Source organism: Rhodamnia argentea, chromosome 8 (assembly GCF_020921035.1).
Source record: "Rhodamnia argentea isolate NSW1041297 chromosome 8, ASM2092103v1, whole genome shotgun sequence".
NCBI lineage: Eukaryota > Viridiplantae > Streptophyta > Magnoliopsida > Myrtales > Myrtaceae > Rhodamnia > Rhodamnia argentea.
The window spans coordinates 14476980-14549068 of record NC_063157.1 but is presented as its reverse complement, the minus strand read 5'-3'; the positions used below and the strand labels follow the sequence as shown (position 1 = coordinate 14549068).

The 72089-nt window shown below is 40.5% G+C and overlaps 3 protein-coding genes and 1 pseudogene across 4 annotated transcripts; 3 read left to right on the top strand and 1 right to left on the bottom strand.

Moving 5' to 3' along the window:
• The first annotated feature begins 24684 nt into the window (after positions 1-24684).
• LOC125316122 lies at positions 24685-25797 on the top strand. Its single transcript, XM_048283422.1, has 2 exons — positions 24685-24909; positions 25521-25797. The coding sequence occupies exons 1-2, from the start codon at positions 24685-24687 to the stop codon at positions 25602-25604; spliced, it is 309 nt and encodes a 102-aa protein (XP_048139379.1). The 3' UTR covers positions 25605-25797.
• A 6909-nt stretch (positions 25798-32706) lies between these two features.
• On the top strand, positions 32707-33800 carry LOC125316123. Of its 2 annotated transcripts, none has more exons than XM_048283423.1 (2): positions 32707-32978; positions 33678-33800. In XM_048283423.1, exons 1-2 carry the CDS (start codon positions 32754-32756, stop codon positions 33759-33761), a joined length of 309 nt encoding a protein of 102 aa, XP_048139380.1. In that variant the 5' UTR covers positions 32707-32753; the 3' UTR covers positions 33762-33800. The 2 variants fall into 2 exon arrangements, with proteins under 2 accessions (XP_048139380.1, XP_048139381.1); XM_048283424.1 differs by lacking the exon at positions 33678-33800 and adding an exon at positions 33077-33154.
• Positions 33801-43445: 9645 nt separating this feature from the next.
• Positions 43446-71860, top strand: LOC125316124. Its single transcript, XM_048283425.1, has 2 exons — positions 43446-43724; positions 71603-71860. The coding sequence occupies exons 1-2, from the start codon at positions 43500-43502 to the stop codon at positions 71684-71686; spliced, it is 309 nt and encodes a 102-aa protein (XP_048139382.1). The 5' UTR covers positions 43446-43499; the 3' UTR covers positions 71687-71860.
• On the bottom strand, positions 44958-45727 carry LOC125316121 (annotated as a pseudogene).
• Positions 71861-72089: the final 229 nt, after the last annotated feature.

Genomic DNA, 72089 nt, shown 5'->3' with positions numbered 1-72089 from the left:
AACCGCCGAACTAAGAAAGGGGACAGCTTGCAACGGTTCCGTGGTGGACCTGTTCGTATTCGAAAGAAGGATGAGGGTGAGCCCGAGCTCGTGGCGGATCTACGACAGCATCCGAACACATGGAATTGAGGCGAGTCGTTTCTCTAACTCTTCTACTATATTGTTCTAATGGTTTAACGTGGGGGGTTCGGGAATGGCGAGCGAAAGTACGAGTTATGGGTTGGGTTCTACCGAGATGCCGGGGCGCGATTTTGGTAGTAAACCGAATGCGTGTGCGTATAGGTGAGGAAATGGGCCTTGCGGACGGGGTTTTGGCTGTGAAAATGGATTGGTACGACGAATTGGTACGGTTCGACTCACGTCCAGCATGCTCGGGTTAAATTTGTCGATCATTTGGAAGTCGAGCTGGGTTGTATGTCTCAGATGTTTGTAGATTAGGCACCTTGGAGGTTTGGGTCAGCGGGGTGTTGGCCGAATTACTCAAACGTTGATGCGATGTAATTGCGAAAGCTTGGGTCGAAGAGTGAGAGCGGGTGCGCATAGAGGTGGGTTCGTTTCAAGTCACCAATTTTCCAACCGAGTGGGACGGTGGACGTGCTGGGTTGCATTTTTGGCTAGTTGGGTAGATGTGGCGGTGAGCTTTGATAGAGGATTGTGAGGTGGCAGTTTCGGTTTCTGTTGAGGGAGGGGTGGAAGTGCAATTGTTGTCACTAGAATAGCGTGGTTGTGGTGCCAAGCCCGCCGAGCAAGCAAGTAGTACGATGTGTAGGGCAAGGAGTCGCGGGGATGGTGCGTCGGATTGGTGGTCGTTTATGGGTTATATATATCTATTGATGTCGGTAGTGCAAAAATATGGATTGCATTGTTCGAGTCTTAAAAAAATCGAGGCTCTAGGTAATAGCTTTTGTTATGCTGGGATTGTGTCGAGTTTTGACTGTAGCTTACCCTAGTCGTATGGAGTTGATGTCCCAAGGTTAAACTTGAAATGTAAATGAGTTCAATGCGAGCCCGGCCGAGTTGCGAAATATGTTTGTGTTATACTAAATCTTGCATCGCATGAGCATTCATGATATGAAATCGTTATTATGAAATGTTTACGAAGGTACTATGTGCCCGTTGATACCCCATGGAGTGTATGGGAAGACCCTGCTGTGTGATCCGGGTAGCCTTGTTGTGTGATCCGGGCGGTCCCGCTGTGTGATCCGGACCGGTCTACGTGGTGGAACGAGACATTGACATGAGTGCACGAATTATATGATATGCATTAACATCCTTCGCATGTGGGCACGTGAATAATATTTGTAACGAGTAAGACGGTGACTTGTCGAGTAATTTCTTTTTGTCTTTCATCATTGCCTGTTCACCTCGTTAGACAGTTTAGTCGGTGATTTAGAGTCTTGACTTGCTGAGTTTTCTCACTCCTTTTTGTTGACAATTTTTAGGTAAGTAACATGGCTAGTCTTCAGTCTACTTCGTACGGCATGCCGTCCCGTCCGGCATCGGTGGGTATCAGAGTCGAAGGATCGGTGGTTCGGGTCGTTACACCAATCGTCGTACAAATTGCTCTAATAGATCTTCCCGGTTGGGAACGTTGTCTAAATGAATAGATTGGAACCATAGTGACACATATCCAATCAAGCTAAACTTGAAGTTATGGATGAGGGCTTCATCATCCTCATGGTATCCAACCATTTTATGGAGATAATACGAAACGTGGGTTAGAGGATATCCAGTACCACCATACTTTGTTGATAATGTCACCCTCGAACTTTGCCCTTAGGGTGGGATATTCCTTACTAGAGTGATAGGAATCACAAACTCCCTCAATTCAGATACCTTACCGGATAGTTCATTACACTGCCCCCGTAAGTTAGCCATACGGTAATTATGTGTTTCGATCGCCCTTCGCGTCTCAAGTCTTTGCATGCTTTCCTCAACTTTTTGTTCATTAAGTCGCATTGCTAGACGATTCAATTCAGACATCGTGCTAGCGAGATGACACATGTGAGTCTCCATATTAGCCATCCGGATATAGGTCTCTTGCTCTTTTGGTTCAACTTGAGGATATTCCATGATAGGGTCTTCATCCATTGCACCAACGAATTCTTCATCTACGTTATCCATTCCTCCTTATCCATCAAGGATTATATCCTTCGAATCTACGAAGAAACTCGGAGGAGCGGAATATAGAACTTTAAAGCTGTGGCATCTGCTATCCGGGCCTAAATTATCAACCACATCGCCTCTGCATAAGGCCTCCTATAAGAATCTCATGCCTCCTTTTCAAGCATTTTTCAGGCGTTCTTCATAGTCATCTGTATCTTCATCTTTAACGTTCATTAGGTATCCATAAAGAACTCTCCATATTTCTCCTCTTGTAGCTCTCATCATGAAGTCGTCAAAGATTACGTCTACCTTCACATACGTCCTCCCCCCGAAGGCGTAGTCGTCAACATTCCAATGATGCCCAAATTAACCATCTTCTCCAAGCATGATATCTTCTGCTCTTTAGATATGCTTCCTTCCTCTAGATACTAGGTGCGATATCTAGGACTTCTTGCAGCTTCCTAATATCAATAATAAACTTCAATTGTTCCTCCTGCTCATTCTCAAATATCGCGTTGACCTCGCGATGTTCCGGTAGATGATTTTGTTTTACATTCGGTTCCAATTTGTCAAACTCTAGGATTCCATCGTCTATCAAGGCCTAAACCTTATACTTCAATGCAAGACAGTTATCCACATTGTATCCTTTTTCACCCATATGGTAGGCACGTGATTGAGTCTCATCGAACCCACGAAACTTGGGAGGATTCACCCTTGGTGGCTCTTTGGCAACTAAACATCCCTCAAGAAGCATAGATAAGAGCTTCGATAGAGGACGTGGAAGTGGTGTAAAAACTAGTGTTTTCTTCTTTGGTTCGAATGCTTTTGGCACAGTCCAGGATGTACTCCCTTGAGTTGGAGTTGAATTCAGGAATTTCCTCGGTTTAACGGAGTTGGGAACGAAGGCTACATCCTCTATTTGCTCCCTTTCTCTTCTGATTGGGTACTGATGCTTAAACGCAGTATCGGGTGTCTTCCTCTCTCTTAAAGCCCATTCGTGACGTTCCGCCACTTTTATCAAGTGCGCGAACATTTGGCACCCGGAGGTGTTCAACTTGTCAAAGAATTTGAAAGACAAAGCCTTTAGGAATAGATCCATCAATTCCTTTTCGGGGACTGGTGGCTTCACTTGAACTGCAAGGGATCTCCGCCTCCGAGCATAGTTTCGAATACCTTCATTCTTCCCCTTCGATGTCCTTAACAAATCTTCTCTAGTGAATGCAATCAACATGTTAAATTTGTACTATCCAAGGAACTCATCAACAAGTTAGAATTGGAAGAATTAATACTCATGGCGGTGAACTTTAAAGTTCTCCTCAATACCATATTTATTCGAGACTAATAACGAGAAAAGCCCATTGATGAGCTTTGACTTCACCAAAATGGTCTTTTTCGCCATTTGTCACAAATAATCATGTTATCGAGAAAAGATTAATCCGTAATAATTGATTTTTCTAAGTGATGATGAAAATGACTGAAATGCATAAATGAAGGTAGAATATATTTATTACAACTCAAATTGTTCAAAAGTATTCCAAAGATGATAAATGCAACATCAACATGCTAAGACTAATAGGGAATCAATCTATCCAAGCCGAGGACGCTTGGACTCCGCCCAATCTTCTGATCCATCCGAGTATCATAGATAAGGATCTTCACTTCCTTTAAGTGTCGGCGGTTTTGGGTCCTCGGGAATGTACGGCTCTACTCTAGGAACGTGCGATATGATGTACTCGGGAATGTAGGGTTCCACTTCTTCAATTCGGGGTGACACGTACTTAGGGACATGTGGTTTGACCAAAGATTGTCGAAACTCTTTGAACTTCTTGATATTTGCTGCAAAAGCACGATGCATGTTCATCTCACTGTCCAAATGATCCGGCCACTCTACCTCTTGTAGAGATGTATTCTCCAAGGCATGGATAATCTTCTTAATCTTCCCCTAATAAAGTGCCTTCGTCTTCTCGGTAAGCTCTCTTTGTGGTAAGTCGAACGAGAAAACTCCGGGACGAGTATCGGGTGGGATCTCCTAAAGTATGCCAAATTACCTAACTACTCGAATGAGGTAATATGCAACACCACCCGTCCAACCTATCAGAGGAATTGGGTCTGCATTTGCTCCGGTGATACGAACCTCAAGTAGTCTTAGCCAAGTCAACCGCCATTATAGGTGCTCGGGCTCTAATTTTTCAAGTATGTCCAACAATTTCATAAAAGAATGGCTTAGAACCAAGGATTGACACTTTAAGAAAGATCCAAAAGGATGGACATGTTCGTTAATCTCATAGCACCCTACTTTGAGTCTAAATATTTTAACATGAGAGATGAATCACATGTGGAGTAGTCCGTTGGAGGCTTGAAAGGTACCTTTCCCCAAGGTTTAAAAGTGATTTGGAGAAAGAAATGCCTCAGCTAGGATCATGTAAGAGTAATCCCAACGGGTACAGGCATGTTGGGCTGTGTGAACTATAGAAGGATCAAAGGTCATTCTAGAAGTGGAAAATAGAACAAACGCGAAAAATGCTAAGATGAACACCTTACCCGATCTATAACCAGAATTGATTGGAAGCAATGAATAATTATTAATGAGAATGACAAGGTAAGCTTGCCGGAATAGGACTTATAAACTTTTTCTATCTCGAAAACTTTGAGTCGAAGGAATTTTGATGAGGATTGAGTAGGATTCATGTCAAGCTGGGGTTGAACTATGTGCTTGTCAAATTGAGCTCCAATGATGGCGGTATATTCCTCCAAGGTCGGCGTCAACTTCAATCCTTGAAAGTTGAAAGTCATGGTCTTGGGATCCCAACGTCTTGCTAGTGCTTGAATGAGAGCGGGTTGGTATCTTACTTTGATCAAGTTTACCAATCTCCCCAAACGGCCTTCCACACAAGCTTGGTTGATCATATCGAGTCAATTCCACCATTCCATGAGCTCTTTATATGGGACTGGGATGATTTTGATGTCTCCATTCCCATTGTCTCTAATGAATGAAAGAATGATCCTAAAATCAATTATCACGGATTTTCATGTTTGATGCATGCAATGAGATGCCAATGTTATACAACCGCACTAATTCAATTTCATGCCATCTTTTGGTGAAATAATGGTTAAACGCTCTTATTTGACCAAAAGGACTCAAATGAAGAGCTTTAAACCATGTTTCACTCAAAGAAGTCATGTAATTGATTAGAACCATTAAAGTGCTTGGTAAGAAAGCCATCACCGTATAATATGACCAATAAACTCAAACAGTGTAAGTACATCTCAAATAACCTCTAATACATCCAAGTCTAAGGAAAATGTGTAAACATACTCAAAAATGTCAAACTCACATATGGAGTATATCTCAATGTAAAGACAAGCAAATCGGACTCTAAAAACCACCAAGATTCCCCAAGTCAGATTTGGTTGATATCGGAATACTCATCAAATGATGGCGTAATATGGAGCAATCCAGGGAAATGGAAATTATCTTTAACAACCTCATTTCTCTCATTGATGGCGTAATATGGAGCAATCCTAAACGTGCAGTTTACTTTCCTCGTCTTCATGCACCATTCATGGAACACTTCCTCCTCCTCTAACCGATCGGCTTTCTTGATCGGGGAATGCTTTGGAGTAGTCTTGACTGCACGACGGCGTTTCTTAATCTTGAGAAGGGTCTCAAAAATGCTCTTTTTGGTCGTTGCTGACTTTGGTTCGACTTGACGCTCCTCTCGAGTGATGACCTTGGAAGCTTCCATCTGACTTGGGGAAACCATCTTTGTATCCTAAAGAAAAATGTCTTTCCAACCAATCACTCAAATGATTTGCGGAATGATGATGCATGATATGCACAATTCAAGATGAAGAATTGAAATTGCAAAATTGAATTCAAGAGCCTTCCCAACCAATGATACCCTTTTTATGATTTTTGATTTTAGGTATACCAACCTTCCAATTACATGCGCATGAGACAAGTGAAGGGTTTAACTCTAGAAATCAAAATGGCTTGGGCATGGACCTAAGAAAGTTCCCGTTATACGAGTTGGTGAGCCGCCCACAAGTGCAATAAAAAAAACAAGTGGGTAAGTTCAACAACTTTGTATAATGAGCGGAATTAAGTATGGTCAACCCAAGCGTAATTAAACGCAAGAGCTTTACATACCAATCTCTATCTATGGTGGCCTAAGAGTATTTCGCGGCTTGGGTTTAGGCACTTGTGCATGTGGAGTGTCGTGATCCTCAAAATATGCAAGTCACACACAGCAATTTATAGTCAAATCAGCCCTTCAAATGTATGTAAAGTAAACAATCAACCCAAACTCCGATCCGCATAAAATATGTCAACAAAGACGCCACCCCTTATAACTTCCGATCTGCATCAACATTTAACACATTTCGTTAGGGCACTTATCTCACCTTTGAGAGCATCTGCAGAAGATAAGGTTAGAAAACACTTAGCTTTTTAATCGACCGAAATCCTTTAAATATCCCTAACGAAGTCACCAGTCTGTCGTGACCCTCTCTCCCGATATCACCCGTCCGGGGCGCGGAACGCTCTTCGAGGGTTAATGGGCCGTCCGTCGTCCAACTCGCAGTAGATGGATTTCGGACGTGGGCCCTCCTAAGGCCCATTACCCAAGTCGCAACAACGGAAGAAATTAAAATAGGGGTCGATCTTAGTGCGGTCGGGTGACATGTGCATAATATACGTGCCATCGGAGTCACCACCGATCATTTCTTAGAGGGTATGATCGGAAAATCCTATCGAATGATCGGGAGAAACCAATCGATTCTGCGAGAACCAAAGAAAAAAGTTCGAGTATCATGCAGATTGGGATTTTCTATCCTATCATTCACAATTAAGAATTAAAGTGCGTCAATCAAGGAATCAATGCATGTGTGGATAAATTGTATCCAATCAGTCAATTAGATCAACATGGCAAGCCTAACATAGCCCTATAAGCTTAGAGAAAAGTTAATTAAAACTCGGGGGTTGGTTCGGAAAATGTGATGGCCAAATGCCCAAAAGGGTAAAATGGTCATTTGGGAAGGCTCGGAAACCTAAAATTCACAAATTGGGATCAAACTAGTTGAATGTGCCTATTTCCCATCTTTTGTGATTTTTCAGAAATTTTTGGAATTTTTGATATTTTTCTAATTTTTTTTTATAATTTTTTACAATTCTTTTCTAATTGTTTATTGATTTTCTGAATTTTTATTACTATTTTATTTTTTAATCTTTTTTCGACTAGGTCAACCCGGCCCACGCTAATCAAACCACCCGGCCCAGACACAAACTCGCTCGCCAGCACAAAAATGACGTCGTACCTATTTTTCTATTTTTTTTTATCAATTCTGATTATTAACCTATTTCTTAGAATTTTTAAAATCTAATTACTAATCCAACGGTTCTTACTCATGTACATATCACCTAGTAGCCGTTCGATCATTCTAATAGACTTGTCGACGTGTGCGCCACATGTCAAGCCACATGGCGCCATGTCGGCGACACCTCGCTCACCGACTAGTCAATCGTACCACGTCACCTTCTTCTTCCTCAAGCAACCGACTACAAAACGAATGGTCGAGGCTTCTCCGCCGTTGATTGACGGCAAAACCTGGACCAATCAACCTAAAACTATCACCGTTCAATTCGTCGTGACCTCTGGTTTCACATGTACTAGAATAAAGCAATATTATCCATAGAATCATCATAAACGAAGCTCGAACCGTAGTCGCCATGGCAATTCAAATCATGCAATATAAAGCAAATCAACGCAATTCCTTCACATAATAGCACCACGTAGGGTTTAGAGAACTTACGTCGAGCTTTGATTAAGCTCGTAATGGCCAGGTTAGTCTGACCAAGTCGCGACCAGACCGCAATTGGTAGGGGACTCGACTCGTGATTTTTATGCAAAATTGAAGCGCAAACAAGGTTTGATCATGGTTAGTGATGTTCAACAAGCAAAACACTCACAATAATTGCAAAAATCATGATCGAAGCAACGAGATACCATGAACACCGAGAGTAAAGGTCAAGAACTCGACTCACCATTCTAGGGGATGTTAAGCTATGAAACCGGTGCCGATCGTCTCCTAGAGGTTCAGGCGAGCTTTTGGAAGTGATCGCTAGCCTTGATTCCTCCCGGATTGCTCTAACGAAGCCTTACAGGCAGAGCTCGAGCTTGTGTTAATGGCGGATGACAAGAGTTCTTTTCTCTCTCTAGCTCTCTCTCTCTCTCTCTCTCTCTCTCTCTCTCTCTCTCTCTCTCTCTCTCTATTATATTACTTTCCGCCAATACAAATGAGCCTCGCCCTCTCTTGAAAATGTGTGAGAGTTAATACACCCAATTTTGAATTTGTACGCGATTGGGTGAGCTCCACCGACTTGCCTTCACACGTTCCCACAAGAGCTAATTAGTTTGGATGGCGTCGGAGATGGCTGGAAATTTTGTCTAGTTCGTTAAGTCCTCCGGTGAGCACAAACAAGTGCCAGGTTTGGCTCTTTTTTTATTCTATTGACTTTTTTGGGCACTATGGCTTTGACCGGCCATTCCGTCATATTCCGGCGATCACATGCGATGCCACTGGTCCGGATCGACAAGGGACAACCTGAGAATTAAAATCCCCACCAAAGCTTCACCAATTATCGCCGAATTGGCCTTCAATTTCTTGATCAAAATTGGCCTGCAAAATTGAAATTTGAGTGGGAGAGGAGGTTGAAGAAGGCACTGTTCATTCGGGTCTCTGGGCCGGACCTGGTTCAATCCAGCAGACTCGGTTGACCTTATATTCAAAATTAATTAAAATTTATGGGGAATTTTTCAAATTAAACCTCAAAATTGGAATCGGGGACATGGATATTATCAAAAAATATGATTTTGCCCAAAAGTTCAGTGTGAATTGACCTAAGATCCGAAATTTAAAATTTAGCAATTGAAGGTTTAAACAGCCAATTCGGATCAATCAACCCCTACCAATCCATTCAAAATGTCAAAACCTATAGGGTAGAAGTCTTACCTCGGCATGGTAATCCTTGCATTTTGATTAATTTCACTTTGAATAAGATCCAGGAACTAAATTGAAAGAAAAACTTGCAATTACGCCCAACCTATGCAATCGTGCAATTTCTGCGAACAATTGGATCAAATTACAATGCAGGGCGATCAAGTTGAATGTCAAGACTCTAAAAATGCGAAAGTTGCAAATTAAAAGACTCAGATTGTAATTTTGGGACAAATTCAACTCTATGTGTAATGAAGAAACACTTAGAATTGAACTTGATTTTTGAATTTTTGTGAGGTCAAAATGAAAAGGGAACTAAAATAAAAATATAGACTATTCTTGCATATTTTTCTGACCCCAAATGCTACTTTTCTGAATTTTTCAAGTACTTTTCTAATTTTAAAAAATATTAAAAATTGCAAAAAAAAAATGGAAAATTAGGTTGCGTATGGTAACCATTCCGTTCCGAAAAACTAATTCTGATTAAAATGACTTTATCTGATTTTGTTTCCGGATGAGTTTTAGAGAATCAGAACTCGTTTGATAACCGCCCAAAATATCGCTTTTTAGATTAGAAACGCATTTGATAACCGCACAAAATTTATGTTTCAAAAAACTATTTATCTTCCTAATTTTTTTCATTTAAGTCAAATAACTATGTAGTTACTTTATAAAATTTCATCCTAAATTGAAGACTAATTTCCAATGCATACTAAAATAATTTAAAATACATTATTTTTTTAGCATGTCATAATAAAACACAAATTTTAATACATTATGTTTGAAGTTCGATTGAAGCATTGGATAGTTCCCATATTAAGAACTCATTTTTTTCTTTAAATATTGCGTTGTTCAAAATACATACAAACATAGCAGCCGAATAATCAAATTATACACCGACAAAAAAAAAAAAACAAATTATCCTCCTTGATACGAAGTATAAGTCTTTCACTATCATTTTGCAGCTTCTATCATAAATCCAAGTGGGTGTTTAGCTTCAGCTCCACGTTGAGATATTTACATTTTGTCACGCATAGCTACGAGTATATATCTTATCATCCACATGTTGAATGTCATCATCTTCTGTGGCATTTTTTGCGGAAGAGTGAAATCTATGAAATATAAGAAATTTAGGCCCAAATTATGAAAATGAGGTCAAACTAGCCTAATATAAGCTTATTATATTTTTAGGAATTTCCAAAAAAAAATTTAATTTTTTTTAAAATTTTTATTTTTATTTTTATTAAGTTGAGGGAAAAGTGACAAGAAAACTAAATGGGAAAAGTGAGAGATGTGAGACTTTATTTTGTTTTGTGATTCTCAAAAGTGATTCTTCTTTTTAGAACCAACTTTTTTTTGGTTTTGGATCTTACTTTAAAACTAATTCTAATTCTCTAAACCTGATTCTGGAATAGAATCAGAATCAAATTTATTTGTGTCACCAAACGCGATTCTCATCCTTTTTTGTTTCCAGAATCAGAATCGTAGAATGAGAATGGTTACCATGCGGGCCCTTATCTTTTGTTCAAAAATGGTTCCCTAGGCTTAGCCAAGGTCTCCAAATTTGATTTTGTAATTTTTTGACTTTTTATAAATTTTTGAATATTTTAATGAAAAATATTGATAAAAAATCAAGTGTCAACATGACCGACTTCAATCGGTTCCCAAAAATTGTAATCTGTTCCCGAATCGATTTGGACAAAAACCGATTCCCGACCCTATTTTTTGGGTGGTCCAATTCGGGTTCCATGTAAACCCAGTCTAATTGCACACCCCTACCGCATATATTGAGTTTTTTTTTGGTCGAAGCATATATTAAGTTCATTAGTGACATAATCACATAGCGAGTTCCTTTCACTTAGAACTTGAGGCTTCTCTTGCTAATGTGCACCAAATGAATATGCCACAATTTAAATTCTCTAACTTATGCGTCCAACGTCTCCGCTGCAAAATCTATCACTGTCTCACCTTGAAATTCATAGAAGAAATTATGCTTGGTTCCTCTCATTACTCTCCGGAAACCTCGGATTATTTTCAAAACTCCACGTTTTAAAGAATATCGACACTCAACTAAATCCAAGCCACTCAAGAAAATTAGGTTCTTCTTCAACTCTAGAACATCCCTCACTCCAGTCAATATCCTCACAATACCATCATGCATTGTGATTCTTACATTTCCAACACTTACAATATTGCATTTAGCATTGTTTCTCAATTGCACTTTACTATTATTACTAATAAGTAGTAAACTAGTTCATGTTTGGTGTAGCATGAAACGAACAACTAAAATTCATAACCCATAATCCATTCGGCAAACTAAAAATCATTAGCGACAAACAAAACATAATCAACATTATCCATATTACTATTAGCGATAGCTGCAATATCATTAGTAGACTCAACTCTAATTCCCTTTCTCTTCTCATCCTCTAGCTTAAGGTGATCTCTTCTATGCCCCCTCTTGCCACAACTCCAACAAACAGCACCACCAGTCTTAGACTAACTACATCTGTTCATATTTATATACTTTTGCTAACACGAGTGCTAGGTCTTCCTCTATTTTCACCTACAAAAGTAGTAGACTCAGATTCACCAGATTCTATTTTATGGATGTCATCACTCAAAATTAAATCTCTAATCCCATCAAATGTCAAGTTTGTTGACCCAAATGAATTATTAACAGCAGTAACAATAGTATTCCAACTATCGGGCAAGGAGGATAATAGAATCAAAGCATACATCTCATCTTTAAAATCAATCTCAATCGAACTCGATGACTAACAATCACACTGAATTCACTAATATGATCAGCAACCGGGGCACCTTCACCCATCTTTAAGTTAAACAAACGTCGCATCAAATAGACATTGTTGATGGGAGAGGGCTTCTCATACATGTTCGACATGGTTTTCGTCAAACCAGTAGTGGTCTACTCTTTCATGATATTAAACGCAACATTAAGAGCTAATGAGAGCCGAATAACACACAATGCTCGTCTATCCCGCAATTCGTAATCAACTTACTTCATTGTATCTAGCTTCTTCTCAAACAATGGTAAGTGTAATTTCATCTGATATAGATAATTATCAATTTGCATCTTCTAGAAATCAAAATCCTTCCCATCAAATCTAACGATTCTCAATTTACCTTCTTCTATCACCTTTAATTTGCTTAAACTCAAACAAACCTACCTCTAATGCCGGTTGTTGCGGAACTCCAACGTCTGCACAACAGCGTCTCCAAGCACCCACATAAAGCGGGGCTTCAATTCTTTTTCCTCTAACTATACCACTTGCAGGAAGCGAATATATACATGAAAGAATATATGAAAGTCTGACCAAATCCGGGACCAAGTTAGGCTTTCCGAATTAGTGGCCAAAGACTCCCATTAATATTAGGAAAGTCGATCCCCAAAATTTAAGCTCAGATCCCCTTTTTCTTGTCTTTTACTTTTACGCGATTGATTATTTAACCACTTCAATTCGGGTTTGATTTTATCTGTCGGGCTCAATTTCGAAACGTATTTAACATGGACTATAACTTTTTCCACTTGTGCATTGGTTCTCTCAACTTGTTTTTATAGGATGAATCCTCTCATAGGATGAATCCTCTCACTTGTGAATGTGTATAATTAATTCCTCATATCACTAATTGAATTAATTCGACAATAATAATGTTGTGGCAGCTATCATGAAATTTCCCGAGATTGCTCTGTACAACTTCTTAGCAGCAATTGTAATTATGAAAATGGGTTCCTTTTATGAAAACCCTTCAATATAAAGTCTTTTCATTTTTCCAAAGATTTTCTCCAAAAGCTAACCACACGTACTCGAAAATCCAACTGCAAGAACTTTGTTGTTCTCAAGCAGAGGAAAATGTCCGATCATAGCTGAAAATAGGGTGACCTCGGGGCTATGGTCTCGTTTGTTCTCTCGTTGTGCCTATCAAGGGACCACTTATTATGTTCTCAGTACTACTCTTGTTTATACGTATTTTGTATAATCTATGTCTTGAAATAAAAACGGTAGACAAATAACAATACATGGGGGAAAGCTACCCATCATCACATATCTGATTAATTTACCTTTCGGTGCCATTACAAAAAGGAAAGTAAAAATGCTCAAGTGATGCTTGATACGGCACGAACGTTGTATCTAACATAAGCGATCTGTGTTCCTTTCATTTCTAATTTTTATTTCGGTAGTCTGTGTATCTTAATATACAGAGTCATGTATGTCGGTTGGAATCCACGAACAGGATTTTGCTTAAAATTTCGTTTTGGGCCAATGCTAAGCTACCAGAAGAGGGCATACTGCGATGTTCAATGCGTAGTTCTTACGTACGCACAATTAATTCTCCCATAATTAAATGATTTTTCATTAGTTATGTTTGATAAATATCTCGAGAGCATTATGTCAGTATCCCCACATCCCAACACCCCCCTCCCCCAGCGACGAAAGCAATGCATGTTATAATGCATTTTTAAATTCGCACCGCGTATGACAGCCGATGTTCACGTTGGCGATTTTCAGCCAACTTTGGCAAAACGTGAGAACATTTAAGATTTTATTGGTGAAATTAAAAGATTTAGAATTGAATTAATAAAATATAATAAATTTAAAATTTTCCAAAAAGAGATAAATGGTCAATAAGTGGGCAGGCGCACCACTCCCCGGCATTTCCCGGGCACCATTTTTCGGTTCGTGATTTATAAGTTTCTTGGTGTTTTATTTGAAGTTACCGTTGACGTGCAACATCATTCCTTGATCGAACTAAACCAAAAAACACATGGCTTACGAATCTAATAAAACAAAAGGGGACAACAAAATTCAAGATCGATCCTAAAAAATCCAATGCAAAAACTTATAAAGAGCATATAAATTCTACAATTCAGCGAAGTGAGATATTTCAATACCCCATCTCACATGCAAGTCGATTAACAAATAATATGTGCAATTTAATGAACGAGCTAGACACACGCACGAAATAAATTAGGCTTCACTTCAACCGTAGTAAAATGATTAAACATGTGGGCTTTGGTGATCACGGAGTATGTGGCTTGCTTATGATTATCAATTGGAGTAAAACTCAAAACTTTATGTAAAACCTAGTAAAAAACGCAATCTAGATGAACAAATTAAAACTCCATCTACAGTCTCTAATTGAATTTAAAAAAAAAAACTTAATTAAAAGCTCAACTAGTCATCTGTAATGCGGAAAAATGCATTTAGGCATTATTCAGGAAAATTACTAAAAAAGTCTTAAATATATTGCAATTGTGTCAATTGGGTATTGAACTCTTTTTTTTTTTTTTCACCAATTGAGTTATAAATCTTTTATATTTGTGTCAATTCAGACCTTCAAGCCAATTTTAGATCGAAAATCACTATATGGACACCGGCATCCTTGTGGCTCGGTTAGCGCCGACGTAGATAATTTTACATAATATTTTCATTTCGAAATTCTCTCTTTTTTTTTTTTTTCCTTTCCTTCTTCCTCTAGCAAGTCGCCAAACCTCAACGATTGGCTAGAGGCCTTGCCCAGCCACTGGCGAGGCTCGCCTTCGCTAACCAAAAGAATAGGTCCTACCTCACAATTGGTCGTTTAACCCCACTAGAAGCTCCATCGGCCTTACTTTGTTCAGAATCTAGAATCTTGTACTCGAACTCTTTGAGTTATGAAATACGATATCTGATCACAATAAGAAAAATTCCTACACTTATGAGATGGGGTGTCAAGGCTATGCCATTGAACTCCATTAACCCAAATTACAAAATTGTCTTTTCTTGTTCTCGACTCTATGGTTCATCTCAAGTGGGAAATACAAGTCTAGAGGGGTAACGGGCTAAAGACTTGGGTTGTAGATCTATCTTTTAGAGGTAGTAAGATTGGAAAAGTCATCAATTTTCAGATTTCAGCTAGTACTAAATGGTAAGACATTTGTTGTTCTGTAGAAATTTTGTAACAGAAATTGTGAAATTCTATGATTATACCTCTTATGAAATGTAAAATATATCTTTACAATTTAAAAATTAAAGAGCATCTCATTCGAGCTTAAAAGGTGAACCTAGCGGGACTTTCTTTTCTGGCGGCCGATAGATATAATGGTAAACGCTAAAAGCAAATAAAAAAAAGTAAAAATAAATTAAACAAAAAGAAGAGAAGACATATGAAGGAGAGAGGAAGGTGAGGGAAGAGAAAACATAAGAAACCGGGCATGACTAGCAGTTGCAATAGAACTCGAACTTTATGCAAAACCTAGTGCAAATGCATCTTGGCTTAGGGTGTGTTTGTTTGAATGAAAATATTTTTCGAAAATTGATTTTCCGGATTTTTATTCGTTTGGTTCACTAAAAATAATTTAGTCAACGCAAAACACTTTCCAGCCAATGGTAAATTCATGCATAAAATTATAAAAGTGAATTTCTAATTCTAAATAGGTGAATACGCTTTCCGAAATTGTTCATCTTGAATTTTTTTAATATTTAATAGTTAATATTTGTTTATCTTTATTTTATTTTATTTTACTTCTTCCTTCGCCGATTGTTGACCCTCGGCGACGGCCTGCGATCAGCCACACGAGGTCAAGCTTTGCGTTCTCCGGATCCTAGTGAGGACGGAGCTCATGTGGTCGGTCGTCGGCTGTCGCCAAGGCTTGCCGATTGACGGAGGAAGAAGAAAAAGAAAAAAAAAAAGGAATAAACATGATATAAGAAGTAAATAACATAACAAATAAAAGAAATTTAAAATTTGATTCTTTTTTTTTTTTTCTGCCCAAGTAAAGTCATGAGATTAAAATCATCTTCCAAATGAGATCCAAACACTAGAAAAAAAAATTTCGGTCAAATATCATCTTTTTCCTGAAAATTATCTTTTGAAAATCATTTTCTTTTCCATTGAGTTGTTTCCCCAAACAATCGCACCATAAAATTTGGAAACTCAAAACTACATTGTGAACGCCTGATTAACCTATTGTTTAGCAATTCTCATGTAAAAATTTTATGGGAGAGTGCATTCTCCCATAACTATTTAGTAGTTCCAATGGTACAATAAATATTACACAGGGAATTACCAAGCAGTTAAAGATATAGGTTCGGCATAAGAAGTCCCCATGCTTCCAAGCCTCCAATGCCACAAGCGTCATGACATCTTGCTCATCTGAACTAATTATTAGGCACACTTCCTATAAGTACTTGAGCAGATTTCGCATGGCTAGAAAGAAGAACATCCTATGTTGCCACTATTTGAAGCCTAGAACAGTGAATTTCTTCGGTTTCTCATTTGGTGTATGAGATGGTACCATCAAGGAAGGCAAAGCCCCTTGATTAATACCCATACCACTATAGATGGTCTTAGCCTGACAAACAGTAAGAGCTAATCACCTTAAGATTATTGGCATAAGACATAATGTTCATATGAAGCGTGATACTATTTGTAATAACCAGAAAAATAACAATACAGAGATTGCGATAACAAATTCAATAATAATAATCAACCAAATGTTTATAATTATCTTTTCAAATAGAGACATTGAATTACAACTCAAATAAAGAGTTGCTCGATGCTCTAAACTTGAAAATAATTGAATTAGAAGTGAGGTATGGCTAATCGAATCTTCTTAAGGCGATTGGTTTTTGCCAATGGTATTGAACAGCTTCACGAACTATGCCTCCCAAGATACAACACTTCAAACCCGTTTGTATTAGCGTTATATGAACTAGACTTCGTCGAACACTTCTTGAAATTGGCGACTTAGAGGACGACTACTAGAAAGCTAGGGGATTGCTTTGAGGAGTTCTTCGAAATGGTTCATATTTTTGAATTAAAGCACACACACATATTTAGATTGGAAAAACAGCTACAGAAAAATCGAAGAAATATGAACTAACAAATCACGAGAACCGAAGAGACATGAAATAACATGTCCCTAATGTTGAGTCATTAACACTCATAATTACAACATATTTTGCGTTACCAAACGCTAACAACTTCGGAAGTCTAGTAGAATCGTAGGAGGTTGAAAATACGAAACTGAATAATTTCTATGTCGTTAAAAAATCAGATGTAAATGACCCATCGACGTACGGTGCACGCAGTGCGAAATTGAGAGCCTTCCGATCTCACAACGGTTATGTATGCGTGGTAAGGTCTATGGTGTAGTAAACTGAGATTGATCAGCTCTTAATTTTAGTACGACCTATTTTATTCATTTAAGTTATGTAGTGGTTTATCAAATCTAAAATTATTTTGAAGATAGTAAACTTTGGATTGCACAAAATCCATGAAAATTGTGTATCATGAAAACAACGCACTAACATGCTTTGATAATTTCTATTCGACATAAGAATAGCAGAGATGTCATAACTTTTGTACGATGCTTATTTGAATGCCATAATTTTTTTTTCGCTCACTTAAGTGCCAAAAATTTGAAAATTCGATCACTTAAGTGCCATCGGCGATTTGTCTTACCGGAAATCTCATGTGGATGCCAAAAAATCTTCCTTTTTTTACTTGTCGAGGACCCTCGTTGGTCACAAACGCCTCGCGCAGATTGTGCAACAGTCACCTCGCCCGGGACCTAGCTCATATGCGATGAGGCTGCCAGGGCCGGGAGTGAGGCTTTCGCGAGCCCGCAAGCCATAGGTGAGGTGGCCATCCCCAAGTTTGGCGAGGGCCTTTGAAGTTTGAACCGTCTCTCTCAACCGGCGAGGCCACGAGGACCTTTGCATGCAGGGCCGTGAAGGCCTCGCATAGGGCCATTGCGGGCTGTCCTTCCGCTAATGCTTGCAGGCACAAGAAAAAAGCAAAAGAATAAGAAAAATAAAAATAATTTTTTTAAAAAGTAATGAAAAATTCACGTCCAAATGGAAAATCAAATAAAAAATCAATGTAGGACGATTTATCAGAAATGACACTCAAATGATTGATTTTACTCCAATGTAGCACTTAAGTGAGCAAAAAAAAAAAAAAAGTTAAAGATATTTAAGTGAGCGTCGTACGAAAGTTACGAGGCTCATGCTGTTCTTATCCCGTTTCTATTCCAATAGAGAATTTTCATGTCATATGCTATTAGAGTTTTCATGAAAATGGAAACATAAGTTTCGTTTCCAATGAAAATAAGACATATATTGAAAATATTTTCACTAACCTAACTCGCCATTTGAAATGTCATTTCGTAGGGTATAGACCATACATATGTATATACATAAATATATTTAAATAGATTATATGTGTGTATGTATATAATTAATCTTGGGTCGGAGGACTTTGCAATTGTATATATGATTGATGAGTAATGAATATGTTCATTATTCACCTTTATTTTATTTAAGTTTGCACGTGGATGATGAAAATAATTTATAATCCATCAATTGAATATATAATTGAAGGATTTTTGTAGGGTTAATAATACCATGAAAAATCCTAAACTGGTACACATATGATAAATTTATTCCAAACTATTTATTTGACAAAACAAAACCATAAACCGATATATCCGTAACAAATTTGCTCCAAATTATTTTTTTTACCATCAAAAATTTTAAACTGATATATCTGTGACAAATTTACCCAAAACTAATATACTTGTGACAAATTTATCTATTGTTAATTTTCGTTATATTTTTTTGTCAAATTGTTGTGTTAGATGGCACATGACAGTTAACGGGTGTACCAATTTAGGGTTTTTGCCCTTTTTTTTATCACAGGTGTATCAATTTAGGATTTTTCGTTGTATTAACTCAATTTAACGAAAATTAATGGATGGTAAATTTGTCACAAGTGTATCATTTTAGGCTAAATTTATCATAGATGTATCGGTTTAAGGTTTTTGTGATAAAAAAATAGTTTGCAGTTAATTTGTCACAGATGTATTAGTTTGGATTTTAGGCAGTCAAAAAAATAATTTGGGGTGAGTGTATCGGTTTGAAATTTTTCGTGCTATTGACATTTTTTTAGGTATAAAATGTTTTAAACTTATTTTATGATATTACGATAATTTTTTCATTATTTAAATGTGAAAAAGTCATAAAAAAAAAAAACAGAGTTGTAAGGTAAGCTGCTGTTCCATGGAAAGAAAGTCCCGCCAAGAGCGGAGGACAGTAGACTACGAAAAGCACTTCAGAACTCCGTCAAAAAGCTGACAATTTTAAATTTCAAATTTATTTCTAATTCCTGACTTTCCTGACTGTCCCCGTAAATCCCATGAAACCCGAAATCCCAGGAATCTCTCCGAAAATCTCTCGTTCTTTCTCGCCAAGCCCAGACGAGGAAGCTTCTGCAACTAACGGAGAACTGATCAAAGAGGTACGCCATAGATATCATTCTGTGTTATTGCGAGTATAGCCAAAACATTCTCTCTCTCTCAGTAGAGTTGGGGTTCCCCTGGACTATCAATTTGTCAGCGAGGGTCGAAATGCTCATTTGAATAGACAGGGGGTCGCTTTGTTTTCCCAGGTTTGAGGTTGGTTCATGTCTGAAGCTCTTGTGTAGTCCGGATACTTTGATCATTTTTCCCAATAATTAATGGGTACCCGCTTGATTTATGGATGATGTGGTTAATAGAATCAACCATAGTGTAGGAATTGTATGGAAAGTTACGTTTTTTTTTTCCTCTTTTTGTTCTGTTGATCCAATGTTGGTCCACAGTTTTTTTCATATGTGAATTGGCTTGGTCTATTTGGAGTACTGAAAGCTCTTAAAGCCCTTTTGCCTGATATCTAAAGCTTGGCCTGAATGTTGTAATAGTTTTCTTAGTTCGTATTTTTTATTTTTCAACTGAAATCGCCTCAGATTTATCTTTTAATCCAGGAAAAATTCAAGTTTTTTTTTTTTTCCTCTGTTTTTTTGTGATATTTGCTGTACTTTGCTTTCACCCTCATTCGTCCTTAAGAGCACCGCCAAACTTGAAAACATGAAAGCAAACAGAACAATCTCACACCTGAAATAGAAAGAAGTCCCGTGATTTACAAAGTAAGTGGTAACAATGTTTGAGATGCATGGGTTGAAGCCCCTACTTAACAGTCTGCATGAAGAACAGAAGGAGATTCTTGTTTGTGATGCTTGAGACCTTTAAACATAAGTAAGATATGTTGCCATGTGCTGTCATGTTCTTATTCATGATAAACATATATCCAGCGATGTTAAAAAGTGCCGAGGAAGAGGCATGGATAATGGAAAATCTGGAGATTGATTTGTAACTTTGTCCTTTCCTTATTCTTATTGCATTTCGTAAATCCGTGTTCCGTATTTTTTAGGATCTTATAGTTAAGGAATTTCACATTGCCTGCAACCACGCACGTCGAAGTTTAATTTGGCTTTTATCTCAGTAATATAGGAAGGAAGGCTATTTTTCAAATTGGTCTAATTCTCTTGACAGGTCAAGAACAAAAACAACCATGGCAGCAACCAAGATGAGCTTGAAGCTTCTTGTTGACCGGAGAAGCCATACGGTGCTTTTTGCTGAAGCTGGGAAGGACTTTGTGGATTTCCTTTTCCATTGTTTGGCTTTACCAGTTGGAACTGTTATTAGTTTCCTCACCAGTGGACGCACAGCTGCTAGCTTATGCAACATCTACAAGAGTATTGAGAATCTCAATGACATAGATTTAAAAACTAACTAGAAAGAGACTCTGTTGAAGCCCAAGTTACCAAGCGGTGGTCCAGAGCTTCCCTTGTTATTACCTGAAGCTTCATCTTCCGCGCCAACTGACTACTACGGATGCTCCGATGCTTCTTGGAGATGTAACTATTGTCGCGACCCTCCGGAAATTTTTTCGGACGGAATAGGGCTAACGAGCCGATCCCTTTTTACATTTTTTTTATGGGATCGCGGGTCCCTCCCAAGACCCATTACTCGAATCGCGATGTCGGGTAAAATTTATCGAATATCGAAATTGACCTTGTGTGGTCGGGTGGCATGTTCGATGTGTACATGCAATTTGGAGTCGCCACCGATCGATTTATTGGAAGGTACGATCGGAAAACCTTACCGAGCGGTCGGGAGAAACCGTTCGGTTCCGCGAAAACCAGAGATTTTGGGTCCGGGGATTTGGTTACGCCAAATTTCATATTTGACGCCCTTTCGGTTACCGATGTTGATTGTTTTTCTAACCTAAGAATTCATGCAGATGTAATATCGGGTGAGGTAGGCCCTAACAATTCTAAGTTTTCATGCAGATGGGAATTTTCTATCTTAATCAATCACAATAAAAAAAAAAAAAAAAATTAATGCGCAATCAAAATCATTACAAGCAAACAAATCAATCAATCAATGTTTGATATGTCTAAAATGGCCCTATCGGCCCACACAAAAATCAATTTTGGGTGTCGGGGTGATTTGGTAAAAATTTGGGGCGGAAGGCCCGGAAGGGTAGAGTGGTCATTTTTGGGAGTTCGGGACCCGAAAATCACAAAATTTCGATTTGGCCAATTGAATGTGGCCATTTCTCATTTTTTGTGATTTTCTTGAATTTTTTTTAATTTTCCTATTTTTTTTTGGAATTTCTATTTATTTTTCAAAAATATTGGGAATTTTCCGGATCGAAATTAATCGACCCTCGAAGTCTCAAAAATTTTCGATCCAGACTTTATGAGTCCCGAATCGATCTAGAAATTTTTTAGAAATTTTTTGTGAAAATCTGGGAATTTTTATGAATTTTCTAAGTATTTTTACAATTTTTTTTTATTTTTTGGAAATTTCTTTTTATTTTTTTTATTATTTTTATATTAAACCGGACCGGGTCAACCCGGTCAACGGCCGGTCAACCCGGTCCGACCGCCTTGGACTCGCCCGCGATACCTAAAACGGCGCCGTTCCTATTTAAACTATTTATTATTTTTTTTGATTTTTTTCTCATACGTTTTCTAATATCCGAATGTATATACAAAAATGATGGACGGCTGAGATCAATTCCTGGATCAATCTCAGCCGTCCGAACGCCTACGATCAAAACGACGTCGCCTTGGTCTATACTCCCGAAACGACGCCGCAACGCTTGAATCAAGTGGACGGCCATGATTAAACCTTAAACCCGATCTAGACCGTCCATCCACTCATGATCAAAACGACAACGCTTCGGTTAATACACCGAATGGCTGCGATTAATCCTAGGTCTGATCTCGGCCGTCCGTTCTAGATCCGCCCTAAACGACGACGCTTCAATTAGTATATTGAACGGCTGCGATTAATCCTAGCTTAGATCCCAGCCGTTCGTTCCTGATCTACCTAAAACGACGTCGCAACATCTACACCGAACGGCACCGTTTTCGCGTTTTTTTATTTTCTACCTAATATAAACTAATTATCTAATATCTAAAAAAAAAAACAAAGAGCGATCCAACGGCTGAGAATCAAACCTACCTAATTATCTCGGCCGTTGGATCCGAGCCCGCTCGCCTCGCTCGCACCAACGGCCGAGGCGACTGGACTCCAGCTGGACCAATCCTATCACGACACCTAAGCACGCCGACCAACTTTGATCGCCACGTCATCGTCGTCTTCTTCGCGGCGACGACACGTAACGGACGCCCGAGAACCTCCGGCGATGATCTAACGGTGGAACCTTAATGAAATCACGTGAAACTAACACCAATCGACTCGCCTCACTTCCTAGATCGAGATATCCTAAAATCATTCGATTTCATCCACAGATTTGCCAATATCAAGCTACACACGTAGCAATATCGCGAAGTTCAAACTCAACGCACAGAGTACAATAACTCGATTACATCACATAGGAGCTTCAAGAAGAGGTAAGGAAACTTACCTCGTGCTCAGATCGAGCTCGCGAGGGTTAGAATGGTCCGGCCGACGTTCGACCGGACCGACGTGGATTGAAGGCTCGACTCGAGGTTTTCGGACAGAATCAATGCACGGAACAAACACGATTGTGGTTAGTGAGGTTCTCAAGGTAAAAGGCACACATCAATTTCAATAATCGTGCAGGTATGAGTGTGATGCCATGGATGTGCAGAACGAAGCTTTTGAAGTCGACTTACCGATTCAGGGAGGTTTCGTTCGATCGAGCTTATGCGATCGCTTCTCCCTTGCTCGGGTAGACTTCCGGTGATGATCCGCCGCGCCGATTTAGCTTGAATCACTTGGGACGAAGTTCCGAAGCTTCGGTCCGAAGCTTCAACAATGGCGTCCCCGAGAGCCTCTCGCTCTAACTCTCTCTCTCTCTATCTCTATTCTGTTCGTGTGCGAGCCAAATGAGCCTCCCCCTTGCTCTAGAATCCTCCTCGCTATTTATACTCGCGTTTTGAATTTGGGCGCGCACGGGCGTGAGCTGGCCGAGCTTCCTCCGCACGTGCTCGAGCGTGCCAAATGGTCTAAACGGCGTTAAGAATGAAATGCGATTCCGTTGGACTCCGTTTGGTGCTCCGGCGATGCCAATTATGTGCGAATTGAACCGAGTTTGCAGAATGTTGACTTTTTCGTATGGCCGGAACTTTGACTGGCTCGCCGGAGCTCCTCCGGCGACCATTGGCTCCGAGGTCGAGCTCAATCAACGGGTAATTACCCGAACAATAAAACGCCCAGGTCAATTGATCTAATTGTCGCCGATTGCCCCATCAATTTGCTCATTAAAATTCGCCCAAGTACTGTTCATGTGCGCAGATATTCCGAGGAAGACGCAATACTGTTCTGGACCGGTTCGACCGGTCCGACCGGCGGTCAGACCGGTCCGAATCGGTTGAGACGATAATTTTTGCAAAATTTCAAAATTAATCCAAATTGACTGGGAATTTCTGCAATTAAACCTCAAAATTGAACTCAGGGGCCTGAATATTATATAGAAATGTGGTTTTGCCCAAAAGTTTCTATCAATTTGCATAAAAACCCCAAATTTTTCTAAAATCCCCAAATTGGGGAAATGTTCAATTGAGTGCTAATTTGATAAAATTGGACTACGAGACCTATGCCAATAGATTCAGAATGTGTTAAAACAATAGGGGTAGCCCAATTGTGTATAGAAAGTTCCTCAATTGGAAGTAATTTCAAAAATTGCAAATTGAGGGACCAAATTGCAACATTTTAAAGAATTTCTGTGCAATTCGTGCAATCCGCGCAATTTTAGGGTGCAATTGACCAAATTGAAATTCAAAGGGACCACAATTGAATGTCTAGACTCCAAATGTGCAAAAATTGCAAATAAAAAGACTCAATTGGTATTTTTTATGCAAATTCAACCTCAGGTATTATGAAGAAACACCTAAAATTGGATTCAATTTTCAATTTTTCTTGAGGTCAATATGAAAAGGGAATTAAAAGAAAAATATTGAACATTTTTGTGTATTTTTATGACCTCGAAAAGCATTTTTTTATGATTTTTTCAAAGATTTTTCTATTTTTCGAAAATATTAAAAAATATGAAAAATATGAAAAATTATTTTTTGTTCCAAATTGATTCCTTATGCTTGGCCAAGGCTTCCAATGTTGATTTTTTAATTTTTTAATTTTTTGTGAATTTTTAGTGAATTTTGGAAAATAAAACTAAAGAAAAACCGACTAAAAATTCGGGTGTCAACAACTATGTCACTGATGCCCCCTCAGCAAAATGCCCATATGGCGGTGAGAGTATGAGTACCAAACTTTCATGGGTTGTTGGGTCAGCTGTGTCATCCTCGTCCGAGGCATCCGGCGGTGAGGGTGGTTATGTGAAAGGCGTTGTGACATACATGGTGATGGATGATCTGGTCGTGAAGCCTATGTCCACCATTTCTTGTGTTACTCTCATCAACAAGTTCAATGTGCAGGAACTTGGGGATCTTGAAGAGAAGGTGATAGATTTTGGGATGGATGAGGTAAGGCCTGCAACCCCTTTCTAATATCCTATACCTTTTTTTATTTGTTTCTATGCTTGAAATTATTAGTTGCTTTTTCATCATGCTCCAGGACAACTTAAGCCTTTTATTCATGGAGACATTAGTGAAAATTGGAGGATCATTGAATAACGCGTAGAATTGATGTTAGTTAGAGCATTTCTAATGATTTTTAAGAGATTTCAGTGAGTCATTTCTGGGATATGGATGGTAGTAGTGTCACCATTGACTATATGTCAGATTTATGCATTCCAACTTGCGCTACGAGTCTCTCCTCTGTTATGGCCGCACTGCTAACATTGCAAAAGGTTTAGTGATATCCTACCCCGACATGAACAACGGGTTGGACTTAGAAAAAGAACAAGATCCATTGTTGGGTAAAATCACATCTTCATGACGAGGATGATTTTCTAAATAAATCTTCACGACTTGCTAGTTTCTTAAGTTAAAGATAGCTGATAAGGTCTGGATTGTTACTAAATCGAATTTGTGGACTTAATTCTCTATGCTATTTTAGCATCATGACAATTCATTACCCATGGCTGCGAAATGTTCAGTGAAAGCTTCTGATACTCCTGTTATCTGGTTTGTAGGCCATAAAGCTGTTGAATGCTTCTTTGCACTCCAAGAAGGTGTTCACAGACATATTCTTCAGTAAGAAGGAAGCATCTGCATGATGATCCATTTCAAGATAACTGCTTATGCTATTTCTCTATTAATGGCTTTAACTATTTTATTTCCATTTGCGTGAGATTTCGGCGAGTCCACTGATTCCAATTGTAGTAGTACGGTCGCCAATTATGCTTTTTTTTTTTTTTTTTCAGTTATTATCAGTGCGTGGTGCTTTGGTTTATGAGAATGTCATCTTTAGATGTGTCTATCCTTATCAAGCTGTAATGGTTGTGTTTATGATTGGATTCATAGGTTGCACAAAATTGAGAAATCAATGGTCGGTTTACTCCATTCTGAAATCTGACAAAAAAAGAAAAAAGAAAAAAAGAAATCAATCCATTCTGTAAGGATCAAAGCGTTCTGTAATGCGGTGGCAATATCACTTGGGTCTTTCTTGGACTCTGATGAATCCTCCAGCAGCATTCTTCCTCATCAGTAAACTACAGAGTAAAAGTTAAATCGACCGTTTACGTGCGAGCTTTACCTTTTATGTTCATTTTAGAAGAACAAATCTCTAATTCTTATGTGATATTTGGTAATTAATCTCTGAACGATGGGCAACAAATAATATGTTCATGGTTATTCTGGCAATAAATTTCTAGCAAATCTCCAATTCTTTATGTGTATTCAGTAGTAACCTTTAATTGGTGTACAAGAAATAATAGAGTTACATCGTGTGGTGATAAACATTCAAAGATAATTGTTCATATATATATATATGGGTGTGTGTTCTAAGTAGATAAATGATCAAAGATCTATGGCAGGTAAAAATTCTATTTTGTTCTCAAATCTCTTTTTATGAGCTTAAGTTTAATTACATGGTATTTCTCATCTTTAAGAATTATAAAATGAGCCTCATCTACGGTGATAAGAATCATCGTGGTTTTATTACTATAATTAATTATCAACAAAATAATAAAGTGAATGAATTCGCATCACTTGTAGGCTTGTACTGTTGAACTAAGGGCCACGATTTTTCCGACCCAAAAAAAAAAAAAAAACTAAGGGCCACGATAAGTTCTCAAGTAACAATTTCTAATAATCACAAAAGGTTTATAAAAGAAAAAAAATCAAAGTTAAAAATTTCCTTATCACGCATGTCCAAAAATAAATGTCTGAGAATCTATATTTGCATATATAAATTCCCAAAAGAGAATTTTTAATTCCTACAAAAAATTTATAAAAGAAAAGATAAGTGTTTACATTGCGCACAAAAATAAAAATTGAGAAATAATTTTTCATAGCTGTTGATTTTAGGACTATGATAGGTTGTGAGAGTTTTTAGTAATTGCAAAAGGTTTATATAAGAGAAAAGTAGGTTTGCAAGTTTGTGTTACTTAATTGCACATAAAGTTAAAAATTCCCTTATCGCGCATTTCTGAAAATATAATTTTAATGGCGTACATGGAAAGGCGGGGTTACAATTTTAAATAATATTTTAATATTTTTTTTAGATTGAATTAATCATCGTATGATAAATTTAAGATTTTTTTTTTTTTGATAATTTTCTTGACAATCGATACTTTCCATTACCGACAAAGTTCTTGCTCTGTCCTACCAGCCGAGCAAGAAGGTGACACAAAGCATCTTTTATAGCATGCCTTTAAGCTGTGGTATCAATCTTCGATTGACCTTGGAAGTTCTATAGCTTTAGTGCATGTACTAAACAAAGCTAAACAGTACAACCACATCTATACTATATGGACTATAACTTGTTCCACTCGCCCATTGGCTCTGTTAACTTGTTTTTATAGGATGAATCCTCTCACTTATGAATATTTATAACTAAGGCCTCGTATCACGAATTCAATTAATTTGACAATAATTTGAATAATAACAATAAAGTGGCAACTATCGTGAAATTTTTCGAGATTACTTAGACACAACTTCTTAACAGCTACTGTGCTTATGAAAATGAGTGCCTCTCATGAAAACCCTTTAACGTAAAGTCTTTGCATCTCCTTAAAGATTTTTCTCGAAAGCCGAAACCAAACGCACCTAGAAGACCAGACCGGTAAAAACTTCCTTAAGAAGTGCCTAACCCGCAGTGCTATGGTGAAAAACTCCGCCACGCTCTCATGAAAACCCTTTAACCTAAAGTTTTTGCATCTCCTTAGAGATTTTTCTCGAAAACCGAACCAAAACGGACCTGAAAGACTTGACTGGCAAAGCCTTCCTCAAGAAGCACCTACCCCGCGGTGCTACCGCGGAAAACTTCGCCACCCTGTCTCCATAATTTCCTCTCTATCTCGTCTTTGACTCAAAAGTACAAAGTGTTAATCTTCTTTCCAAAAGCCCCGGCCTTTCCCCAAACTCCACTACCGTGACCCGAGAGTTGTGAAGAAAGCAGCTCTTGCACTTGCTGGGTCGAAGCCATGACCGAGAGGCGCGCATTCCCTCGTCAGTCCCGCTCTTTGCGAGCTCGATTTTTCTCCGGTTAGTGTGATCTGATTGACGGTCTTGTGAGCTAGTGTTAATAGAAAGAAACTCAATTTATACATGCTCTCGTCTTTTTCAGTGTATCACGTAGAGGTTTCTTCGTGAAACTCCCGCACATTTACTTATCCAAAAGAAGAGATAAACTTTTGGGTCTCCATTTTCTATTGATTTCCATGGACATCGCCTCACGGTTGCTCTCTCCAAGTCCAGCTTCATTTGGGAAAATTTTGTGATAGATCCGGGGCGATCAACTTGGACCAAAGCTTTAGAGTGGTGACCGTAGAAGAGAACCAATGATGGGTCTGGCAACGCACTTGCTCGCAGGCCTAGCCCGAGCCTCAAGGGCCTGAAGTCATTTTTTGGACAGGTTTGGACAAGGATATTTAGGGAGAAAATATGAACCGGTCGATTCTCAGATTTTTTTTACAAAAATCGTACCATTGTCGCACTAGAGAAAAGAAAATTAGGCTTTATTTTTTCTCCTTTTAGATCGATCAAAAGGATTCGACCAAAAAGTAAAATGCAAGTTAAATGGACTAGTTTACCTTTCCTTTTTTCAATCATGGGCTGGCATGAGAGCTTTTAGGCTCGATGTCAGACTTAGCCTAGCCAGACCAAGCCCGATTCACTTCCTGTTGTGGTGAAATTATGGACTAAAGCTGGCTTAATGGTATGCTTGATTCTCTGCACAGACCAAAACCGAGCACGGCAAAAACCAAGAAGATGAGTTCGAAGCTTCTTGTTGACAACAAAAACGGGACCGTCCTCTTTGCCGAAGCCGGAAAGGACTTTGTGGATTTCCTTTTCCATTGCCTGGCTTTGCCGGTTGGACCTATTGTGAGTCTTCTCCCCAAAGCAGGCGTGGCGGGTGGCTTGTGCAGTCTTTATGCGAGTGTCGAGAATCTCAGCGACCCATATATCGAACTTAGATAGAAAGAGGCTCTGTTGAATCCCAAAGCACGGAGCTCCGATCCGGATGTTACGCGCTAATTGTTGCCCGAAGCTCCACCTTCAGCACCATTTAACTACTACATTTGCCCTCGTACTGCCAATGATTTTCGCTACGCAGGCGCTTCATGCAGTAGCTATGTGACGGATTCCCCTTCTACAAGATGTCCTGGTTGCAACAATACGATGAGCAAGAAACTGTCATGGGTCCCGGGGCCAGCTGCTGGTGCCGCGTCCTCGGCCAAGGTACCTAGTGGGGAGGGCAGTTACGTGAGAGGCACGGTCACATACACGGCGATGGACGGTCTGGTCATGAAGCCCATGTCCAGCATCTCTTGCATTACTCTCCTCAACCGGTACAATGCGCACGAAATCGGGGATCTCCAAGAGAAGGTGATCGACCTTGGCATGGACGAGATAAGACCCACAAAAGTCGCAACCTCTTACAAATATTTCGACCCCATTTAGGATAAAACAATGAAATCTGAAGGTTGATTTTCAACTGGTAGTTGTATGTCTGGTCGGGAACATGGCACAAGAGAATAACCAACCAGTTCTAGAGCTAACTACGATGTTCGTATGAGATTACAAGGTTTGATCCATCCCATCAATATGTGGTCAACTCATCAACTAAGAGCACATCAATGCTCAGCATTTGGAAGAAGAAACTAAAGATTCCAATCTAATTATGGTGTTTAGGACGTAGATTTTTTAGAAGCCATACAGCTTCATGATCAAGTTCAGATTATGTGAGCTATTGTTTGCTAGAAACCGGAAGCACCCCTGTTTGTATAACTTGCGTTTTCTCAAGCACCCATTTTTAATGACTTGTCTTGTGCCGTGCCATCTTTACTCAGGCCATAAAGCAGTTGAGCGCTTCATTGCATTCCAAAACGGTTCTCACAGACCGATTCAACAGGGGAAGATCTCAAGTGAAATGCTATTCTTCAATTTCAAAAACTCTCCATTCGTATTGGCTTGCTGGGGTAGTTTGCTCTTGCTACTTTGTGAAATGCTGATGAAACTATTCAATCCGCGATGTGAAATTAGTCTCTACTATATGTTAGCTTGCTAAGAAAACAAGTTCCTGAATGTGTATATGCTTGTAACGTCGGGATGAATGTGTTTTATGTGAACTGATCCATGTGGTTTAAGCAACGAATAGATTTACTATGAACTGACCCTCGATAAATTTACTATGAACTGACTGGGAGTCGTTAGGCTCTCCAAGCCCAAAGGATAAAAGGACGGCCTAGGCAAAAAGATAGAAATAAAAAAATCCAGCAGAAAATGGGACACCAAAGACAAGATAACAATATTCAATGCCCGCGAGGTGCCATAAAATAAGCAAGAAGAAATGATTGTCTAAACTTTGACACTTATTTTATTTTTTCATAATGTGAAGGGGAGCTATACATACGTTGCTCGCGGGATCGACATGACATGTCCTTTCCCGTCCAAAATCTAACTCTTTGCAATGACTTCGGAATAACTTTGTGCATCCTTGTCAACTCTGTTAAGTAGTTAGCCTTTGCCATAAATAAAATAGATAATATGGTTTCCACCCAATTCTTCAATATCAATATGTCTCTCGTTTCAGCCTCTTTTCACTTTCAACGCCTCTCTCCCAACAACCGCTCCGCCATTGATGCCAATCGCCGCCCACCATCGACATACATTGATCGCCGACCGCCACCCGCCCATCGTCAACTTGCTGCCACCCACCGCCTTCGACCATCACCTGCCGTGGCCACTGCCCGCCGTCGATCATTGTTCGATACCACCCACCCCTGCCAGTTGCCGACCATTGCCCGTTGCCACTCTTGCCCGCCACACATATGCAAATAATATTTTTTTTAGTTTTAAAAAGTAAATAAGATTTTTTATAATAAAAATTATTCTTTAAAAATTTTTTAAAAAAATTAAAAATAAAGAATAGATTTTTCGGTCGATGATAATAATTTTTCGTAGAAGATTTTGTGTTGATAATATTATAAAAGTAGAAATTTTCAACCATTAGCAAACGAATTTGTGTTTGAGAAGCTGAAATTTTGTCCTGTTATCAAAAGTTTTTCTCTAATCATAAATCAACTTATAGAATAGAAGTAAAAAAATCAACTTCTGCTCAAAAGTAAAAATAAAAAAATCAACTTCTGATTAGAAATTAATTTTTGAAGTAGAAGTGTTGCCATGCACGTCCTTAGCTTGGAGATACCTACTGTACTTTTCTTTCTCGCTCGGTCGCTCTAAACTATTTTCAATCATCGAGCCAAGCATTAGGTCTCACTCTTCTTCCTTTTTCTTGGCACTTTTGTCGGGATGAAAGAGGACGCCGATATTGTCGGTCCCCGAGATGCGTCGGAGAAGAACATCTCTCCGGGTTATGTGCCACCGTTTCATTGGCTCACTCGGAACCGGATAACGTTTCAGGGCATTGGTCCAGTTTCCAATTCGAGAACCGTCCTCTCCATTCCTAACTGTTGGGAAGCGATCACCCTCGTATATATGCATGCTCCCAGCTCTACCTGCGATCAAGTCACATCGAATATTTGTCAGGAGAAGACCCCACTGCGAAAACTTCCTCAAGAAGGTGCTCCAGCTAAAAAAATTCTCCCCGAAGAACCTGTGTTAATAATTTCCTCTGACCCAAAAGAAAAAAAGCTGGTGCCTTTTCCAAAAGCCCCGGGCCCCGGCCTTGTCCCAAACTCCACTATAAGAAAGGCAAAGCTCTCCGTCTGTTGACCATGACCCGGGAAGGAAGCAGCTCTTGCACTTGCAGGGTCGAAGCCATAATTGAGAAGCCCAGTTTGACGATTTTCTCCTGGTTAGTGCGAAACTGAAGTAGACTTGCTCTCGCCTTTTCGTTACTCGCATCATTGTAGAGCAAGGGTTCGTATTTTCCCCAACAGGAGTCGGCTGTATCACGGACATGTTGGTTCGTGAAACTCTTGCGCATCTGCTTATCCAACAAAAGAGACAAATCTTTGAGTAGTTCTTGATTTTCTCTCGGTTTCTGTGGACACCGCCTCCCGATTGCTTGATTTGATAGTTTTTTTATGGTCCGGTACGATCGACATCGATCAAAGCTTTAGAGGGGTGACTGCCAAATAGATGCATGATGGTCTGGGTAACTCCGGTGCCTGCAAGGCCTAGTCCCAGCCATGAGAACCTGTAGACATTTTTCATTTTATGAGATTTGAGAAGCTGATATTACAACAGTGTAACATTACAAACTCAAGCGCAAGTGTTATAAAATGGCAAAAAACAACCAAGCACGTTGAGATTTAATTTGGCTTTTATCTCAGTAACATAGGAAGGAAGGCTATTTTTCAGATTGGTCTAATTCTCTTGACAGGTCAAGAACAAAAACAGCCATGGCAGCGACTAAGATGAGCTTGAAGCTTCTTGTTGACCGGAGAAGCCACACGGTTCTCTTTGCTGAAGCTGGAAAGGACTTTGTGGATTTCCTTTTCCATTGTTTGGCTTTACCAGTTGGAACTGTTATTAGTTTCCTTAGCGGTGGAGGCCCAGCTGCTAGCTTAGGCAACGTCTACAAGAGTATTGAGAATCTCAGTGAAATATATTTAAAAACTAACCAGAAAGAGACTCTGTTGAGGCCCAAGTTACCGAGCAGTGGTCCGGAGCTTCCCTTGTTATTACCTGAAGCTTCAGCTTCCGCGCCAACTGACTACTACGGGTGCCCTTCAAGATGTAGTAACAATTTCACTAATGCCCCCACGGCAAAATGCCCATATTGCCGTAACAATATGAGTACCAAACTTTCATGGGTTGTTGGGCCAGCTGTGTCATCCTCGTCCGAGACATCTGGCAGTGAGGGTGGTTATGTGAAAGGGGTTATGACATACATGGTGATGGATGATCTGGTCGTGAAGCCTATGTCCACCATTTCTTGTGTTACTCTCATCAACAAGTTCAATGTGCAGGAACTTGGGGATCTTGAAGAGAAGGTGGTAGATTTTGGGATGGATGAGGTAAGGCCTGCAACCCCTTTCTAATATCCTATATCTTTTTTTTTGTTTTTTTCGTTTCCAGGCTTAAAATTATTAGTTGCTTTTTCGTCATGCTCCAGGACATATTAAGCCTTTTATTCATGTAGATGTTAGTGAAAATTGAAGGATCATTGAATAACACATAGGAGCGATGTTAGTGAAAATTGGAGGATCATTGAATAACACATAGAAGTGATGTTGTTAGTTAGAGCATTTCTAATGATAGTTAAGAGATTTCAGTGAGCCATTGCTGGGATATGGATGGTAGTAGTGTCGCCATTGACTATATGTCAGATTTATGCATTCCAACTTGCGCTACGAGTCTCTCTTCTGTTACAGCCACGCTGCTAACATTGCAAAAGGTTTAGTGATATCCTACCCCGACACAAAAAAGGGCTTGGGTTTAGAAAAAGAACAAGATCCATTGTTGGCTAAAATCACTTCTTCATGACAAGGATGATAATTCATAGTTAAGGAGTAGTGTGCATCAGCACTTTTTCTAAACAAATCTTCACGACTTGCTAGTTTCTTAGTTAAAGATAGCTGATAAGGTCTGGATTGTTACTAAATCGAATTTGAGGACTTAATTCTCTATGATATTTTAGCACCATGACAATTCATTACCCATGGCTGCGAAATGTTCAGTGAAAGCTTCTGATTCTGTTGTTATCTGGTTTGTAGGCCATAAAGCTGTTGAATGCTTCTTTGCACTCCAAGAAGGTGTTCACAGACATATTCTTCAGTGAGAAGGAACCATCTGCATGATGATCCATTTCAAGATAACTGCTTCTGCTGTTTTTCTATTAATGGCTTTATCTATTTTATTTCCATTTGCGTGGTATTTCGGCGAGTCCACTTATTCCAGTTGTAGTCGTATGGTCGTGAATTACGCTTTTTCTTTCAGTTGTTATCAGTGTGTGGTGCTGTGGTTTATGAGAATGTCATCTTTAGATGTGTCTATCCTTATCGAGCTGCAATGGTTGTGTTTCATAGGTTGCACAAATTTGAGAAATCAATGGTCGGTTTACTCCATACTGAAATCTGACCCAAAAAAAGAAGAAAAAACTCCGTTCTGTAAGGATCAAAGCGTTCTGTAATGCAGCGGCAATATCACTTGGGTCTTTCTTTGACTGTGATGAATCCTCCAGCCGCATTCTTCCTCATCAGTAAACTACAGAAAGTAAAAGTTAAATCGACTGTCCTTACCAAAAAAAAAAAAAAAGTTAAATCGACTGTTTACGTGCGAGCGAGAGAGAAAAAATCTCTGATTCGTATGCGATATTTGGTAATCAATCTCTGAACGATGGACAAAAATAATATATTCATGGTAATTAAATTGATGTGTGTGTATGTTCTAAGTAGATGAATGATCAAAGATCTATGGCACGCAAAAATTCTACTTTGTTCTCAAATCTCTTTTTATGAGCTTTAGTTTTATTACACGGTACTTCTCACCTTTAAGAAGAGAATTATACAATGAGTTTCATCGATAATGATAAGAATCATCATGGTTTTATTACTATGATTAATTATCAACAAAATAATAAAGTGAATGAAATCGCATCACTTATAGCTGTTGAACTAAGAGCTACGATTTTTACCCACAAAAAAAAGAAAAAACAAGAAGCTAAGGGTGACGATAAATTCTAATAATCACAAAAATTTCATAAAAGGAAAAAATTAGTTTTTTTTTTTTTTGGTGGAAAGGAAAAAATCTAGTTAAAAATTTCCTTATCGCGCATTTCTAAAAATAAATGTATGAGAATTTATATTCGTATATGTATTCCCAAAAGAGAATTTTTAATTCCTACAAAAAAGTTTATAAAAGAAAACATAAGTGCTTACATTGCGCACAAAAATAAAAGTTCAGAAATAATTTTTCATAGCTGTTGATTTTAGGACTATGATAAGTTGTGAGAATTTTTAACCATTGCAAAAAGTTTATATAAGAGAACAGTGGGTTTACAAGTTTTTGTTACATGATTGCACATAAAGTTAAAAATTCCCTTATTGCGCATTTCTAAAATTACAATTTTAGTGGCGTGCATGGAAAGGCATGTTTAAAATTTTAAATTATAGTTTAATATTTTTTTAGATTGAATTGACCATTTTATAATGAATTTAAGATTTTTTTTAATAATTTTATTGATAATTGATACTTTCCATTAACGACAAAGTTCTTGCTCTGTCCCACCAGCCAAGCAAGAAGGTGACACGAAGCTATCCCATCCCTTTTAGCATGTCTTCAAGCTATGGTACCAATTTTCAATTGACCTTCGAAGTTCTACAGCTTTAGTGCATGTACTAAACAAAAAAGTTACAATACTTCGTGGCACTATTAAAGCACATCATAGCTACACTGTACAACCGCATCTATACTATATGGACTATAACTTGTTCCACTCACCCGTTGGTTCTTTTAACTTGTTTTTATAGGATGAATCCTCTCACTTATGAATATTTATAATTAAGGCCTCATATCACTGATTCAATTAATTCGACAATAATTTGAATAATAATAATGAGGCAACTATCATAAAATTTTTCAAGATTACTTGACACAACTTCTTAGCAACTACCGTAATTATGAAAATGAGTGCCTCTCATGAAAATCCTTTAACATAAAGTCTTTGCATCTCTTTAAAGATTTTTTTCGAAAGCCGAACCAAACGCACCCGAACGACCCGGCTGGTAAAAAATTCCTCAAGCGGCACCTACCCCATGGTGCTCCAACTGAAAACTTCACCACCTTCTCATGAAAACTCTCTAACGTAAAGTCTTCGCATCTCCTTAAAGATTTTTCTACAAAGCCGAACGAATTGCAGCCGAAAGACTTGACTGGTAAAAACTTCCTCAAGAAGTGCCTACCCCACAGTGCTACAACGGAAAACGTTGCCGCCCGGTCTCCATAGTTTTCTCTCTATCTTGTCTCTGACTCAAAAGTATAAAGTGCTAATCTTTTTTCAAAAGCCCCCGCCTTTTACCGAACTCCACTACCGTGAACACGATTTTTCTCCGGTTAGTGTGATATGATTGACGCCCTTGTGAGTTAGTGTTAATAGAAAAAAGCTTAATTATACATGCTCTCGTCTTTTCTAGTGTATCACGTATATATTTCTTGGGAAAACTCCTGCACATGTACTTATCTAACAAAAGTTAGACAAACTCTTGGGTATTTCTCGATTTACTCTTGGTATCCATGGCACCGCCGCAAGATTGCTCTCTCTAAGTCCAGCTTGATTTGGAAATGTTGCGATGATCCACAGTGCGATCAACTTGATCAAAGCTTTAGAGTGGTGACCGTCTAATAGAACCAATGATGGGTCCGGTAACTCGCGTGCCCACGGGCCTAGCCCAAGCCACAAGAGCCCGGAGACATTTTTGGACAGGCTCGAACAAGGGTATTTAGCGAGAAATGAATGATTCCATGGCACAAGTTGCACGAGTTAGGATCAATTGTACCAATTAAATGGGCTCGATTGAAAAGTAAAATGCAAGTTAAACGAACTAGTTGATTGTTTCCTTTTTTCAATTATGGGCTGGCGTGAGAGTTTTTAGGCTCGATGTCGGACTTAGCCCGCCCAGACCAAGCCCGATTCACTTCGTGTTGTAGCTGAAATCATGGATACCTAGCTTATGGTTACGCTTGATTCTCTGCACAGACCAAGGCCAAGCATGGCATAAACCAAGACGATGAGTTTGAAGCTTCTTGTTGATAAGAGAAACCACACCGTCCTCTTTGCCGAAGCCGGAAAGGACTTTGTGGATTACCTTTTCCATTTTCCGGCTTTGCCGATTGGAACTATTGTCGGTCTTCTCCCCAAAGCAGGCATGGTGGGTGGCTTGTGCAATCTTTATACGAGTGTCGAGAATCTCAGCGACCCATCTATCGAACTTAGATAGAAAGAGGCTCTGTTGAATCCCAAAGCACGGAGCTTCGGTCCGGATGTTACGCGGCGATTGTTGCCTCAAGCTCCACCTTCAGCACCATTTAACTACTATATTTGCCCTCGTACTGCTAATGCTTTTCGCTACGCAGGCGCTTCATGTAGTAGGCGTGTGACGGATTCCCCTTCTACAAGATGTCCTGGTTGCAACAATGCGATGAGCAAGAAACCGTCATGGGTCCCAGGGCCGGCTGCTGGTGCCGCATCCTCGGCCAAGGGTACCCGGTGGGGAGGGCGGTTACGTGAGAGGCGTGGTCACATACATGGCGATGGACGGTCTGGTCATGAAGCCCATGTCCAGCATCTCTTGCATTACTCTCCTCAACCGGTACAATGCGCACGAAATCGGGGATCTCCAAGAGAAGGTGATTGGCATGGACGAGGTAAGGCCCGCAAAAGTGGCAACCTCTTACAAATATTTCGACCCCATTTAAGATAAAACAATGAAATCTGAAGGTTGATTTTCAACTGGTAGTTTTACGTCCGGTCGGGGAACATGGCATAAGAGAATAACCAACCGGTTCTAGAGCTAACTACGATGTTCGTATGAGATTACAAGGCTTGATCCATCCCATCAATATGTGGTCAACTCATCAACTGAGAGCACATCAATGCTCAGCATTTGGAAGAAGAAACTAAACATTCCAATCTAATTATGGTGTTTAGGACTTTCGTGACCTAAAAAATTGGAGAAATTTCCAGGCTAATGGATTATCAAGTTAATTATTTAACTAACCTAACTCAAACTCTCTCAAGTCCATACCAAATCACAACTTAAGGTTCAATTGATTAACATGCAATATATTTTAATATTGGAGTCGCCACTAATCATTTATGGTAGGTCGATTAGAAACCTAAATAAAATAGCGGGAGAACTATTTTATTCCTACGAACCAGAGATTAAGAGTTCGGGGACTTGATTACGCCGCATTAATCTATCGCCCTTTTGGTACCATTTTATTTCATGAAAAATCATTTGAGAAGGCAATATTAATTGATTTTAACCTAAGTCACTAACAAAGGTTATCATACGGGTGCACAATCAATTAATGAACATCCAGAAGTCAATATAATCAAGGGAGCATGCGCCACACAATTTTTTTTTTATTTTCGATTTTTATATGAATACATGAAAGACTATACTATATATGATGCAATGTCGTGATGCAAATGCAAGACTAAGCTAAATGACGTGCAAAATATGACATGCAAAGGAAAATTAACTTCGTGACATATGAATTAATTAAAATTTTAAATATGCAATTTTAAACTAATGTATAAAGATATGCTTATAGTTTAATTAGATTGATTATGTGATGTTGGAATCAATTAAATTGACCTAAGCATACAATTCTACATGGAATGCAAACTAACTTGCAACCTATATGACATGGTATGAGGTGACATAGCAAAGATGAATCACGTGACAAGGATGACGTGGCAAAGATGACATGGCAAGGATGACATGGCACGGATGACGTGGCAAGGATGACATGGCACGGATGACGTGGCAAGGATGACGTGGTAGGGTTGAATGATTTTTTTTTTTATATTTTCGGATAAATTAATTTCCTAAAATAGAACTATGCCAAAACAATATTTATCTTGCATATTTTAGAGTTTAAATTGACCGAAACCCTAATACATTAAGATAGATTATTTTAGGCATAAAATTCTATTTAAACATGCAATTTTTATCCTAAAATGCAATCTAATCTGATTATTTACAAAAAGGATTAGATATGCAATTGTCTACATGATGCTATTTTTGGAAAGATATGCAATTTTCAAATATGAAAAGTGAATGAATGCAAATCTTTTAGAATTTTCGAGATTAGATCGCGTGACGGATATATTCTAAAAAATATGAAAATCAAACAACTCAGTGAAGATGCCAATCAATGTCAATCAAGAAAGTGGATATATCAATCAAGTTTTGGAATATTTCGTAAATATTTGAGTCAATCTTTAATTCGTAATCCCACAATTAACAATTGAACACAAATTTTTGCCTAATCGAGTATTCCATCAATAATCTTAAAGATGAACTTTCTCGATCGTATGTCAAGTTGCCGATTAGGAAAGAAAATCTTCCTAATCAACCTGTATTTTTAAAAGATATCTACTTTGATGCAATGTGTAAAGCATACTACAAGATACACAATATACTTAAAAATTTTCAAACAAAGCAATTGAATATCTTATTTCGAGATAAGAAATTGTACCTAATCTCCAAGGATAAGCTTTCCTAATTCGAATACGTACCAATTTGTGGACGAAACTGGCTTGGGCCGACAGTGATGATCAAGGCAACGAATCCGTTGTAGCTGAATGGTAGGCCAAAAATACATATGCAAGTTCGCTCGGTGGAGGAATGGAAACTGAGAGAATAAGTCTTCGTGGATGTCCTTCGTTGACCACCGCTTGGACTATCTAATTCACATGCCCATGAAAGATTAAACATCACAATAAGCTGCAAGTGCTCCTGTGGAGTGCCGTAACATTTGTGCATGAGAAGAAGAAAAGAAATAAATAAGAAAAGATGATGATGGGATGTTCGAGATGAAACTTTTATGAAGACTCAAAGGCCCATCTCTATTCTTTCCTTTTCTTCATAGATGAATGATCTCTCACTGGTCAATTGAGCTGTTCTGAATGGGGTGATTTCCCCAAGCTTAAACGGAGAACAGCTATAGATCATAGGCTGGATGATAAAAAAAGACGGCTTGACTGTTGCTCGGCGGACCTGCAAGCTTAGGTGAAATCTCCCAGGGAACAAGACAATGTTTCGTTTTTTTTTTTTTTCTTATTTCTCCTCTTCTTTTCCTGCGAATTCTTTTGCTATGTATGTCAATGAATCGGCCTCGTATTGTGTTCTCTTCGTATTTTCCTACAAACAGAACCCACAAGTAGAACCTGAAAAAGCCAATAAAAATCAAGAGCAAGAAAGATGCAGTTATCTAAGATTGATGAAAGATCCACTCCCTTTTTCCTCCTCAATCTCCGCCACCTCCTCTTTCTTTTCTTGAAGAAGGTTTATGGTCGCCTCATTGTGGCCTTGGAGATGCCCACTAGAGGAAGAAGACGACCCTTTTTCTCTCCACCCTTCTCACGCTGCTTTTAATACGAAGGATCTGCCGTGTATTGCAATATTGTGGCCTCCCCTTGCTTGTGAAGTATAAGCATGCTTTTATAGGGAAAATTAGGTCAACTTAGGGGCTCTAACCTATGACTCTTTATGAAATAGATCCTGAATCTCAAGACCTTTTTTAATTAAGCCCCAAAGGACTTAATCACCCATACTCCTTAAAAATTTCGGCACAAGAACAACTCAGATAAGTCAATTGAGTTGAAAACCTTGAATTAAATCCATTCACTACCAGTTTGATGAAAATGTGTATGCAATGTATGCTAAAATAAATATGAAAACTGATTTGATTATTTTTGCTTAGAACTAAAATTAGTTCTAATTTTTTCTTAAGCAAAATTGACTGAAAAAGGTTAATCAAAATTTATGTGTCAACAAGGACGTTAGAAGCCATACGGCTTCATGATCAAGTTCAGATTATGTGAGCTATTGTTTGCTAGAAACCGGAAGCACCCCTGTTTTTATAACTTGCCTTTTCTCAAGCACCCATTTTTAATGACTTGTCTTGTGCCGTGCGATCTTTACCCAGGCCATAAAGCTGTTGAGCGCTTCATTGCATTCCAAAACGGTTCTCACAGACCGATTCAACAGGGGAAGATCTCAAGTGAAATGCTATTCTTCAATTTCAAAAACTCTCCATTCGTATTGGCTTGCTGGGGTAGTTTGCTCTTGCTACTTTGTGAAATGCTGATGAAACTATTTGATCCGCAATGTGAAATTACTCTCTACTATATGTTAGCTTGCTAAGAAAACAAGTTCCTGAATGTGTATATGCTTGTAACGTCGGGATGAATGTGTTTTATGTGAACTGATCCATGTGGTTCAAGCAATGAATAGATTTACTATGAACTGACCCTCGATAAATTTACTATGAACTGACTGGGAGTCGTTAGGCTCTCCAAGCCCAAAGGATAAAAGGACGGCCTAGGCAAAAAGATAGAAATAAAAAACTCCAGCAGAAAAAGGGACACCAAAGACAAGATAACAATATTCAATGCTCACGAGGTGCCATAAAATAAGCAAGAAGAAATGATTGTCTAAACTTCGACACTTATTTTATTTTTTCATAATGAGAGGGGGAGCTATACATACGTTGCTTACAGGATCGACATGACATGTCCTTTCCCATCCAAAATCTAACTCTTTGCAATGACTTCAGAATAAATTTGTGCATCCTTGTCAACTCTGTTAAGTAGTTAGCCTTTGCCATAAATAAAATAGATAATGTGGTTTCCACCCAATTCTTCAATATCAATATCTCTCTCGTTTCAGCCTCTTTTCACTTTCAACGCCTCTCTCCCAACAATGGCTCCGCCGTTGATGCCAATCGCCGCCCACCATCGACATACATTGACCGCCACCCGCCCACCGGCGAACTGCTGCCGCCCACCGACTCCGACCATCACCCGCCGTGGCCACTGCCCGCCGCCGATCATTGTTCGCTACCACCCACCCCTGCCAGCTACCGACCATTGCCCATTGCCGCTCTCGCCCGCCACACATATGCAAATAATATTTTTTTTAGTTTTAAAAAAAAAAAAGATTTTTTTATAATAAAAATTATTCTTTAAAAATATTTTAAAAAAATTAAAAATGAAGAACATATTTTTCGGTCGACGACAATAATTTTTCGTAGAAGATTTTGTGTTAATAATGTTATAAAAGTAGAAATTTTCAATCATTAGCAAATGAATTTGTGTTTCAAAAGCTGAAATTTTGTCCTGTTATCAAAAGTTTTTCTCCAATCATAAATCAACTTCTAGAATAGAAATAGAAAAATCAACTTCTGCTCAAAAGTAAAAATAGAAAAATCAACTTCCGACTAGAAATTAATTTTTGAAGTAAAAGTGTTGCCATGCGCGCCCTTAGCTTGGAGATACCTACTCGTATTTTCTCTCTCGCTCGGTCGCTCCAAACTATTTTCAATCATCGAGCCAAGCATTAGGTCTCACTCTTCTTCCTTTTTCTTGGCACTTTTGCCAGGATGAAAGAGGACGCCGATATTGTCGGTCCCCGAGATGCGTCGGAGAAGAACATCTATCCGGGTTATGTGCCACCGTTTCATTGGTTCACTCGGAACCGGATAACGTCTTAGGGCATTGGTCCAGTTCCCAATTCGAGAACCGATCACCCTTGTATATATGCATGTTCCCAGGTCTACCTGCGATCAAGTCACGTCAAATATGTGTCAGGAGAAGACCCCACTGCGAAAACTTCCTCAAGAAGGTGCTCCAGCTAAAAAAATTCTCCCCGAAGAACCTGTGTTAATAATTTCCTCTGACCCAAAAGAAAAAAAGCTGGTGCCTTTTCCAAAAGCCCCGGGCCCCGGCCTTGTCCCAAACTCCACTATAAGAAAAGCAAAGCTCTCCGTCTGTTGACCATGACCCGTGAAGGAAGCAGCTCTTGCACTTGCAGGGTCGAAGCCACACCACAATTGAGAAGCCCAGTTTGACTATTTTCTCCTGGTTAGTGCGAAACTGAAGTAGACTTGCTCTCGCCTTTTCGTTACTCGCATCATTGTAGAGCAAGGGTTCGTATTTTCCCCAACAGGAGTCGGTTGTATCACGTAGATGCTGGTTCGTGAAACTCTTGCGCATTGGCTTATCCAACAAAAGAGACAAATCTTTGAGGAGTTCTTGATTTTCTCTCGGTTTCTGTGGACACCGCCTCCCGATTGCTTGATTTGATAGTTTTTTTATGGTCCGGTACGATCGACATTGATCAAAGCTTTAGAGGGGTGACTGCCAAATAGATGCATGATGGTCCGGGTAACTCCGGTGCCTGCAAGGCCTAGCCCCAGCCATGAGAACCTGTAGACAGTTTTCATTTTATGAGATTTGAGAAGCTGATATTACAACAGTATAACATTACAAACTCAAGAGCAAGTGTTATAAAATGGCAAAAAACAACCAAGCACCTTGAGATTTAATTTGGCTTTTATCTCAGTAACATAGGAAGGAAGGCTATTTTTCAGATTGGTCTAATTCTCTTGACAGGTCAAGAACAAAAACAACCATGGCAGCAACCACGATGAGCTTGAAGCTTCTTGTTGACCGGAGAAGCCATACGGTGCTTTTTGCTGAAGCTGGAAAGGACTTTGTGGATTTCCTTTTCCATTGTTTGGCTTTACCAGTTGGAACTGTTATTAGTTTCCTCACCAGTGGAGGCACAGCTGCTAGCTTAGGCAACGTCTACAAGAGTATTGAGAATCTCAGTGAAATATATTTAAAAACTAACCAGAAAGAGACTCCGTTGAGGCCCAAGTTACCGAGCAGTGGTCCAGAGCTTCCCTTGTTATTACCTGAAGCTTCAGCTTCCGCGCCAACCGACTACTACGGGTGCCCTTCCAGATGTGATCACTATGTCACTGATGCCCCCTCGGCAAAATGTCCATATTGCCGTAACAATATGAGTGCCAAACTTTCATGGGTTGTTGGGCCAGCGGTGTCATCCTCGTCCGAGACATCCGGCATTGAGGGTGGTTATGTGAAAGGCGTTGTGACATACATGGTGATGGATGATCTGGTCGTGAAGCCTATGTCCACCATTTCTTGTGTTACTCTCATCAACAAGTTCAATGTGCAGGAACTTGGGGATGTTGAAGAGAAGGTGGTAGATTTTGGGATGGATGAGGTAAGGCCTGCAACCCCTTTCTAATATCCTATATCTTTTTTTTTTTGTTTCCAGGCTTAAAATTATTAGTTGCATTTTCGTCATGCTCCAGGACATATTAAGCCTTTTATTCATGTAGATGTTAGTGAAAATTGAAGGATTATTGAATAACACATAGGAGCGATGTTAGTGAAAATTGGAGGATCATTGAATAACACATAGAAGTGATGTTAGTTAGAGCATTTCTAATGATAGTTAAGAGATTTCAGTGAGCCATTGCTGGGATATGGATGGTAGTAGTGTCGCCATTGACTACATGTCAGATTTATGCATTCCAACTTGCGCTATGAGTCTCTCTTCTGTTACGGCCGCGCTGCTGACATTGCAAAAGGTTTAGTGATATCCTACCCCGACACAAAAATGGGCTTCGGTTTAGAAAAAAAAGGATATCCATTGTTGGGTAAAATCACATCTTCATGACAAGGATGATAATTCATAGTTAAGGAGTAGTGTGCATCAGCACTTTTTCTAAATAAATCTTCACGACTTGCTAGTTTCTTAAGTTAAAGATAGCTGATAAGGTCTGGATTGTTACTAAATCGAATTTGAGGACTTAATTCTCTATGCTATTTTAGCATCATGACAATTCATTACCCATGGCTGCGAAATGTTCAGTGAAAGCTTCTGATTCTCTTGTCATCTGGTTTGTAGGCCATAAAGCTGTTGAATGTTTCTTTGCACTCCAAGAAGGTGTTCACAGACATATTCTTCAATGAGAAGGAAGCATCTGCATGATGATCCATTTCAAGATAACTGCTACTGCTATTTCTCTATTAATGGCTTTATCTATTTTATTTCCATTTGAGTGGTATTTCGGCGAGTCCACTGATTCCAGTTGTAGTAGTATGGTCGTGAATTACGCTTTTTCTTTCAGTTATTATCAGTGTGTGGTGCTGTGGTTTATGAGAATGTCATCTTTAGATGTGTCTATCCTTGTCAAGCTGCAATGGTTGTGTTTCATAGGTTGCACATATTTATGAAATCGACGTTTACTCCATTCTGAAATCTGACCCAAAAAAAGAAGAGAAAACTCCGTTCTGTAAGGATCAAAGTGTTCTGTAATGCGGCGGCAATATCACTTGGGTCTTTCTTTGACTGTGATGAATCCTCCAGCCGCATTCTTCCTCATCAGTAAATGGCTAAATACTGTGTAATCAAAATAAACTGTAGACCAAAAAATATGTAACAGTCAAAATATTTCATCATCTTGAAAAGCACTTATTACAATGTGGATGTAGCAAGCCGAGGCAATTTGAAGAGAACAGATACACGGAGTTTCCATATCATCAGAGCAGAAATTTTAAGCAGAGGTCCTAAGCTTCTTTGCGATGTCAGCAAAGTACTTGCCCTGGTGGAACGCGAGCCCAAGCTCCAGCTCCGAAGGCTGCCTTGAGCCGTCGCCGGCAAAAGTCCCCGCGCCGTATGGGCTCCCCCCTTCACCTTCTCCATCTCGAACATGCCGGCCCCGAAGGTGTACCCGACGGGGACGAAGATCATGCCGTGGTGGGTCAGCTGGGTGATCGCGGTCAATCTGATCGAACCAAGACACGTCAACGGAGAAATCGGGCAATGAGTCTATGAACAAAATCGAAATTGAATGATGTTCGCAAACTCGATCGGTGAATTGGCAACTTACGGAGTGGTCTCCTGTCCACCTCCTTGAGACCCGGTGCTGTAGAAGATCCCCGCGGGCTTGCCTGCCAGCTTCTGCGAGCCCCAGAGGCCGCCGGTTGCGTCCATGAAGGCCTTGAATTGCACAGCCATCATCCCGAACCGGGCCGGGAAGCCGAACATAATGCCATCGGCCTCCACGAGCTCGTTCGGAGTGATTATCGGCACATCGCTCTTCGCCGGAGCACCCATCTTGCCCAGAACCTCCTCAGGCAATGTCTCCGGAACCTGCCATTTTCGCCAAAACCATTCAGTCACGCAACTGCAGTTGAAAATGCTTCCTTAAGATCACAGAAAAGTAAAAGTTAAATCGACTGTTTACGTGCGAGCTTTACCTTTTATGGTCATTTTAGAACAAAAAATCTCTAATTCTTATGCGATATTTGGTAATCAATCTCTGAACGATGGACAAAAATAATATATTCATGGTAATTAAATTGATGTGTGTGTGTTCTAAGTAGATAAATGATCAAAGATCTATGGCACGCAAAAATTCTATTTTGTTCTCAAATCTCTTTTTATGAACTTTAGTTTTATTGCATGGTACTTCTCATCTTTAAGAAGAGAATTATACAATGAGTTTCATCGATAGTGATAAGAATCATCGTGATTTTATTACTATAATTAATTATCAACAAAATAATAAAGTGAATGAAATCGCATCACTTATAGCTGTTGAACTAAGGGGTACGATTTTTACCCACAAAAAAAAAAAAAAAACAAGAAGCTAAGGGTCACGATAAATTCTCAAGTAATAAATTCTAATAATCACAAAAATTTCATAAAAGGAAAAAATCTAGTTTTTTTTTTTTGGTGGAAAGGAAAAAATCTAGTTAAAAATTCCCTTATCGCGCATTTCTAAAAATAAATGTATGAGAATTTATATTCGTATATGTATTCCCAAAAGAGAATTTTTAATTCCTACAAAAAAGTTTATAAAAGAAAACGTAAGTGTTTACATTGCGCACAAAAATAAAAGTTCAGAAATAATTTTTCATAGATGTTGATTTTAGGACTATGATAAGTTGTGAGAATTTTTAACCATTGCAAAAAGTTTATATAAGAGAAAAGTGGGTTTACAAGTTTGTGTTACTTGATTGCACATAAAGTTAAAAATTTTCTTATTGCGCATTTCTAAAATTACAATTTTAGTGGCGTGCATGGAAAGGTGGGTTTAAAATTTTAAATTATATTTTAATATTTTTTAAAATTGAATTGACCGTTGTATAATAAATTTAATATTTTTTTAATAATTTTATTGATAATTGATACTTTCCATTACCGACAAAGTTCTTGCTCTGTCCCACCAGCCAAGCAAGAAGGTGACACGAAGCTATCCCATCCCTTTTAGCATGTCTTCAAGCTATGGTACCAATTTTCAATTGACCTTCGAAGTTCTATAGCTTTAGTGCATGTACTAAACAAAAAAGTTACAATACGTCGTGGCACTATTAAAGCACATCATAGCTACACTGTACAACCGCATCTATACTATATGGACTATAACTTGTTCCACTCGCCCGTTGGTTCTTTTAACTTGTTTTTATAGGATGAATCCTCTCACTTATGAATATTTATAATTAAGGCCTCGTATCACTAATTCAATTAATTCGACAATAATTTGAATAATAATAATGTGGCAACTATCATGAAATTTTTCGAGATTACTTGACACAACTTCTTAGCAACTACTGTAATTATGAAAATGAGTGCCTCTCATGAAAATCCTTTAACATAAAGTCTTTGCATCTCTTTAAAGATTTTTTTCGAAAGCCGAACCAAACGCACTTGAATGACCCGGCTGGTAAAAAATTCCTCAAGCAGCGCCTACCCCATGGTGCTACAGCTGAAAATTTCGCCACCTTCTCATGAAAACTCTCTAACGTAAAGTCTTTGCATCTCCTTAAAGATTTTTCTACAAAGCCGAACGAATGGCAGCCGAAAGACTTGACTGGTAAAAACTTCCTCAAGAAGTGCCTACCTCCACAAGGCTACAGAAGAAAACGTTGCCACCCAATCTCCATAGTTTTCTCTCTATCTTGTCTCTGACTCAAAAATATAAAGTGCTAATCTTTTTTCAAAAGCCCCTGCCTTTTCCCGAACTCCACTACTGTGAACTCGATTTTTCTCCGGTTAGTGTGATATGATTGACGCTCTTGTGAGTTAGTGTTAATAGAAAAAAACTTAATTATACATGCTCTCGTCTTTTCTAGTGTATCACGTATATGTTTCTTGGGGAAACTCTTGCACATGTACTTATCTAACAAAAGTTAGACAAACTCTTGGGCATTTCTCGATTTTCTCTTGGTTTCCATGGACACCGCCTCAAGATTGCTCTCTCTAAGTCCAGCTTGATTCGGAAATGTTGCGATGATCCACGGTGCGATCAACTTGATCAAAGCTTTAGAGTGGCGACCGTCGAATAGAACCAATGATGGGTCCGGTAACTCGCGTGCCCACAGGCCTAGCCCGAGCCACAAGAGCCAGGAGACATTTTTGGACAGGCTCGGACAAGGGTATTTAGCGAGAAATTAATGATTCCATGGCCCAAGTTGCACGAGCGAGGATCAATTGTACCAATTAAATGGGCTTGATTGAAAAGTAAAATGCAAGTTAAACGGACTAGTTGACTTTTAGCTTTTTTCAATTATGGGCTAGCATGAGAGTTTTTAGGCTCGATGTTAGACTTAGCTTGCCCGCACTAAGCCCGATTCACTTCGTGTTGTAGCTGAAATCATGGATAACCGGCTTATGGTTATGCTTGATTCTCTGCACAAACGAAGGCCGAGCATGGTAGAAACCAAGAGGATGAGTTTGAAGCTTGTTGTTGATAAGAGAAACCGGACCGTCCTCTTTGCCGAAGCCGGAAAGGACTTTGTGGATTTCCTTTTCCATTTGTTGACACCTAAAATAATCCAAGAAGGCTCGTGACAAGCACGTGAGGGGGCGACAATCGGCTACGGGAAAGAACACCGAAGCAAGGTACGTGCCGATCAAAAAGGGTGCCACGTGTAAGGGTAAATTCTGGCGCCATTTCCTTACGGAACAAGAAAAGCGATCGGAGAAAAGCCACGATCAGAGCGGTTATCAAAAGATTGGCGGTAATTCCCACGAGGTAAAAAGAAAAGGCGCGAAGACTAGGAAACCATCATCTACGTGGCTTATGGAAAAAGGTAAAGCGTGGGGCCGAAGGAAGAAACCGCTTGACAGTTATCAAAGAGTCTGCCCATAAATACCTCGTAGTAGTAAAGACACACACACACACACACACACACACACACACACACACACACACACACACACACACACTTATCTTTCCAACTAAGTTCTCAAGCTTTTAGCCTAGTCTAGCTGTAGCTTTCTAGATTCCCGTCGTCGATTCAATTCCGGCAAGTTTCATATCTAGAAGTCGGGTGTTGTCGATTAGATTCTGATGTCTACTAATTAGGTACGGTGCCGTCGATTCAATTCTGGTGTTACACCCTTCATCCATCCTGTCCAATACCGTCGATTCAATTCCGGTATTGTGTCCTACAATCCCCCGTCTAGTGCTGTTGATTAAATTCCAGCATTGTGTCCTACATTTCCGTCCGACCCTATTGATTTAATTCCAGAGTCGCGTCGAAGCTTGCTGTACGCCTCGACTATTGCACGTGTTGGGTTGTCGAAGTTACTAAGAGTACGTAACACGCCTTTTGTGTTAATAAAGACATTTATTGCATTTGACACTCTCTGTCCAAAACCGACCCAGAACCTATTTTTGGAAAATGAACCTATTAAGTTCGATAAAAGATTCTAACGTTAGCAATCTCTTTAGGGCTATAGTCATTTTGGGCCCGGAACCCATAACCAAGAAAGCTCCGTCGAAGGATTTCGACGCGCAACAATCTTTTTTGGCACGCACGGTGGGACCTCCGGTGTCGGTTCGAGAGAGGTGCTATGCCGCGCACAAGAGGACGTTTTAACTTAGACGGTGTTGGAGACGAACCCCTAGAAGAGATGCAACGAATGGAGTCATCTACGGCCCATCAGGTCCCAATAGAAGACGCCGAAGTATCTCGACGTAATGTCGAGGAGCCAAGGAGAAATTCGGAAATGACACCCGTCATGTTAACTTCGATAAGACGCACCATTGAAGAAGTCCAAAATGAGTTTGCTGATCACATGGTTCAGCGAATGACCGAGGTTGTCAAGCCGTTAATCATCAACACATATCACGAATGTCTTGCGGGACAGCACGGAATGACGGTCAACCCTCCTCATGTCCAAAGGGGGAATGGCTTTGTACCAACAGCGAACGGCGTAACAACACCGCCAAATGTAGGGCCCGTTGGACAAAATACTCAACCTTTAGCACCGGCGCCAATGTAGGGCCCCGTTGGCCGGTCAACGAACCTAGACCCCCGCTAAATGCGGACACGGGTATGTTCCCTAGACATCCTATTTGACAAAATATGCCCATAGACACAGGTATGTTTCCGAGACACCCTGTTCGACAAAACGAAAATGTCGCTCGTCGGGAGGTTGCTGCCCAGCATAATCCCTTCCCCGTCAACGAACAACCGGTACCTTTGATCATCGAAAACCAGGGGGCAGTACCCTTTAGGGGGCAATGACAGGCCAGGGGGCAAGACCAATTTCTCCAGGTCGGGGGCCCAGGCCGGTTTGGACATCAAGTCATACGACACAGGTATCGGCGGATGAATCAAGCTCCATAACCACCAGGACCCGAGCCTATGTTTCAGCTTGTTGTGCAACCCGTGTATCATGCACCACAACCTGGATATCAAATGCCATATCAACCGCAGTACCATCAGCCGGTGTTTGACCAGGCGCTCGTATACATTGACCCAATGGTAGGATACATAGCTAATGTCTATCGAAAACCATACCCGGATTGGATGGATACGATCCCGTATCCGAGGGGATTTAAAATACCCGAGTTCACACTGTTTCTTGGTAAGGATGATCGGTACACGTATGAACATATCAATCGTTTTCTAACACTATGTGGAGATGCTACACATGCGGATCACTAGAAGTTAAGGCTCTTTCCATTATCCTTGTCAAAGACAGCCTTTACATGGTATATCGCGCTACCACCCAATTCGGTGCTGACATGGGAACAGATGGAGCGTTTGTTTCATGGCCGGTTCCAAAGAGCGGTGTCGAATCAGTTAGTAGCCGATTTGTCGACAATGAAGCAAATGACAAATGAGACTGTCGACCGGTTTATCGCAAGGTTCAAACGGGCTAGGAACAAGTGCTTAGTTCCTTTACCCGAAAAACGTTCGCGGAATTCCCCTTCAACGGATTGAAATTCGAAATACGAGATAGGATGGTCGGGCATCCATGCGCGGATCTGTTCGAATTGTCCACGATGGCTCCAAAGCATGAGAGTTTGCTCAAGGAAAAGACAAGAGGCACACCCCGGAGGGGAGATGTAAGTTTTGTCGAGCCGCTCGATTTTGACGAAGAATTAACGGATCCCGTCGAAGTGGCCGTCGCCCGCTTAACCATCGATAAACCATACACTTGCCAAGCACCGAGGCTAGCAAGGATGAAAGAAAAGTCAACTATAATGGCTAAAACAAAAGAGGCGGTGTACTATTCATTTGATGCGAGCTGGGCGGAAGAAATTTTTGACATATTGTTGGCCGACGGACAAATCAAGCTAACGTAAGGACGAAAGATACCATCCAAAGAGGAATTAGCGGGGAAGAAGTACTGCAAATGGCATCATTCGTGGAGCCATAACACCTCGGATTGTTTAGTCCTAAAAAAGAACATTCAAGAAGCAATTCGACAAGGGAAGATCAAATTCGCTAAGGACAAAGGGAAGTCCTCGATGGATGTGGGCATCGATCCTTTTCCAAGAATGACTGGAATGGTTTCTTTAAAGCGATCAAATGAGGGGCATAAGTCTCCAAATTTATGCGCTCATTGTAGATGAAAATTGGGAAGCACGAATACACCCAAGGGAGGGTACCAAAGGAGTAGTCGAACTAGTCAGAGAGACAGACACCTCTTCGGATCGAAAGTACCGGGCTTCGGAGAGGTCTCAATCATCAAGGAGCTTATAGGTCATTCAAGCGGAGATATGATGAAGGGGACCCTATAATTGGTATTTTAGGTGAGCCAAGTGGTAAGTTCGATTATTACGTAAGCAATGGACCACCACCCACATATCCTCAAAAAGGAATCTCTTACGGGTGGGGAAAAGTGTTCGACAGAGACTTTCGATGAAACCCCCATGAGCCACATCGTCGACGAACTCTTAAGATACCAAGTAACCACAGAAAGGGATCGTGGTACGAGGTAACGGAAGACCGGGAGAAGGAGAAAATCATGACCCGAACTCAGAAAAGAAGGGTGCAAAGAAGGAATAGGGTTCGCATACTAAGGCAATAAGAGATCCCGGCCAGCCGTGAGTCAATACCAACAGCCCCCAACCACACCAACCCCGAGAAGGCAAGAAATCCGGTTTGGCGGCGACGACCGAAGCTGACACAGCCAACTCGGGAAAAAGATAACAAAGGCGCCAAGCCACAAAAACCATCTACATCTAAATCCCGGTTTAATACCCCTCTTAGCAGGTCAGTATCCCCTCTAAGCTCTTGTATGGTACAAGTTAAATTGCCACACGAGTTTCGACTTGAGTCGACCTCGGCTGACGGCGACAACAAAGAAATAACACAAGAGAAGGAAGGGGCTTAATTTTGCTTCAACGATGAAGAAACCATGGAATTCAAAAAACCCATGGAAGATGTCTCAAATCATTTGAGGTCGCTCAACATAAATGCCAAGATCAACGGGCGACCCGTAATGAAAGTGCTGGTAGATGGGAGATCAACGCTAAATCTCATTCCATACCGCTTCTTCAAAAAAATAGGAATGAATGATGACGAGATAATCCCATCGAATATACAATTATCCGATTTCACTAGCGAGATTACTGAAGTAAAGGGAGTATATGTCGCTGACCTGACCGTCGGATCTAAAACGTTGAGGACGTCCTTCTGCGTCGTGGACTCTGACGGGTTTTATAACTTGCTTTTGGAACGAGATTGGATACATGGAAACCAATGTGTCCCGTCAACACTTCACCAAATGCTGGCATTCTGGAATGGGGACAAGGTAGAATGTGTAAAAGAGAATCCTCGGACTTGTATCACTTGGACCCGTATATCCGGTCCGGACAAAGTGATGCCGGATGATTGCCTTCGCGTGTCTAGGCCGCCCGAAGCGGACTCAAGGGATATTACATTCTGCTGTTTCGACAAGGGAAACACCGAGTGGGTCCCAAGAAAGGAACCGGTGGAACCAATCGACCGATTTTCTGATGGGAACTCAGTCACTTGCACAAAACCTCGGCGAGAGGTATGCGGCCTACGGGGCCGAGCAAAATGATCAAGCTAGCCAGCTTGCAGACGATATTGTAGATTTCAAAGAATCCCCAATTAAGGAAGACGACAAAGTAATCCAAGCTCAAGATCCGCTGGAGGAAGTTAATCTTAGAGATGAGGCACGCCTACAACCTACTTATATCGGCCGATTGCTCGATCAGCAATATAAAATTCAAATGATAAACCTGTTGAGGGAATATAAGGATTTTTTTTCTTGGAACTACCATGAGATGCCTAGTCTTTCGAGAAGCGTAGTTGAACATTGATTGCCAATTAAGAGGGGATTTCGACTACACCAACAGTCTGCTAGAAGGTTCGCTCCGTAAGTGATTCTTAAAATTAAGAAGGAAATTGATCGCCTCCTTTCTGCCGAATTCATAATATCAGCAAGGTATGTCAAATGGTTGTCAAATATTGTGCTTGTTAAGAAGAAGAATGGTAAACTCCGAGTATGCTTCGATTTTCGTGACCTCAATGCGGCCACTCCAAAAGATGAGTACCAAATGCCCATGGCTGATATGTTGATCGATTCGGCTTCCAACAATGAAATGATGTCCCTCATGGACGGACATTCCGGGTATACTCAGATATTTATAGCAGTAGAGGACGTTCACAAGACAGTTATCAGATGCCCCGGAGCTATTGGCACATTTGAATGGGTCGTCACCTTTTCGGATTGAAGAACGCCGGTGCTATGTATCAAAGAGCAATGAATTATATTTTCCACGACATGATCGGGGAATTCATGGAAGTCTACATTGATGACGTCATCGTCAAGACAGATCAGGTAAGTCATCTGGACCACTTAGAACAAGCTTTTGAGAGAATGCGTAAGTTTAAGTTAAAGATGAATCCTTTGAAATATGCTTTCGGGATAAGAGCTGGCAATTTCCTAGGTTTTCTGGTCCATCGAAGAGGTATAGAAATAGACATGAATAAGGCCAAGGCTATTTTAGAATTACCAGCCCTTGTTAGTAAAAAACAGTTGCAGATACTAATCGGGAAATTAAATTTCTTGCGGCGTTTTATAGCTAACCTGTCGGGTAAAATCAAAGTTTTCTCCCCGTTGCTCAAATTGAAGAGTGAACAAGAGTTTGTATGGGAGGAAAAGTATCAAGTGGCTTTCGACAAGTTAAAAGAGTATCTCATCAAGCTACTAGTTTTGATGCCACCGAAACCTGGACGGCCATTGAAGTTGTACTTGTCGGCTGCTAATACAACGATAGGGAGTATCTTGGCTCAAGAAAATGAAGAGGGTAAAGAACAGGTCGTGTACTACCTAAGTAGGATGCTCAATGATGCCGAGACAAGATACACGTCCATCGAAAAACTATGCTTATCGATGTACTATGCTTGTACGAAATTACGACATTATATGTTGCCGACTACGGTACATGTAATTTGCAAGACAGACGTGTTTAAGTACATGTTGTCCAGGCCAATCATTAGAGGCCGAATTGCAAAATGGGCGTTTACTCTGATAGAAATCGATTTGATTTACGTGCTGCTCAAAGCAATAAAAGGGCAGGCAATATCCGATTTCATTACTGAATACCCATCGGGTTTAAAAGTCGAGGATGATGAAAATTATCTTGGTATTGCACCTTGGATATTATATTTCGATGGGTCAGTGGCGTCCGTTTCAGCGGGTGGAGGAATTATGGTTATATCACCATATCGACAGAAAACAAAGCTCATATTCAAGCTTGACCTCCAATGCTCGAATAACCAAGCCGAATATGAAGCCCTAATCGTAGGATTGAATGTTTTAATTGACATGAGAGTCGGGTCAATTAAAGTGAAAGGTGATTCCCAGCTGGTGATCAAACAACTAAATGGTGAGTATCAATGTTTGAATGAAAACATCATTGGGCATCACTATCTAGCGAAAGAATTGTTGTCGAAATTCGCCGAGCACGAGCTAATCCATGTCAAGAGAAGCGAAAATTCATAAGCCAACGAATTGGCTTAGATGGCATCAGGATATCGTATATCGAAGGAGGCGGCGGATCATATCATTACCTAAGTAAGGACTTTACCGTCGATAGATGCTCGGGTAATGATGGTTGAGAATGGGAAAGCTGAAAGACAAACCAATAGCTAAGAAAATTGGAGGACCCCTTTGGTAAACTACTTGAAGAACCTAGGTTTTGGCAGTAAGGATTTCAAGAGAAAAGGCCTGAAATATCTGTTGATTGACAACGACTTGTATCGAAAAACAATCGACGGATTGCTTTTCAAGTGCTTGGGACAAGAGGAAGCAATGCTAGCAATGACGGAAGTCCATAAAGGGATTTGCGGGGCACATCCGGCTAGATTGAAAACGAAGTGGTTATTAAGGTGACATGGATATTTTTGGCCAACAATCACTCAAGACTGCATTGATTATGCGAAAGGGTGTCAATCATGCCAAAGACATGGACCAATCCAGCAAGTGTCGGTCGCACTAATGAACCCAATTATCAAGCCGTGGCCTTTTCGGGGATGGGCGATGGATATAATAGGAAAAATTTATCCTCCCTCGTCAAAGAAGCATAGTTCCATTCTGGTGGCCATAGATTACTTCACAAAGTGGGTCGAAGCGGCATCATACAAAAGCGTGACACAAAAAAACGATCGGGAATTTATCGAGGAGTGAATTATTCATCGATTTGGTATCCCAGAGACTATCACTGCTGACCAAGGGACAGTCTTTACAGGGCAAGAAATACTGGATTTTACTAAGTCTAGGGGTATCAAGAAGATCCATTCAACGCCCTATTATGCCCAAGCTAATGACCAAGCGGAAGTTTCTAATAAAATAATCATTGGACTGATTAAAAAGCATTTGGAAGACAACCCAAGGGAGTGGGACTCTCTGCTTTCGACAGTGCTATGGGCTTATCGGACGTCCAAAAGATCGAGTCTTGGAGTTACTCCTTATATGCTAACGTATAGACAAGAAGCTGTGTTACCTCTAGAAATTACTGTGCAATCACTAAGGGTGAAGCTTCAAGATGGCATGGCTAAAGAACAATACGACGAGATGATGTACGCCAACATTGATGAGTTGGGAGAAAATCGAGCCACGGCATTGGAAAAGTTAATGGCTCAGAAACGGAGGGTTGCCAAAGCTTACAACAAACATGTGAGAGCTAAGCGTTTCGACGTAGGGGATTTGGTATGGAAAACTATTTTGCCTATGAGCCTCGATAGCGAGAAGTTTGGCAAGTGGTCATCAAAGTGGGAAGGACCATATTTGATAATATATGCCCTCCCAGGGAACGCGTATCGAATGATGGAAATCGATGGAAGAGAACTACCACGTTCGATCAATGGGAAGTATTTGAAAAAGTTTTACCCATCGATGTGGGAGATGCGAGAAGAGTCGGGGGACAAGGAGTAAGAAAACTCGGTTCTTTCATCAAAACCCTCGTACATTCCTCTTTTCTCTCTCTCTCTCTCTCTCTCTCTCTCTCTCTCTCTTTCTCTCTCCCTTTCTTTCTCTCTCTTTTTCTTGCTTGATTCAGCAAACTTTCATTGGAAATGTTCCTTGAAACGAACAACGAAGCCCCGCAGCCGGTCTTCTAGCTTGACATTCTCCTCCCTCACACCGTGGTGGGCATCGACCAACTCCTCTATTGCCGCCTCCGGTTTATCCTTCTTGCTCTCCGGCCACCGAAGGTGCTCCTTCCGAGCTCGCATAAGAGCATTGGTAGAATCTAGCATGGCCTTCAAACCCTCCAAAGGGGCCTCAATGGAAGCCAAGGACTGAGTCTTGCAAGCCTCGGCCGATTCATATTCCCGCTGCTCGGAATCCTTCAGAGGCCTTCGCAGGTGTTGTTGGCTAGTTGTCGGGCGGTCAGAAACAATGTTCCGAAGTTGGAGGACGCTAGCGTGAGAGGCATGGAGGGCTTCCTGGACGTTGCAGAGCTCATTGTACACCACCTCGCCGTTCTCGATTTCTTCAATCTTGCACCAGACTTCATGTTCGGTGAGATCGTGCTAGGACATGGTCGCGAGATTTCAGCAAAACCTCTCCGGCCCATAGTCAAAGAGCGTAATGAACTCTTCATAGTCCGGCCGGAACGGATGGTCGGAGGGGAGATTTTGGGGTGCGGAGCGGTTAAGCGGGGCGTTCGGTTTCTCGAGAGCCCGGGGTTTCACCACCAGCATGATGTAGGTGTAACTCGGAAGGGAGATGATCTCCTTCCAAATAGCCGAGAACTCACGGCTAAAGCGCGTAGGGGGAGATGAGGCTGAAGAGGAAGATGCACGCTCCATGATAGCTTTGAGAAGTTTGCTCTAAGGACGAAAGGCAAAGGGTTTGGATGAGGACCTACTCCAGGCAAGTGATGCTATTTATAGATAAAGGCCAAGGAACAGTTCATCCCACGATGCTAAGTATTCGCCCACGACCTTTCGATGATCGAGGCGGTGAAGTTAGTAGGCGGTTACCGAGACGAAGAGGTATATCGCGGTTGGTGAAGTGTATAAGTAACCATAATGACGCGAGCGGCAGATTTCCCGCTAGTTATTGTCCATATCGAACCGTCGTGGCGATTCGAATTCAACAGGAAAATCGAAGATGACATTCATCATTAAATGCCACAAGGAGAAAAGGTAGCATCGAGAAAATCATGTCATGATGAACTTTGGGAATTTGATACTAAGACCAAACAGTTCGATGACAGATTAAGATGATAAAGACAGGTGGCGGTAATACAGGACTAGTAACAGCGGATTACAATACGTGCTGCTCAAGGCTCAAGACAAAGCTATGAAGTTGTATTTCACTATTGCGGTTGGCGTCAACAATTGCTTCCTTTTGATATTCAGCCTGCATCATATCAAGGTGCAGTGATTCACAAATCGTATCTTGCTGTTTGACTACCTTCAATTGTGCAGATAGGGCTTGCAGGGTGGTACAACCGTCACTTTCCAAGATATCAAGAACACTACGCTGAAAAGGCAGCTCATTGTCAGCAAGGAGAGAATTTGCTTCCAATTTGTCGATGATTGCCGGTTCATGCTGCCTCATTACGAAGGACCTTAAAGTCGAGCCAAATGTGAGGAAGAGTTCATTAATGGCAAATTCAAGAGCACGACATTGGATCGGATAGGGTAAATGAGCTAAGAAAGTAAGGAGAGCTTTGATCTCATCTTCAACGGATGCTCTATTACATATATCAACAAATCCTTCCCTCGGTAACTCATGCAAACGTAGCCATTTGGCGCGAAGAAATGGGTAATCATAGTGAAGAGTATTTGATGGGCCAGCCGAGACGCTCACCATGTTCATAGGAACAACCCATGATTTGTTTGGTAGGTCATCCATACGGTCGTCAGAAGCCGGTGAGTCATCTGTAGGAGAAGTTAGATTAGTACTTGCACCAAGCAAGAATGCAAAAGAATGACCTACCTTCATCGATCGGTTGCTCAAGTACAATGCTCGGAACAATAAAAGGAACAGGTCTTCTTAGAGGGTGTAGCAAACCCAAAAGGGTTCGATAGACTTTCAGAAGAACGTCCCTTGCACCGGCCGGAAACAAAGAAGAGCGGTAGGAGAGCCACCACTTGTCAAAAAATGAGGAACTACAAGGATGGCTAGAGAAGTCGATGAACACAAAGCGCTTAAAAACAGCATACGCAACTTCGATATGACCCACCATGTTAGTTACATCTCCCTTGCAACCAGAAAAAAGGGAAATTCATTGAATACACTACCGGCATTGGAACACCCTAAGTAAGCCCAAATTGGCGAGCACAATAATGAGGATTATAAATTTCGAATATTGATGAGAATTCGCCATCGTCAGACAAATTCATGGCTAAGTTAGCTGGGACTAACACGCTCATCCATAATAGATGAGAGTCGGGACTTACGCTGGAGGAGCTATAGACATCATCATCGATAGGCAGCCTGAAAAAATCAAAACGGTGAGAGATAACGGTTCAATGAGGAAGTCATCGAAAGGGTTAAGGTTATCGGGAGCACAATGAAGGATCTGATTAAATGTCATGGGTACACCATTTCCTTTAATCTCCGATGGCTCATTTGTCGAAGTAAGCGTTTGATCAAGAAATATATGAGGGAAGTACGCTCGGAGCCAATAATGCGGGATCCATAAAGGACCCGAAAAAGGAGCGGGATGTTTATCCATCGGCGAAGATTGAGCATCCGACAACCCTCGATACAGTGCAGCTAGGAACATCCGGCCTAGTCCAATATCAACACCACATGCTACTTCATATGCCATATCAAGGAATTTTGAAGAAATTCGACATGTGGGGAGACAAAAGACATATTTGCAGAGCTAACACAGAAGGAAGAATGTATGTTCCCCGGGAAGAATGGGTCCTGAAGATTTAGCATGACAATCCATGAATTTGTCGTATGGCGGGTCAAGGCAGCAAGACATGTCGGGTAAAAATTGGTCGTTTGGAGGTTGAGTGTCACCATCGATAAATGGAGAAAGACCGGTCGGGAACCAAATATCAAAAAGGGTATGGGTCACTGGACCAATGGGTAAAAAGAAACAATTCGACGATGGCGACCAAAAGCAACACAAGCTGCCGATGAGGCCATACTCGGAGGGATCAATGGATATGCCGCAAAATGATAACAGGACATCTATCTTAGCATGTGCCCAGGTGGTAGTTGCCTCCCCTTCCAGTTGTTTGTACCAATTGTAAAATTGGTGGTCGAAGGATGGATATGAAGAAAATCTATGATTATTCGACAACCAAGCAGAGGTACAAATGAAAGATTGCTCAAAGGGTAAGATTTCCTTGGAGCAACGGGGAAAACAATTAATCAGTGAAGAAGAAGGCGGCAAACTTGTGAGATACGGACCCAAAATAGTGTGACCATTTCCGGATTGATGATCCATGAAAGATAAGGAGAGTTCTTTCTTGGCTTCATTGTGGGAAAAAGCATTATAGCGCGACAAGCAAGAAGCTGCGTGAGTACTCATATGAACTTTGTGACGAGGTTCGTGTGGGTTGGCATTTGAGGGCAATCATCATTTATAAGGGATTTTGGAGTAACCAACTCGGGATGATGATGGCGGTTACTCAAACGTGGGCGCTTACATAGATCGTGGCAGAGTATGGCGCGAGAAATAATGAAGGAAAGGGGCGAAATTTCATTAAGGATTATTAGAATACAAGGCTGTCTTGATCCTCTCAAGCAAATCACAGAGTAAATGCTCAAAGGAGGCTACGGACGTCTTCGATTGATCTTCTATGGAAGATCGACGAGAGAGTACAATCGATCGTCGACTTCGAGTCTCCTCTAGTTCCCTCTCTATCGCCAGCCTCTGTTGTTCCCGAACGCCTTCCTTCTCGTCCAAGGCAGCAAGCTCGTCAATGGCGGATTGAAGGGACTGCTCCCCTTGAGTCACAAGTTGTCCCGCTTCTTAGGTCTCGGAGCTAGGAGAGAAGAGCTGATCGGGAAAGTTCGACGGAGCAAGCATCTTGTCCCGACACTACCGAAAATGCACAAAGGGAGTAGGAAAGTGTTCCAAGAATGCTTTCGGCCCGTGAACTAAACCCGCAGGAAGCTTCTCGCTGACTTCCTCTTTGACCGACCACTCCATCACGGACTTGATACTTTGAATATTCGATGGATTGTCGACGAAGGAGGCCACCCCTGAATGAACAAGGTCCAAGGAGCAAGACAGCATAATTCCCAACTTGTTGAAAGTCTTTGAGTCGGAGGAGCTGCTCGGTTGAGACATACTCGGATGATCCGAAGATCGAGAAGACCTAGCAAGATAGGTTTGAACGTCTTCGACGGGCAATAGAAGGGGAGAAGCAGCAGGAAGATCCCGGATAATATCCGCGGATGAAGGATCTTCAGCTATTGTGGGATCTTCAACCATCGAAGGAGCTTCGACCATCGAAGCCGGGACAATGGCAAGAGCTAGTGAAGAAGACTCCCCTTGAGGCTCTATAGGTGAGGAAGCCGCGACTGAAACGATAGGGTCGGACGAACTTCCAGCAACGGCAATATTGTCGGGCCTCCCAACAGGTGGATCAAAACTCCCCAAAGGATCTTCGGGACAAGCGGTCGGAGGAGCTTCACCATGCTGAGGAACCTTCGGAGATTCCATCGGAGATTTGCTCTTCTTTGCCCCCGTCCTTCGCCGTTTAAGAGAAGTGAGTGTTTCCTCATTAGCTTCGTCTTCTGAGTTGTCGCCTAACAGCGAAGGTAAAGTAAAGTCACTCCAGGCCAATAATACCGAGAAAATTAGGAATAAAGAGACTTACCAAAAACAGTCATCGGACATTTGCGACCACCAATTGAGAGGGATCTGGTTGCACCCTTTTTCCCGATTTTCTTCGAGGTATGACCGAAGGGCTGTATCCGGCTATCCTTGAGTATGGACGAGATAGCATCTTCAAAAGGGCTTTCGAAGGCGAAGGACGTCCACCAGGTCGTAAACTCGGAAGTCACGCCAGGATTAGAACGTAGTGCTGGTGGGATGTCCCCCGAAAACTGCCGATACATCACGTTCGCGATTTCAACACAGCAAGCGAACGGTCCATCGACCTTGATATTATAAACCTTCTTGTCCATAGATGGGAAATCCATAAGATAAGGTATGGGCATAGGCATTGCTTGTCGAAGGCCGAACTGCCTAGCGCAGTAATGAGGAGAATATGGTTCAAAACTAGGATAGAACCTCCCTTTAAGACAAAGTCGGATTGGGAGATCTTGAGGGAATAGGACAAAGGTTTAAAAGTCACGATGATTGAACCGTTTCAAGGTTCGAGAATTGAAGTAGGAGTCAAATTCACCTGAGCGATAAGGGAAGAAATCTATTCGATCGGCCTCACGAGATATAAGTTGTCGAAGGAAGAAGTGGAAAGGCTGAACATCACCGGGGGCCTTTGATGGGGCAGCTTGGAGCAGTGGTATACCAATCTTTAAAGGGACCCTATTAGGGTCGAAGGAAGGAATGCTCTCGAACATGAAAGGAAAATAGAATGCAACCCAGGCTTGAAGAATCCAGAGTGGACCTAACAGCACGCTGTCTTCCTTAGAATTTGACATTAATCGGGCGGCATAGGAAACACTTACGTACAAAGACGCCAAGGCAAGAGGACCAAGAGCGACAAGATTCCCTTTTGCTAGAAGAGATGCAAGGTCAAAGTAATCCTTGGACATTTTAAGGGTCGGGCTAAAGAATAGATACTTCGACAGCCAAAAGAGAAGGAAAGCCGTTCGCTCCTCATGGGTGACAGCCCCGGATGTTCTACAATGAGCATCGATAAACTTCTCGTAGGCAAGAGTATCATTAGAGATTAGGTAGTCCTTGGTTTTCGCCAGGTTTTAGACAAAAGTCCCGTAAGGAGAGAGACCGGCGATGGCAAAAGTATCTAGAAGGGTTACGGACATGGGGCCCCATGGGAAGAAAAAACAATTGATAGAGGAAGACCAGAAACTTATAACGGACCCAAGTAAGCCCCTATTCAAATCGTGGGACAGCATGCTAACCTCAATCGCTGTCCTTATCTGTGCCGTTTCCCAAAAGGCGATCGTTAGGGTGTCATCTTGGAGCCTTTGAAACCAAGTGTAAGCCTTGTCATCGAATAACGGAAAACTCCTAAATCGGCGAGCCAGCATGGACCAAATGTTCTTCGGTGGAGAGGCTTGAATAGGAAGTTGTTCATCCGCTTGCATTGGGAAGCAAGATTGAAGATACGTTGGAACGTGGTGATGATCGTGGAGACTGGACCCAAGAATGAGACCGGCATACTCTCGTTGGGTGTTCAATAACTTGAAGAAACAATGATCAGCATCATTACTATTAATGATCTCATCGAAGCGGGCGATGTATTGGTGGGGAAAGAACTCGGGGGTTTCGATCGCCATGAAGGCTTGGAATGCTCGAAAATGGTTTAGGGTTTAGAGAAAACCTTGGACACGAAAAGACGACGAGTGAAAGCTTTTTCAAGATCCTTAAAAGCAAGACGAAAAGGGCTGATACACTGTACGAAGTTGAAAGGATTGCGTTTCGGGAAGAGGGATTAAGGGAAAAGCGTAATCATCATTTTTACAGTTGGAGACCATCAAATCGGAGGAAAATATTTTAAAAGAGGTAAATCGTCGATTTACATCTTTTAAATGGGGCATGTGTTGACACCTAAAACAATCCAAGAAGGCTCGTGACAAGCACGTGAGGGGGCGACAATCGGCTACAGAAAAACACACTGAAGTAAGGTACGTGCCGATCAAAAATGGTGCCACGTGTCGGGGTAAATTCTGGCGCCATTTCCTTCCGAAACAAGAAAAGCGCACGGAAAAAAGCCACGATCGGAGCGGTTATTAAAAGATTGGCGGTAATCCCCACGAGGTAAAAAGAAAAGGCGCGAAGACTAGGAAACCATCATCTACGTGGCTTATGGAAAAGGGTAAAGCGTGGGGCCGAAGGAAAAAACCGTTACGTAGTTATCAAAGAGTCTGCCTACAAATACCCCGTAGTAGCAAACACACACACGCACACACACACACACACACACACACAAAAACACTTATCTTTTCAACTAAGTTCTCAAGCCTTTAGCCTAGTCTAGCTATAGCTTTCTAGATTCCCGTCGTTGATTCAATTCCGGCGAGTTTCATATCTAGAAGTCGGGTGTCGTCGATTAGATTCCGACGTCTGCTCATTAGGTTCATTGCCATCGATTCAATTCCGGTGTTACACCCTTCATCCATCCTATCCAATACCGTCGATTCAATTCCGGTATTGTGTCCTACAATCCCCGTCCAGTCTTTGTTGATTGAATTCCAGCATTGTGTTCTACATTTCCGTCCGACCTTGTTGATTTAATTCCAGAGTCGCGTCGAAGCTTGCTGTACGCCTCGACTATTGCACGTGCTGGGTTGTCGAAGTTACTAAGAGTCTGTAACACGCCTTTTGTGTTAATAAAGACATTTACTGCATTTGACACTCTCTGTCCAAAACTAACCCAGAACCCATTTTTGAAAAACGAACGTATTAAGTTCGATAAAAGATTCTAGCGTTAGCAATCTCTTTAGGGCTATAGTCATTTTGGACCCGGAACTCATAACCAAGAAAGCCCTATCGAAGGATTTCGACGCGCAACACCATTTTCTGGCTTTGCCGCTTGGAACTATTGTGAGTCTTCTCCCCAAAGCGGGCATGGTGGGTGGCTTGTGCAATCTTTATACGAGTGTCGAGAATCTCGGTGACCCATCTATCGAACTTAGATAGAAAGAGGTTACATTTGAATCCCAAAGCACAGAGCTTCGGTCCGGATGTTATGCGCCGATTGTTGCCTAAAGCTCCACCTTCAACACCATTTAACTACTATATTTGCCCTCGTGCTGCCAATGGTTTTCGCTACGCAGGTGCTTCATGCAGTAGGCGTGTGACGGATGCCCCTTCTACAAGATGTCCTGGTTGCAACAATACGATGAGCAAGAAACTGTCATGGGTCCCAGGGCTAGCTGCTGGTGCCGCATCCTCGGCCAAGGGTACCTGGTGGGGAGGGCGGTTACGTGAGAGGCATGGTCACATACATGGCGATGGACGGTCTGGTCATGAAGCCCATGTCTAGCATCTCCTGCATTGCTTTCCTCAACCGGTACAATGCGCACGAAATCGGGGATCTCTAAGAGAAGGTGATCGACTTTGGCATGGACGAGGTAAGGCCCGCAAAAGTCGTAACCTCTTACAAATATTTCGACCCCATTTAGGATAAAACAATGAAATTTGAAGGTTAATTTTCAACTGGTAGTTGTACGTGCGGTCGGGAACATGGCATAAGAGAATAACCAACCAGTTCTAGAGCTAACTACGATGTTTGTATGAGATTACAAGGCTTGATCCATCCCATCAATATATGGTCAACTCATCAACTAAGAGCACATCAATGCTCAGCATTTGGAAGAAGAAACTAAAGATTCCAATCTAATTATGGTGTTTAGGACTGTCGCGACCTAAAAAATTCGAGAAATTTCCAGGCTAATGGATTATCAAGTTAATTATTTAACTAACTTAACTCAGACTCTCCCAAGTCCATACCAAATCGCAACTTAAGGTTCAATTGATTAACATGCAATATATTTTAATATTGGAGCCACCACTAATCATTTCCGGTAGGTCGATTAGAAATCTAAATAAAATAGCGAGAGAACTATTTTATTCCTACGAACCAGAGATTAAGAGTTCGGGGACTTGATTACGCCGGATTACTCTATCGCCCTTTTGGTACCATTTTATTTCATGAAAAATCATTTGAGAAGGCAATATTAATTGATTTTAACCTAAGTCACTAACAAAGGTTATCATGCGGGTGCACAATCTATTAATGAACATCCAGAAGTCAATATAATTAAGGGAGCATGTGCCACACAAATTTTTTTTTTTATTTTTGATTTTTATATGAATGCATGAAAGACTATACTATATATGATGCAATGTCGTGATGCAAATGCAAGACTAAGCTAAATGACGTGCAAAATATGACATGCAAAGGAAAATTAACTTCATGACATACGAATTAATTAAAATTTTAAATATGCAATTTTAAACTAATGTATAAAGATATGCTTATAGTTTAATTAGATTGATTATGTGATGTTGGAATCAATTAAATTGACATAAGCATACAATTCTACATGGAATGCAAACTAACATGCAACCTATATGACATGGTATGAGGTGACAAAGCAAAGATGAATCACGTGGCATGGATGACGTGGCAAAGATGACATGGCAAGGATGACATGGCACGGATGACGTGGCAAGGATGACGTGGTAGGGATGAATGATTTTTTTTTAAATATATTTTCGGATGAATTAATTTCCTAAAATCGAACTATGCCAAAACAATATTTATCTTGCATATTTTAGAGTTTAAATTGACCTAAACCCCAATACATTAAGATAGATTATTTTAGGCATAAAATTCTATTTAAACATGCAATTTTTATCCTAAAATGCAATCTAATCTGATTATTTACAAAAAGGATTAGATATGCAATTGTCTACATGATGCTATTTTTGGAAAGACATGCAATTTTCAAATATGGAAAGTGAATGAATGCAAATCTTTTAGAATTTTCGAGATTAGATCACGTGATGGATATATTCTAAAAAATATGACAATCAAACAACTCAAATCAAATTAAGAAAGTGAATATGCCAATCAATGTCAATCAAGAAAGTGGATATATCAATCATGTTTCGGAATATTTCGTAAATATTTGAGTCAATCTTTAATTCGTAATGCCACGATTAACGATTGAACCCAAATTCTTGCCTAATCGAGTATTCCATCAATAATCTTAAAGATGAACTTTCTCGATCGTATGTCAAGTTGCCGATTAGGAAAGAAAATCTTCCTAATCAACCTGTATTTTTAAAAGATATCCACTTTGATGCAATGTGTAAAGCATACTACAAGATACAATATATACTTAAAAATTGCAAACAAAGCAATTGAATATCTTATTTCGAGATAAGAAATTGTACCTAATCTCCAAGGATAAGCTTTCCTAATTCGAATACGTACCAATTTGTGGACGAAACTGGCTTGGGCCGACAGTGATGATCAAGGCAACGAATCCGTTGTAGCTTAATAGTAGGCCACAAATACATATGCAAGTTCGCTCGGTGGAGGAATGGAAACTGAGAGAATAAGTCTTCGTGGATGTCCTTCGTTGACCACCGCTTGGACTATCTAATTCCCATGCCCATGAAAGATTAAACATCACAATAAGCTGCAAGTGCTCCTGTGGAGTAACGTAACATTTGTGCATGAGAAGAAGAAAAGAAATAAATAAGAAAAGATGATGATGGGATGTTCGAGATGAAACTTTTATGAAGACTCAAAGGCCCATCTCTATTCTTTCCTTTTCTTCATAGATGAATGATCTCTCACTGGTCAATTGAGCTGTTCTGCACGGGGTGATTTCTCCAAGCTTAAACGGAGAACAGCTATAGATCATAGGCTGGATGATAAAAAAAGACGGCTTGACTGTTGCTCGGTGGACCTGCAAGCTTAGGTGAAATCTCCCAGGGAATAAGACAATGTTTCGCTTTTTTTTTTTTCTTATTTCTCCTCTTCTTTTCCTGCGAATTCTTTTGCTATGTATGTCAATGAATCGGCCTCGTATTCTATTCTCTTCGTATTTTCCTGCAAACAGAACCCACAAGTAGAACCTGAAAAAGCCAATAAAAATCAAGAGCAAGAAAGATGCAGTTATCTAAGATTGATGAAAGATCCACCCCCTTTTTCCTCCTCAATCTCCGCCACCTCCACTTTCTTCTCTTGAAGAAGGTTTATGGTCACCTCATTGTGGCCCTGGAGATGCCCACTAGAGGAAGAAGACGACCCTTTTTCTCTCCACCCTTCTCACGCTGCTTTTAATACGAAGGATCTGCCGTGTATTGCAATATTGTGGCCTCCCCTTGCTTGTGAAGCATAAGCATGCTTTTATAGGGAAAATTAGGTCAACTTAGGGGCTCTAACCTATGACTCTTTATGAAATAGACCCCGAATCTCAAGACCTTTTTTAATTAGGCCCCGAAGTACTTAATCACCCATATTCCTTAAAAATTTCGGCACAAGAACAATTTAGATAATTCAATTGAGTTTAAAACCTTGAATTCAATCTATTCACTACTAGTTCGATGAAAATGTGTATGCAATGTATGCTAAAATAAATATGAAAACTGATTTGATTATTTTTGTTTAGAACTAAAATTAGTTCTAATTTTTTCTTATGCAAAAATGACTGAAAAAGGTAAATCAAAATTTAGGTGTCAACAAGGACGTTAGAAGCCATACAGCTTCATGATCAAGTTCAGATTATGTGAGCTATTGTTTGCTAGAAACCGGAAGCACCCCTGTTTTTATAACTTGCCTTTTCTCAAGCACCCATTTTTAATAACTTGTCTTGTGCCGTGCGATCTTTACTCAGGCCATAAAGCTGTTGAGTGCTTCATTGCATTCCAAAACGGTTCTCACATACTAATTCAACAGGGGAAGATCTCAAGTGAAATGCTATCCTTCAATTTCAAAAACTCTCCATTCGTATTGGCTTGCTGGGGTAGTTTGCTCATGCTACTTTGTGAAATGCTGATGAAACTATTCGATCCACGATGTGAAATTAGTCTCTACTATATGTTAGCTTGCTAAGAAAATAAGTTCCTGATTGTGTATATGCTTGTAACATCGGGATGAATGTGTTTTATGTGAACCGATCCATGTGGTTCAAGGAATCAATAGATTTACTATGAACTGACCCTTGATAAATTTACTATGAACTGATTGGGAGTCGCTAGGCTCCCCAAGCCCAAAGGATAAAAGGACGGCCTAGGCAAAAAGATAGAAATAAAAAAAATCCAGCAGAAAAAGGGACACCAAAGACAAGATGACAATATTCAATGCTCGCGAGGTGCCATAAAATAAGCAAGAAGAAATGATTGTCTAAACTTTGACACTTATTTTATTTTTTCATAGTGTGAAGGGGAGCTATACATACGTTGCTCGCGGGATCGACATGACATGTCCTTTCCCGTCCAAAATCTAACTCTTTGCAATGACTTCGGAATAACTTTGTGCATCCTTGTCAACTCTGTTAAGTAGTTAGCCTTTGCCATAAATAAAATAGATAATGTGGTTTCCACCCAATTCTTCAATATCAATATCTCTCTCATTTCAGCCTCTTTTCACTTTCAACGCCTCTCTCCCAACGACGGCTCCGCCGTTGATGCCGCCAATTGCCGCCCACCATCGACATACATTGACCGCCACCCGCCTACCGTCGACCTGCTGCCGCCCATCGCCTCCGACCATCACTCGCCGTGGCCACGCGCCGCCGCCGATCATTTTTCGCTACCACCCACCCCTGCCAGCTGCCGACCATTGCCCGTTGCCACCCTCGCCCGCCACACATATTCAAATAATATTTTTTTTTAGTTTTAAAAAGTTAATAAGATTTTTTTATAATAAAAATTATTCTTTAAAAAAATTAAAAAAAATTAAAAATGAAGAACAGATTTTTCGGTCGACGACAATAATTTTTCGTAGAAGATTTTGTGTTAATAATGTTATAAAAGTAGAAATTTTCAACCATTAGCAAACGAATTTGTGTTTCAAAAGCTGAAATTTTGTCCTGTTATCAAAAGTTTTTCTCTAATCATAAATCAACTTCTAGAATAGAAGTATAAAAATCAACTTCTGCTCAAAAGTAAAAATAGAAAAATCAACTTCTGACTAGAAATTAATTTTTGAAGTAGGAGTGTTGCCATGCGCGCCCTTAGCTTGGAGATACCTACTGTACTTTTCTCTCTCGCTCGGTCGCTCCAAACTATTTTCAATCATCGAGCCAAGCATTAGGTCTCACTCTTCTTCCTTTTTCTTGGCACTTTTGTCGGGATGAAAGAGGACACCGATATTGTCGGTCCCCGAGATGCGTCGGAGAAGAACATCTCTCCGGGTTATGTGCCACCGTTTCATTGGCTCACTCGGAACCGGATAACGTTTCAGGGCATTGGTCCAGTTCCCAATTTGAGAACCGTCCTCTCCATTCCTAACTATTGGAACCGATCACCCTCGTATATATGCATGCTCCCAGCTCTACCTGCGATCAAGTCACGTCGAACATTTGTCAGGAGAAGACCCCACTGCGAAAACTTCCTCAAGAAGGTGCTCCAGCTAAAAAAATTCTCCCCGAAGAACCTGTGTTAATAATTTCCTCTGACCCAAAAGAAAAAAAGCTTGTGCCTTTTCCAAAAGCCCCGGGCCCCGGCCTTGTCCCAAACTCCACTATAAGAAAGGCAAAGCTCTCCGTCTGTTGACCATGACCCGTGAAGGAAGCAGCTCTTGCACTTGCAGGGTCGAAGCCATAATTGAGAAGCCCAGTTTGACGATTTTCTCCTGGTTAGTGCGAAACTGAAGTAGACTTGCTCTCGCCTTTTCGTTACTCACATCATTGTAGAGCAAGGGTTCGTATGTTCCCCAACAGGAGTCGGTTGTATCACGGACATGTCGGTTCGTGAAACTCTTGCGCATCGGCTTATCCAACAAAAGAGACAAATCTTTGAGCATTTCTTGATTTTCTCTTGGTTTCTGTGGACACCGCCTCCCGATTGCTTGATTTGATAGCTTTTTTATGGTCCGGTACGATCGACATCGATCAAAGCTTTAGAGGGGTGACTGCCAAATAGATGCATGATGGTCTGGGTAACTCCGGTGCCTGCAAGGCCTAGCCCCAGCCATGAGAACCTGTAGACAGTTTTCATTTTATGAGATTTGAGAAGCTGATATTACAACAGTATAACATTACAAACTCAAGAGCAAGTGTTATAAAATGGCAAAAAACAACCAAGCACGTTGAGATTTAATTTGGCTTTTATCTCAGTAACATAGGAAGGAAGGCTATTTTTCAGATTGGTCTAATTCTCTTGACAGGTCAAGAACAAAAACAGCCATGGCAGCGACTAAGATGAGATTGAAGCTTCTTGTTGACCGGAGAAGCCACACGGTGCTTTTTGCTGAAGCTAGAAAGGACTTTGTGGATTTCCTTTTCCATTGTTTGGCTTTACCAGTTGGAACTGTTATTAGTTTCCTCACCGGTGGAGGCACAGCTGCTAGCTTAGGCAACGTCTACAAGAGTATTGAGAATCTCAGTGAAATATATTTAAAAACTAACCACAAAGAGACTCTGTTGAAACCCAAGTTACCGAGCAATGGTCCAGAGCTTCCCTTGTTATTACCTGAAGCTTCAGCTTCCGCGCCAACCGACTACTACAAGTGCTCTTCGAGATGTAACTTTGTCACCAATGCCCCCTCGGCAAGATGCCCAAATTGCGGTAGCAGTATGAGTACCAAACTTTCATGGGTTGTTGGGCCAGCTGTGTCATCCTCGTCCGAGACATCCGGCGGTGAGGGTGGTTATGTGCAAGGCGTTGTGACATACATGGTGATGGATGATCTGGTCGTGAAGCCTATGTCCACCATTTCTTGTGTTACTCTCATCAACAAGTTCAATGTGCAGGAACTTCGGGATCTTGAAGAGAAGGTGGTAGATTTTGGGACGGATGAGGTAAGGCCCGCAACCCCTTTCTAATATCCTATATCTTTTTTTTTTTGTTTCCAGGCTTAAAATTATTAGTTGCTTTTTCGTCATGCTCCAGGACATATTAAGCCTTTTATTCATGTAGATGTTAGTGAAAATTGGAGGATTATTGAATAACACGTAGGAGCGATGTTAGTGAAAATTGGAGGATCATTGAATAACACGTAGAAGCGATGTCGGTTAGAGCATTTCTAATGATAGTTAAGAGATTTCAGTGAGCCATTGCTGGGATATGGATGGTAGTAGTGTTGCCATTGACTCTATATGTCAGATTTATCCATTCCAACTTGCGCTACGAGTCTCTCCTGTTACGGCCGCGCTGCTAACATTGCAAAAAAGGTTTAGTGATATTCTACCCCTACACAAACAAGGGGTTGGGCTTAGAAAAAGAACAAGATCCATCGTTTGATAAAATCACATCTTCATGACAAGGATGATAATTCATAGTTAAGGAATAGTGTGCATCAGAACTTTTCCTAAATAAGTCTTCACGACTTGTTAGTTTCCTAAGTTAAAGATAGCTGATAAGGTCTGGATTGTTACTAAATCGAATTTGAGGACTTAATTCTCCATGCTATTTTAGCACCGTGACAATTCATTACCCATGGCTGCAAAATGTTCAGTGAAAGCTTCTGATACTCCTGTTATCTGGTTTGTAGGCCATAAAGCTGTTGGATGCTTCTTTGCACTCCAAGAAGGTGCTCACAGACATATTCTTCAGTAAGAAGGAAGCATCTGCATGATGATCCATTTCAAGATAACTGCCTCTGCTATTTCTCTATTAACGGCTTTATCTATTTTATTTCCATTTGCGTGAGATTTCGGCGAGTCCACTGATTCCAATTGTAGTAGCACGGTTGCCAATTACGCTTTTTCTTTCAGTTATTATCAGCGTGTGGTGTTTGGTTTATGAGAATGTCATCTTTAAATGTGTCTATCCTTTGTCAAGCTGCAATGGTTGTGTTTGTTGTATTATAACCCGTGGAAACTAATCAGGATATTGCAAATAAATCAATGCGAAAGCACAAATAAATAATGAAGAACGATAAAGGACTCCAGAGATTACGTGGTTCGGTCCGAATATCGGTACCTACATCCATAGGAGAGCCAGCACGAAGAATCCATTATAATTGGAGAATCGGAATT

What these genes read in the sequence shown, in the direction of transcription:
- LOC125316124 (XM_048283425.1), top strand. Translation starts at nt 43,500, where the DNA reads ATGAGTGCCAAACTTTCATGGGTTGTTGGGCCAGCGGTGTCATCCTCG. An exon ending in TAGATTTTGGGATGGATGAG is followed by an intron (nt 43,725 to 71,602) that starts GTAAGGCCTGCA and finishes TCTGGTTTGTAG; the next exon opens with GCCATAAAGCTGTTGGATGC.
- LOC125316122 (XM_048283422.1), top strand. Translation starts at nt 24,685, where the DNA reads ATGAGTACCAAACTTTCATGGGTTGTTGGGTCAGCTGTGTCATCCTCG. An exon ending in TAGATTTTGGGATGGATGAG is followed by an intron (nt 24,910 to 25,520) that starts GTAAGGCCTGCA and finishes TCTGGTTTGTAG; the next exon opens with GCCATAAAGCTGTTGAATGC.
- LOC125316123 (XM_048283423.1), top strand. Translation starts at nt 32,754, where the DNA reads ATGAGTACCAAACTTTCATGGGTTGTTGGGCCAGCTGTGTCATCCTCG. An exon ending in TAGATTTTGGGATGGATGAG is followed by an intron (nt 32,979 to 33,677) that starts GTAAGGCCTGCA and finishes TCTGGTTTGTAG; the next exon opens with GCCATAAAGCTGTTGAATGC.